General features: G+C 37.3%; 1 protein-coding gene, 1 long non-coding RNA gene and 1 pseudogene across 2 annotated transcripts; 1 reads left to right on the forward strand and 2 right to left on the reverse strand.

Moving 5' to 3' along the window:
• Nucleotides 1-12,678: 12,678 nt before the first annotated feature.
• On the reverse strand, nt 12,679-23,310 carry INHBA (inhibin subunit beta A). The gene is made up of 2 exons (XM_090286758.1): nt 22,923-23,310; nt 12,679-13,662 (listed from the first exon to the last, which is right to left on the reverse strand). The coding sequence occupies exons 1-2, from the start codon at nt 23,308-23,310 to the stop codon at nt 12,770-12,772; spliced, it is 1,281 nt and encodes a 426-aa protein (XP_090142884.1). The 3' UTR covers nt 12,679-12,769.
• LOC150001838 (uncharacterized) lies at nt 17,009-48,885 on the forward strand. The gene is made up of 3 exons (XR_016512953.1): nt 17,009-17,157; nt 42,640-42,797; nt 48,302-48,885. It is a non-coding gene; the product is annotated as an uncharacterized LOC150001838 (long non-coding RNA).
• On the reverse strand, nt 40,539-41,023 carry LOC150001839 (large ribosomal subunit protein eL32 pseudogene; annotated as a pseudogene).
• Nucleotides 48,886-72,089: the final 23,204 nt, after the last annotated feature.

Here is a 72,089-nt window from a genome sequence, read left to right on the forward strand (position 1 = left end):
AAGATTACATTCCTTGTTTTGTGAAATGTTTAAAGGCCAAGAATAAAAGCTGTTCACCACCACCTTATGATATCTGGTTGCAGGCAGGTGCTGGGTCGAGAACTGGCTCTAGGAAAAGAAAGGCATACTAATTTTACCTCTCTGTACGTGATTACATTTGACTTTCTGGGACATTGATGGGGACATCTAATATTTGCTGTTTATTCCTCTTTCAAGGAGTCACAGGGCTATTCTACCTACTAGGCAGTGTTGAGCTTGGGGAAAACTTTTTTGAATCCTCTGACAGAATTGCTTTCATATAGTAAATAAATAAGTAAACCAAATTAACTAGAGTTTCAAATTCTATTCATATCTTACTATCACATGTCCAAAAGAAATGGTATATATTTGTTTGCTCAATGTTTCAATCTGAGACCATTAATAGTAACTTCATGGTAGCATGGACCAGTCCATGATCTTATGGGGACTAGTAAAAATTCACTATTTTGAGGCCATAAGTGTTAGTTGATTTCAGAAATGTGAGCCCCATAATACTTGGCATAATAATAGCTACTAAATGTATTATTGCACACCATATCAAGCCATTTTATGCAGTTGACAATTTGATCATTTTACGATATGATTACTCAAGTGGAAAATTGGTTTTATTTTTAAAAATATACCATTTAATGACAATTTTACTTAGAATCTTTGAAGGACAAATTGATCCTGAAACACAAACATTTGTTGTTGAGATCAATTGTAAGAAGGTTCACTGGTTCCATTTAGAAGGGTTTGATGATTGTCTTCAAAGTGCTTGGAAGTTCTAGCACAATAAACTTTGAAGCACAATGCTTTGTCATCCTCCTGCCTTAGGCCTGCTGTTTCTGGCATAGATTAGCAGTGTTCATGTTTTTTTTTCTTCTTATTTTTCTTTCTTTCACAATAGAAGGGTTTCCCCATAATGACTGACTTTATCCCATGTGAGTACTAAGCCTTTCAAATGGCCTAAGCTGTGGTATTCAACTGTGTTGGGACAATCTCATTAATGAAAGACATATTAGGTGGGGTCTTTTCTGCCACAATATAGTATTTGTCTTAGAGGACTGTGGTCCCCACCACATGACAGTGATGCAGGCACTACCACCTCCATGACAGTAGAAATTACAGCGACAAATTAACTCTTACCCTGGGTGGCTTTTTCAATGCTCTTTTCTGACAGTGACTGGCCCTTCTGTCAACATTTGCTCTGACTTCTTCTCAAGCAGAAATCAGTTCTAAAAAGATTCATCATTTTTATTCAGTCTAATATTTTCCAGAACCACTTTCAGATTTTAACTGCTGTTTTCTGCAAGAAATGTATTTTTCTTGTGTTCTTAGAGGAAATGAAAGTTATGATGGAACTCCTAGGAGTAAAGACTCTTCTTGAAAGTGGACATAATCAAATGGGGCAAATTGTCTTATTCTAAGAAGTCTTAACACAGCTCTAAGAAGTCTTGAAACAGCTCTTGGTTCTTTGATTGTGGATAAACAATTTGCCTTCTTTATATTAATTACTGTAGGCACTAATTACATGGCATTTAAAGCCTGAAAGGGTGTAATAAAGAATTTCTAATGAATACTGCCTTTTCATGGACCGAAGAGAAAATTAAAAAATTGGATCAATGAAAAAAACACCAGAATTCTTTAAAAAGAGTTGGTATCTTATTTACAAAATGAGGAATTTTTGTATTGCTCTAGTTCTTTTGTTTGGGTACATCTTCAGACAACTATTTTCTGGGAAAGGATTAAACCTTTATCTGAACTGGATTTAGATGTTTTCTTTAAATGATGACACATTACTCTTTATATATTATATTGTGTTAGGTATCTAATCTGTAACATATATTGTATATTATATATACACAGATATATATATACATATTTGATATATTTTTCTATATCTGACTTTAACTGTTTTATTTATTTTTGTCTTAATTACAATAAAATCCATATAAATTTCATAAGAATATTACTCATTTGTAATTCACTGGAGTTTTTATTGATACTTAGTTCCTAAAATGCATTTTTGTTAAACTAGGCAGGATTGAAGGCTAATTTATGTGCTCATGCAACACACACACACACACACACACACACACACACACACACACACAATTAGTGAGCCCATAAAATATTTTGAAAAAAAGGTTTCCTTGAGCAAAATATAAGAACAAAAAATAAGACAAATTAATTAATATAAAACTATAACAATTTCATTTTCAAATTTTTTAAAATATTAGAACTTTCCAGTGTTTTGAACTCTGTGTCTGATAGGTTGCATATATACTTTTTGTTTAGTTCTTTTTATGGGGTTTTGTTTTGTTTTTTCACTTGGGCCATATTTCTTTCTTTTTTTTATTTCTTTATTGTCATTCTACTACAGTTGTCCCATCTTTCTCCATTGTTCTCCCTTGCTCCGCCCACCTCACCCCTCTCCCACAGTCAATCCCCACCCTGTTGTCCATGTCCATGGGTCTTTACATTAGTTCCTTGACTAGACCCTTCCCCTTCTTTACCCCCTTGTCTCCCTCCCCTTTCCCCTCTGATCACTGTCAGTCTGTTCCTTGTTTACATGCCTGTGGTTCTATTTTGCTCATTTGTTTTGTTCATTAGGTTCCTGTATTAGGGAAATTATATGGTGAGTTTTTTCTTTTTTTTTTTTTTTTTTGCTGCCTGGTTTATTTCACTAAGCATAATACTCTCCAGTTCCATCCATGTTGTCACAACAGGCAGGAGTTCCTCCCTTCTTTCTGCTGCATAGAATTCCATCATGTAAATATGCCACAGTTTTTTGATCCACTCATCCACTGATGCGTAGTTAGGCTGTTTTCAGCATTTTGTTATTGTAAATAGTGCTGCTATGAACATAGGAGTGCGTAGGTTCTTCTGAATTGGTGTTTCAGGATTCTTCAGGTATAATCCTAGCAGTGGAAATGCAGGATCAAAAGGCAGTTCCGTTTTTAGTTTCTTAAGGAAATTCCATACTGTTTTCCATAGTGGCTGCAACATCCTGCATTCCCACCAACAGTGCACTAGGGTTCCCTTTTCTCCATATCCTCGCCAGCACTTGTTTGTTGTTGATTTGTTAATGATGGCAATTCTGACAAGTGTGAGGTGGTATCTCATTGTGTTTTTAATTTGACATTGAGCATTCTTTCATATGCCTATGTGCCATCTGTATATCCTCCTTGGAGAAGTGTCTATTGCCCATTTTTTAATTGGATTATCTGTCTTCTTGGTGTTGAGTCATATAAGTTCTTTATATATTTTGGAGATCAAATCCTTGTCTCAGGTATCATTGGGAAATATATTTTTCCATACTGTTGGTTTCCTGTGTATCTTACTGATGTTTTCTTTAGCAGAGCAAAAACTTTTTAGTTTGATGTAGTCCCATTGGTTTATTCTTTCCCTTATTTCCCTTGCCCTAGGAGATATATTGGCAAAAATATTGCTGCATGGGATATCTGAGATTTTACTGCCTATATTTTCCTCTATGACTTCTATGGTATCATGGCTTATATTTAAATCTTTTATCCATCTTGCATTTATTCTTGTGTATGGTGTAAGTTGGTGGTCTAGTTTCAGATTTTTGCATATCCCTGTCCAGTTCTGCCAACACCATTTATTGAAGAGGCTATTTTCACTCCATTTTATGCTCCTTCTTCCTTTGTCAGATATTAATTGATCATAGAGACCTGGGTTTATTTCTGGGCTCTCTATTCTATTCCATTGATTTATATGTCTATTCTTATGCTAATACCATACTGTTTTGATTACCATGGCCTTGTAATATGGTTTGATATCAGGTACTGTGATTCCTCCTACTTTGTTCTTCCTTCTCAAGATTACTGAGGCTATTCGCAGTTGTTTTTGGTCCCATATAAATTTTTGAAGTATTTGTTCTTGGCCTGTGAAATATGTCATTGGTATTTTAATACGGATTGCATTGGATCTATAAATTGCTTTGGGTAGTATGGGCAGTCAAAAAAAATCATTAGGTACTGCAACAACATCAAAAAAACCCAGGTAGAAATGAAGTTTGCATTAAGTGAAATAAAGAAAAATCCACAGGAAACCAGCAGTGAATGTGATTAAGCCGAGATTCAAATTAACAATTTTGAACATAAGGAAGAAAAACCATTTAAACAGAACAGCAAAAAACAAAAACAAAAAAAAAAAAAAAAACAGAACAGCAAGAAGAAAAAATAATTTAAAAAAAAAAACGAGAATGGAATAAAGAGCCTCTGGGTCATCTCCAAACATAACAACATTTGAATCTTAGAGCTGCCAGAAAAAAGAAGTGGAAGAGCAATAAATTGAAAACTTATTTGGAAATATAATGAAGGAAAACTTCCCTTATTTGGTGAAGGAAATAAACAAACAAGTCCAGGAAGCACAGAGCCCCAAACAAGTTGGACCCAAAGAGGACCACACCAAGACACAACATAACAAAATGCAAAAGGTTAAAGACAAACAGAGAATCTTAAAAGAAGCAAGAGAAAAAAAGAGGGTTACCTACAAAGGAGTTTCCATAAGACTATAAGCTGATTCTCAAAAGAAACTTTGAAGGAAAGAAGGGACTTCAAAGACGTATTCAGAGTGATGAAAAGCAAGGACCTACAACCAAGATTCCTTTGTCTAGTAAAGCTGTTATTTAGAATGGAAAGGCAGACAAAGTGCTTCCCAGACAAGGTAAAACTAAAGGAGTTCATCATCACCAAGACATTACTATAGGAAATGTTAAAGGGAACTATATAAGAAGAAGAAAATCCAAACTATGAATGTTAAAATGGCAACAAATTCACAACTGTCAACAACTGAAGCAAGCAAACTAAGCAAGCAAGCAGGACACAAACAGAATAATAGATATAGGACCATTTAGAGGGTTATCAGCTGGGAGGGGGAAGGGGAACAATGGGGGGGAAGTGCAGGGATTAAAAAGCATAATCGGTAGGTACAAAATGGAGAGGGGGAAGTTAAGAATAATATATGGAAGGGGGAAGCCAAAGAACTTATATGCACAACCCATGAACACAAACTAAGGGAAGGGATTGCTGGAGGGAAGGGGGTACCAGGAGAAGGAGGCAAAGGAAAAAAAGTTGTAATAACATAATCAATAAAATACATTTTAAAAAACTATAAAAAACATTAGAACTTTCCTACCTAAAACAAATAAAAATGTTTTAGTATGAATTTACATGAATTGGACACTTGACTAGGAAATAAGTACAAGTGAACGATCTGGTGAGTATAAAGCGTCTGTGTCAAAAAGTTATCAGTGTTGCCCGGCAGGTGTGGCTCAGCTGGTTGGAGCATCGTTCCATAACCTAGAGGTTGCAGGTTTGATTCCAGGGCAGGGCACATACCTAGGTTGGGTTTGATCCCAGGTCCGTGTTCCCTGTTGCAGGTGTGTATAGGTGGCAACCAATCAATGCCTCTTTCTCACATCAGTACTTCTCCCTCTCCCTTCCTCTCTCTCAAAAAAGCAATGAAAAAATGTCCTCAGATGAGAATTAAAAAAAAAGAAAAAAAAGGTTAGCAATGTCTTTAACACTCAACACCTTCCTATCCCCTCCTTTATTTTTTAGTACAAAAGGAATTTAATGCAAAATGGAAGTATAAATCAGCGAAAATGAAAATTAACTTTAGATTTGAATATAGATATATCTTGGAATCTTTGTTCCAACCAATGTTACTTTATGTTTCAGATTCATCAATAATAGCAGGGATAAAAATATCTACTGTTGAGAATAGTTAAAATAATGATATATAAAAGCAAAAGAGATCTCCAGGGGACTTCTGGCCAAGATGGAGGCCTAGACTGACATGCTCCATTTCCCTCCACAACTAAGAAGTAATACAACTACCGCAAAACCAGGAATAACCAGAAGTTCCGGAAAATAAAGCTACATGGCAGTCCAACATATGAAGTTATAAAAAAGTGGTGCTCATCCGGACAGGTAGGAGGGGCAAAGCCGGGGTGGAGAGATCAAGCTGTGCTGGTGGCAGCAGCTGTGGTGACGGTGGTGGGACAGTAGTAAGCACAGACACCCGTATTTAAGGGGAGGAGAGAAGCGCCTTGGGGCACTCCTGGCTTCAGACCATACCTGTCAGCACAGACCCCCATTGCCTCAGACTGTGAAGGCCAGAGGGCTTGGGGATGGAGGAGGAGGCTCCCAGTCTCTCAGCAGAGAGTGAATGGCAGGAATCCATCTTGGACTCCACCCCCACACAAAGCGCCATAGTGTGGTGAGAAGGGTCGCCCGGTAGTTATGAGTGCACGGGGCTCCACCCCCTATAGCAGAGGAGGCATGACAGCCTTGCCCAGGAAGAAAGGTAAACACAAAACTGTCAGGATGGCACAGATCCTGATAGAGATCCAGGTGATGGAGCTGACCAGCCAGCAAGTATCTAATCTAACTGCTCAGCAGATAGGAAATCTTTCTGAGGCACAGTTCAGAGCTTTGGTTATACAAATGCTTACAGACCTAACAGCAAATCTTAAACAATATGGGGAAGAAATGAAGGCTAGTCCTGCTAAAATGAATGAAAACACATATGAAACTAGTGGTGAGGGAAAGAAAACCAGGGATTAAATCAACAAATCAGAACATAAGGAAGGAACAAACCGTGAACCAGTGCAGAAAGAGGAAACGAAAAGTAAGGAAAATGAGTAGAGTTTCAGAAATCTATACGACAGCTATAAGCAGGCCAACATCCAGATCACAGGGTTGCTAGAAGGTGAAGAAGAAGAACTAGAAACTGAAAACTTATGTGAAAAAATAATAAAACAGAACTTCCCTAACTTGGGTAAGTAAATAGACTTACAGGTCCAGGAAGCACAGAGAGTTCCAAAAATACTGGACCCAGGGAGAACCATACCAAGACATATTACAATAAAAATGTCAAAAATTAAAGATAAAGAGAGAATCTTAAAAGCAGCAAGAGAGAAGAAGAGAATTATGTACAAAGCAGTTCCAATAAGACTATCAGCTTATTTCTCAAAAGAAACTCTGTAGGCAAGAAGGGACTGGCAAGAAATATTCAAAGTAATGAAAAGCAAAAACCTGCAACCACGATTACTCTATCCAGTGAAGCTGTCATTCAGAATAGAAGGGCAGAGAAAGTGCTTCCAGGACAAAGTAAAACTGAAGGAGTTCCTCAGATCCACACTGCTGTTATATGAAATGTTAAAAGGGCTTGTATAGGAGAAAGAGGATCAAAACTATGAACATTAAAGTGAAAACTGTATCACAACAACCAACAGAAGCTAGGGAATCAAAACAAAGGCAAACTAAGTAGGCAGTGAGAGTGGGAAAAGAATTATACATATGGGGAACATTGTGGGTGGAGGTCAGTGGGGAGGGGGAAAGCAGGAAAGGGAGGGAGATGATGCAGAAATTGAGAAGCATAGTAGGAGGGAGTGGAGTAGACAGGAAGATGTTAAGAAGAACTATACGTACAACCAATGGGCATGGACTAAGGGGGGGGACAACTGGAGGAAGGGAGTCACTGGGTGGAGGGGAACAAGGGGAAAAGAAAATGGGACAACTGTAACAACATAATCAATAGATCATATTTAAAAAATCAATACATGCTTGGTTCATATTAGCACTCACAAAATTTAGTTAAAAAAAAAATCCCTCTGTGATGAGCACAAATCCTAGAGAAAAACATTTAAAAGAAAAAGTTGCTCAATCAGTTCATTTTTGGCTGTAACTCTGTGATTTCAAATTGGTCCTATTGGCCCCAGTTCTTTTATGTTTTACATGTCTAGTTCTATAGCTTTAGTTGCTCTGTTAAGTAATTATGGATTTCTGGCAAGAAACAAAAGGAGGAAGAAATAAAAGAAAGGAAGAAGGAGGGAGAAAGTGAAGGAGAAAAGAAAGTGGGTGAAAGGGTCTCTTTATTTCATGTTACTTGCCATTGTAGTTTAAAAATGTGAAATTAATAAAATGAATATAAATATTGCTGGTCCAAGCATTTGCACTCATTACAAACCTCTGCACAGCAATATATATTCTTTTTTCTATTTGCGTTCTCATTCCAGCTTTTGTTCTTTCTCTTCCATTTAATCTGTTTCTCATACTCTTCCATAATTACAGTAGAAAAACATTCTCACCCAGAAAATGATACAGCAATATGTGTGTAAAATGACCTCGGAAAACCAATAATACATAAAATAAAAGATTAAATCCCAAACAAGTCTTTTTATTTAACATAAGGCCAAAGAAGCTATCAGGCATTGCTGAATACTGTCCACTAACTGTACAAAATGACTGCATGCCTCTCAAACACCAAAATATCCACTGGAATGCCATAGAAATAAATAACTTCTGCTATAAACACATAAAAACACATCAAACTGTTATCTCTTTAAACATATTGTAAATAAAAAATTACCAGTACTTCTACACAATAAATATTAAGAAACCATTGACATAGTTAAAATGCACTCATATAAATTAAAAACTTTAATTACATTAGCCAGACATTGATTAAAGAACTGCATGTAGTATGCAAAAAAATAAACAAAATAAAAACAAACAAACAAACAACATCAACCACAAAACATAAAAACTTTTAAAACAAAACAGGCTTCAGGTTATCTTGGCTTTCATAATTATATTTTTCTTTTAAAGAAAAATATTAACCCATTGTCAATGCACTGTTTTTCAAAACATTTAAATAGAGGATAAAACCATTGGAAATTAATACAGAAGATATTATTCATTCTATGCATAAAAAATAAATAATATAGTTGAGACATGTGGCTTGCTTCTGTTCTTGAAGAAGTGAACAGCTTCTAAGCATTCATTTTCTCTGACCTATACAACAGCTTCTCAGTGACAAAGGGTTTAATTTAAACACATACAATATCCACCCCCAAATCTTCTGCCCACATCTACACATTTATTTATTGTGTAGGTTTTCAGGGTGACTAATTTTTTCTTAACATTGAAAGGGAAGTTGCCAAAGGCCCATAGGAAATCATTTTTCAAATGAATATAATTTGATTATAAACTCAATATAACCAGTATGGACTTGGGGGGGGATTGCTGGGGGAGGGAGATACTGGGTGGAGGGGAGTAAAGGGGAGAAAATTGGAACTATTGTAACAATATAATCAATAAAGAAAAGCTGGGGAAAAAAATAAAATAAAAAAAAACTCAATATAACCAAAGCATTTGAGTTCTCCTTTTTTGGAGTCACCTCGAGGTCCAATCCCATGGGTGTAGAAAAGAAAATTCCCTTGCTTTACATAAGTGGAGAATGCAGGCACTCTCCTTGAAAACAATGTGGAATCAATCTTAAATAAATAAGAAATTGATTGGTATTCAGGGGTAAAAGAAAATCCAAATCAGTGTGCCAAAACTTGTCTTACTTTTTAGCAGAAGGACAAAAGTTTCAATATTCTACAAAATAGTTACCATTCTTAAATGACATCTGGTGACAAATGCTTTACAGAGCTTTTAAAATTGCTGTAGGTATATTTTTAAGAGCCCAGAAATTAGCTCGTAAGAAAGAGTAGAGAGATGCAACATCAGATCAAGGAAAACACTACGAAGAACCCAATATGGTAGAATTAAAAGCTTTTTCATTTGACCTCCTGCTGCTATGTGAAAGGTATGGTTGTTCACAAGCCTGCATATCTTCCAGGATTATTACAGATAGCAGCAATTTATAATTCTATTTCAAAGCTATATAAATTTAACGAAATAAGTTAAAGTTTGTAAATGTGTCATAAGCTAATTAATTTAAATTAAATTATCCTATTAAAATATTCTCATATGGAATTTCATTTTGCTTTGTTATAATTAATGTGGCTGCTAATCAAACTCCATCTTATCCCCATATTCTGAGGACATAAAGGGCATTAAATATGGCATATATATTTGATATGGCATACATATCAACTGTCTTTTCAACCTATTGCTTATTCAATGACCTTGGCCATCTCTGCTATTGCATAGTAAACAAGCACTTGGTTCCCCACTCTAATTTTGGTCCAGTTCCAACTAAGAGGCAGTTCAAAAGGTCCTCAATGTTTATAATGAAAATTAAAACTTTCCTCACCATGCTCACCTTCACCACCTTCCTGATTTCCTGGTAGATGGTTAAGAGTGAGGAAGTAAGTACCAATTTTTCATGCTCTCCCTCTCATACTTAATTAGAATCCACTCTGATGCAGTACCTGTTGTGTTTCCTGCATAAGAAACAGTGGATGTCTAGACCATATAAGTATATCTGCCAGGTAATGATATTAAAGTGATTTGCCTACATACAGGCTAGTGTTACTATACACTGATTTAATATAAGAAGAGCTAAACCACCTTTTTCAACACTTAGTTTCTCACTAATATTTTATTTTCCTACAATTAACTGTTTTTTAAATCTATGAATTGCTATACGGCTGCAAGTTTCAATATTTTACAAAACATTATGTAATTTTCCCCAATTATTACAATTTTTTAATTTTTTCAAACTCAAACAAGTCAGTAAAAATGAGGCTCTGTATAAAAAGCACATAAATGATCAACATATAGCTGTTCTAGGCAAGCTAAATACTGTGGATTAAACTAGTAAAAGTTTAGCTTTAAGCATGTACTTTGACATTTATATAACAAAGTAGGTGTCTCCCCCCCATTTTGCATCTGAATCAATACATACCAAATTATACATCAAGAATTTGGGCTATAAATTAAAATATTAGGGATTTTTACTTTTGCCTCCTCTTAACTATTCTCTTTCTTACTTCTCCTCTGTTAACACCCTCTCCCAAATTACTTATCTTTTAACTAGTGATAACAACATTATTTAGTCCAGATCTGCAGGTAATATTTCTCAGAAGCAGGCCTGAATCATTAAAAAAAATTGCACTCAACTCTTTTATTCTGGACTACAGATTAGGTTTGTTTTTTTTTTCTGAAAAAGCTTCTGTTTTAAGATTGATTCCAATAGATTATAAATATAAGCTGAAAAAAAATATCACCCTAGAGCTTTGATGAACATGAGTTTCCTCTTTTCCCTACAGGGAATAACTCATAGAATGGGAGTGGGAGACAAGGATAAGGAGGAAATCGAACCCTGTACATTGAAAAAAGGGCCTTGATGAATATTCACTGGAATTTCAAGGCCTTTTCTCATCAAAAATTTTGAAATGTGTCCACCTAGTTCAGAGTAAAAGGAAAAACTATAGCCTATCCTTCTTAAAAATACTGTGTTTTGCACACATTCATTTATTTAAGAACATTAAAAAATGACATCCTGAAGTGCTTAAAATGTGTCTGGACATGATGTGCTACATGTATATATACACACAGGTATGCATATGCACAAGCAATGTATATATATACATATAAGCATGTAGCATTTATGATTCTGATTAAACTTGTATCTCACAGTGTACAACTACTGTACATCCAGTATGAAATGTCCTGTTTCATGGATATAAAAGGAGTCAAAAACCAAACTTCTCAGGTCTTTTAAGCCTGAACACAATCCACCCACTTCAGCCTTGAATCCAAACCCCTGACTCACTGATTGTGAATGATACCAACCACAGACAGTTTAAAGGCTCACACAAATGTCTTTGGTGTATGTGTCTATTTTTTAAGATACAAAATAATAATTATTATTATTATAATAAAAATAGCTATTTTGTGTGCTGTAGCAGTTCTTTATCGCTCACATTAAGTGCAGCTCTTAACCTCCCCCCACCCCTACCCAAAGAAAATACTTGTTAAATAAGGATTGGACAGGTCAAACACCATTGTAGTGCAAATAGTAAACGATAAAAAAAAACAACATTTACAAAATATAGAAATGTTTGGATCCAACAGATGGACAAACATATTCCTTTCAAGTATCTCTCCTTGGAGAAAATAAAAATTAATCAGGTTACTTCCAATACAAAAAAAGTCTGTTTTTGTTCTCTCTCAGGTAAACAGTTTCAAACCTATTAGGTTGCATAGTTCTAAGATCATAAGCACCTTAACGAAATATAACTTGGTATACTTTTTTCTTGATCTTTTACTCTTCTAGTCTTCTCAGATTTTTTATGTTGGCTGTTGTTCTATTTTGTTGCAAGAGTGCTTCAGAAAAAGGAAGTGTGACCACCTGAACACTATTGTTCATTTACCAGTATGTGTATGTATGTGGGTATGTAGAAATACCTCTGTGTATGTCTATGTATGTGTGTGTGGTGTGTGCATGCCTCAGGGGGAGGGCAGGATCTCAGAGTGTGGGATCTGTGGCATGTGTATATGTGGGGTGAGAGGGTTGTGGTGTGTGTGCACACACACTGATATACACAGAGAGAGGATCAGGCAGACATACCATATCGTCTGGGTAGCTGAATGGGAAAGTGCCTATAACTGGCCCTTTCAAACTCAGGGCTTTCTAGATGCTATTTGGGTTGTGCTAGCCCACATTATCTGAGACTAGACAAGTTGACTTCGAGGCTCACTCTGAAAGGGAACTGAAAAGGAGAGGATAATACTCCTGTTTAAGCAACTGATATTATTACTTTGATACCAGAAGAAATGAAGGATATTCCATTTTCCCTTTCCTTCCCAATTCCCATCTCCTTCTTTGCTTCATCTCTGAGCCCTGGATAGGGAATTTTTTCCACATCTTCTTTTATCTGTTTCAGGTTTTGCTTTTCATTTATTATTTTTTTAGTTTCTACTTTCTGGTTGTTTAACTCAGAAACATTAAACATTTCTTCACTTTGCCACTGTCCTCTCTACGAGCACCCACATTCCTCCACTATCATGTTCTGAATATCCTTCTTGATGATGTTTTGTCCATCATCATAGTACAACATGGACATGGGTCTCAACTTGGTGGGCACACAGCACGACTTGAGGTTGGAGAAGGGGCTGTAACCCCGCATGCGGTAGTGGTTGATGACCGTTGAGTGAAAGGAGAGTGATGACCCTGACGTGCCTGCTATATGGCTTGGGCATTCACCTTCGCAGTAGTTGGCATGATAGCCAGAGGGAGCAATGATCCAGTCATTCCAGCCAATGTCCTTAAAACTAACAAAGAACTGTTTCTTACAGCAGATGTTGACCTTGCCATCACACTCTAAGCCCCGCCGCCGCCGCCGATGAGGATGGTCTTCAGATTGCCGGGCCTGCAGCATGAGAAAAGGTCTATGTGATTGCTCCTTCTCCTCATCTCCTCCCATCCCTCCTTCTCCTCCAGCCCTTTTCTTCCCTTCCCCCTCCTCTTCTTTCTTTTTCCTCTTGCCCAGGAGCACAAGGCTGGCACCAGTCTCATGGCACTGCTCACAGGCAATCCGAATATCCAGGGAGCTCTTGCCCTGGTCCAGCAACCGCTGGATACTGCTGGAGACAGGAAAGATGTGCCAGGTACTCTTTCGAGCATCCACTGCCTTTTCCGATATCAACAGTTCACTCCTCTCCTCCATTAAGCCCACTGCCTCAGCCTCATCCCCTGTGTCCAAGCTGCCCTGTGAGTGCTTCTGCTGCTGAAAGAGATGGATGGTGACTTTGGTCCTGTTCCTGTTGGCCTTGGGGACTTTTAGGAAGAGCCAGACTTCTGCACGCTCCACCACTGAAAGGTCACTGCCTTCTTTGGAAATCTCAAAGTGCAGTGTCTTCCTGGCTGTGCCTGAAAATGAAACACAGCACAAGAGAGAGAAAGGACACTTGTTAGTTTATGTGTTTGTGGCTACTCACTAATTTCAGGCCACCATGGGGTCTCTGTTACAGACCATCTTGAACAGGATCAGCAAATTATGGCCCACAGACCATAAGAATGGTTTTGATATTTGTAAATGGTTGAAGAAAAATAGTATTTTTTGTGATGTGAAAATTATATAAAATTTAAACTTCAGTGCCCATAAATAAAATTCATTGGACCACAGCTATGCTTATTTCTTTATAGGTTGTCTATAGCTACTTTTGCACTTTAATATGATATTAAGTAGCTACCATAGAGACTGTCTGGACCATGAAGCTGAGTTATTTATTCTCTGGTTTTTTACAGGAAAAGTTGGTCAACTATTACTCTAGAAAGAAGATAATCTCCATCTGAGTTTGTCTAAGGGCTTAAGAGGTCTGCATCTGTTGACTAATTGCTTAGTCTCAGTTTCATGTTCTATAAAGTGGGAATGGCATAATGATGTTTGACTCATTATCTGATAGGTTTGGAAGGATCAAATGGAATAACATGAATAAAAACACACTGTAAGCTTTAACAAGCTGTGGCTATATTATTCACACATAAATATGCAAACAACTCCCACCCCTACCTCCAGACAGCCCCTAAGTCTGCATGGCACGTAGCCTCTCAGTTCCTAGTCACAAAACCTGCTTTCACTCCCTCATCTCTTCTTCCCTGGGTTAGGGTACCAGCTCTCTCTTTAATTTGCCTCTCCAGCAGGAAACCAAGCCCTTCTGCAACCATTTCTCCATGAAACAGGAACAGGAATCTTTCCCAAGAGTGGATATGACCATGTCAGTCATTCTTTACAGTCCCTTTCTGAGTTCCTATTGTCCTCAGTTTTAAACAGAAACTGCCCAGGATACTGGGCTCTGTCTGACCTGCTTCTGTCTTCATCCTCAGATCTCTTCCTGTGTCCCAACTTCTGTGATCCTGACACACAACGTTGAAGTTGTAAGCCTCCCGTGCACTCTACCACCTCCAGGCAGTGAAACCTGCTGTTCCTTCTGCCTAGAATACCCCTGCTCCCAATACACAAACCACAGTGGCTGCTCTTAATAAGGTTTTAGATTGCAGAAGGGACAACACCATTTATTCTAGAAGCCTTCCCTGACATCTCTGCCACTACTCTCCTGCTGGTCTAGTTAAGATGCTCAGGTCTGAGGTTCCTATCTATCTTGTACAGTAACATTAAGCCCAGTGTTTAGCAGAAAGTAGAAAATTACTTGATTTCTATAAATTGTGGTATCCTTAGCATTGAGTTATAGTAAGAGATCTACCTCCTACTTCTGAATTCTCCATTTTTGTCTCCTTCAAGTCAGTTATAACTGCTGCCAATAAAGGGAAAATCCCTATATCAGTGGAGCGATTGGATTCTGTAACCACTCATTTCTTGCCTAACTCTAAAATTAGAAAGTCATCTAATTTCTTCTCTTTCCACTAACAACTGTGTGTTTATTCATGGACAAGTACTGTAAGGTGCAGGTGTTCAAACTAGAACTATTTGATTGATAAAATATTTTCCTTACTTCCACTTTACCATTTGGTAGCATATGAAACATGCCCTCTTTTCATGACCACCATCTGCATGTACCTACCTATAATTGTCTGGCATATATGCATCCCATGTAAAAATTTGAGAACTGTCTTAAGTAAGTTCATCTTAGAACTTACAATTCCCTATGAGGGTCTCCCTGCCTGGATTTCCATAGCTAATGGAAATCCAGCCATACTTATCACTCCCCACCCTGAGATGTTTATGGTACTGTAAATTCTAGGCACAGTTTCAAGTTCTCTGCAGTAGGCTTTTCTGTGCATTGTGCACTGCAGATTCTGTTCTTAATTTAACACACTGCACATGGTTATTATGATAGTGGTAAATTCACTGAAGTTGGGGGCATGGAGGGCTGCATATGTATATGAAAGGTTCTCTGACACCTTTGTATAAACTTGCCAGGAGGCTGGCCTTGATGGTGGTATTGAGGGGTGTTCTTTTGACCTCACATCTCTGGCAGAAGTTGAAATAAATAATAAAGCTGGGCTTGTGATTAGATCACCGGAGGAGGAGCAGTTAGAGAGGAAAGCTGTCTTATTTTAGAAGGCATGATGACTTTTTTAAAAAAGTGAAACCAGTATTCCCCTTTGCTAAAAATTGATGGGTTTTACTTGTTTTGTTGTTGTTTTTAAGAAAGTGAAGAGAAGATTCCAGGAAGGAGAGCTTAATCATTTAAATTTAAGAAGACAATCAGTAGCTGGTTTTGAGGGGGTAGGTAGGGACCTTCCAAGACCATAGGTAAAGGCTGCCAAAGCCTCCCAAGCCTCTGAAGACTAGCCTGGAGCAGTGTGTAGGCTCCCCAACTGAGGGCATAAGCGCCCTGACAGTGGAGAATGTTTACAAGCTCCCTAATGCTCTCTCTTCTGCCTCTAAGCAGACCAGCTTCTGAAACCCTAAACTGTGTAAGGTGCCACTCTAAAAACAGATAGATAGTAGCTGCTAAATTAGGGAAGCCAGAGGGCACAAGGTTGTGTTTTGTTTTTCTAGGAACAAGTGTGAAACTATGGATAACCTGTATTGTCCCCAGGATGGGTGAGCTTGATTTCAAGTAATTCATTCCCACAGGGTCTGCTCTGCTCTGATCCATGCTTAACAGGAGTGGCTGAGGCTGAAGGTAGATGGTCCTCAGGTAAAAAGAGGGGACAGGTGGCATTGTGGACCTCCATGCATTGGCTGTTCCATAAATACATCCAGAGATGTTTACAGATGCTGGGAGGAGAGGTGGCGAGGGAGAGCTAATTTGAGATAAACCAGTGACAGCACATGCAAATTGATTAGTAGGGCCATCCAGACTGCTTATTTCCAGTAACAGCCTACAGGACAGCCCCTATTTCACATGAACAGATTTCTAATGCATGAGATTGCCCCACCCCTTCTTCACAGGGAGCTGTACTTAGAAGCAAATGATTTTGTGTTCCTGAGAGAGGATTGTACAAAGAGAGCACTCATTAGAGGGGACTCAATCTGTCAGGTGCTGTTATATTAGGATCAGAGAGTCATCATAAAATGACTTTCATCCTGGTCCTGGCAGATAATTAACTGTATGGCATCACCTCGTATTGTGGAGAGAACTGGCACTGATTTATGCGGTGGTTTCATTATCTGAGCTGAAAGACTGTTCCCTGCATTCTCATCCATTGCTTGCATGCTGTATCTCTCCCCCATATTTCTGACATTTGGATTTTCCCCTTACTAATTGACATGCTTGTCGCCTCCTTCTCTTGGTGTCCATTTCTGGAACAGCCATTTGTATATTGCATGATATTTTATCGGGAATTAAATAAAACTGAGATCCTATTTCGTGAAAATGCTGTTGCCATAATGCTCAGGAGAACAGGGGGAAGAGAGAGAGAATCAAGTCTTCTTAATGTCTACCTTATATGCAGGTACATTTTAAAAGTTCTATTGTATTCTGACTTATTAAACAGTGCATATTTTTTTCTTTTACATTTAGCTTCCATTGCAGAAGACGGTGGGGAGAATGAGACAGACTAGAAGCTGAGATGGAATTAATATTTATCAGGGCTGTAGGTTTCAGAAAGATATTACAACCCTCAAATTTCTTAAGTATGAAAAATATAACTAGCCTCTTATTATATTCCCTTTATTTGTAAATTATCTGAGAGAGATTGCAATACCGCAGTGATACTTTCAGAATGGTTCATTCTTCAAATCTCCGCTTAACAATTTGCAAAATGGAAGGAGGTTGCCTAAGGCTGAGGTGTTTAGGATCAATTACTAATCAGTTTCAGGTTTGACTTAAATATATCTCCTGCTGTAAAATCCTGAAATAGAAGCCTTCCCATGATGCTTTGTGAGCAGATACAGTATTATAGTCTCTACAGGTGCACACTGGGTTCCTACACTATTACCTGTTTAACGAGATGTAGCTGGTGGCTTTGCTAAATTTTCATTACCTACTCTGATAATATTCTTTTCATCCTCTGTGCTATTTTTTTCTTTCCTGAGGCTTGTGAGCAAGGTTTGTATCACAACCTGCTCTGCCTGAGTAATTCACTAAGGAAGTCCCACACAAACCCACGTGGGTGCTAATATTTCATCACTTAAACCTCAGTGGACATATTCCAAAGGGAAAGAAAATAAGTGGATAAAAATGGGTAGGAGAGATAGATTTCGCATCTTATAGGGAACACCTCTGAGATGTTGCCAGTGGAAGGGATTAGAAAGAGGAAAGACTGTGGAAACTGGAAGCAAAAACACCTGAAAACAGATTGTTCTTTGCTTTCAGAATTTTTCAAATGCTTGTAATAATTCAATGCCAAGGGTTAAGCAGCCAAGCCCTTCATTGTTCCCTTCTCCCATACCAGGATGCAGCTCATCCCCCAAGTCCAGCAACTCAGACTTGTAGATAGATGAGCACATGAACATTTCCAATGAAATAAGCAATACACTCAGCGTTTCACCTTTGTTTTGTTGTCCTCACTGGGGCCCTGCATAAAGTATGATGCCCTTCTACATTTGGGTAATATCTCTAATGTTAGTGTGGAAAAACCATGTTATTTATACAGGATTTAAACTCACCATGGGGCGGGGGGAGACTCAATGTAAAATATGGCTGTTACTGTAATTTCCCATTCTTCACCAAGGTTTCACTGTGCCTAGATCCATATCTGTATTCTATCACTGGTGGTAGCATACAGAGCTACCAGTTACAGCATGTGTGTTTACTGAAGCACTAACTTTGCATTTAGGCTGCTTCAAGGGGTTTCTGGATAAGGCAGCAGGTGAGGACATAAAGGTTATGCCTCCTTTCACCTACAGCAGAGAGGCTGGCCTGTAGTAGAACTGCAGGTTTTGTTATAAATTATCTTAATTGATTTTTTAGCTATTATATCTTTGCTTAGGATCTGCTATTGAATTGTACATGGTCAGCCACATTCTTGTACTTCAATTTTAAGGGCGATGAAAAAAAAAGTGTAAATATTTAGAGAGAAAGGGGTGTTAGATTCCCAAAAGAAGTAGAAAAAGTTTTTCAGGTTCAACGCACAGACTTTCAGAGACTTTTCAAAGTGTCTGAGAACGTTTACACTTTTTACTTGAGATCTAGGAACCAGTCAAGTATAAAGAATTCTGAAACACAGCTCAGAGAGCATGCTCAAGTATATTTTAGCAAAAAGGGCCAAGACAAATAAGTAGTTTCATGAAAAGGGCCTGGGGAGGTATTTCTCCCAGTTCTCCAAATATTAAAACCAAGTTTCTACCCTGACACCTCTCACCCCCACTCTAATACACCTACTTCATAGGCTCAAACCACTATTCATCTCTCACATCTTTTCTCCTCTCTCCACACTCTCAGTTTGGAAACAAACACATCATTTGAAGCTGGAGCTGTACACAATGTTCCCACAAGGCGTTAAATAAATAGCCTTTTCCTCCTTGTTTGCATTAACTTGTCATTTGTTGCTTGTGTAAAGCATTGATAAGACAGGCAAGCTAGGCAACAAAATCATGGGAAATGGAAGACAGTTTTGTAAAAGCCTAGGCAGCAGTATTAAGGGGAGATGTGTGAGCAAATTAATATTGTTGATGATTCACGGTCACATTTCTCCACACACTGTTTTGTTTGCTTCTGAAATGTATCATTCCTCTGTCTTCCACAGAGGCTGGGAAAGTCCACATGTACCCCTAGAATTCCCATTTCCTTTCCTTCTGTCTCATTGAATGTATTACAGGTAGTCATGTTCCTCCCATCCCATAAAATCTTAACTTTTCCTGGCTGAGACATAGAGGCAGAAACTGTTATTCAGTAAGATTAGGATGCTACAGACTGGGGCTTCCAGTAGGTGAAATTGTGTTTCCCTAGATTAAAAAAAGTTTTTGGAATGCGCCCCCATGTGGTTGATCATGTCCCATTATTCAGAGAAGAAAGTGTACAACACCCTTCAGTAAGGGGTATTCCCAGAAAAGTTTAGAAGACTAGAATAGAATGCTGGGAGTCAACTCCACCTTAAGATGGCTTTCTTGGGGTGGAAGATATAGTCACCTAAGCAAGCCTTCTTAGATCCCTTTTTGGGGAGTGTACATTTCTAATTCATCTTCTTTAACTAGACTCTACAAAAGAAGAGATTACTGTTGCTTTCAACAACACCTAAGCTGTGTGAGCATTTTCCAATTCTTAATGTTTTATTTGTCTTTCTTCAACAAGTGCTAGCAATTGCCAATTCAATTTCCAGAATCAGCACACAAATTTGGCAGCATATGGAGACTTAGCAATATATTGTCACTGTACATTGACTGACCAGCTATTGTCATAAATCAAAATATGATAAAATAAAATATAGCCATCAAGAAGGCCACTGACTTTAGCTCCAATGACAATCATAGTGAGAGCTGGCTTGACTCTGCTCATCCCTTCCTCCTTTCCTTTAATATGTTAAACACAAAGGAGTCTGTGCCAGCCATACAAAGAATGTAATAACCTTGGTGAGCAATCTTGGGTGGCATAAAAAAAATCACTTTTGTTTGTTGGAATAAATTTTGGAGAGCTTGAGAGTGATTCCTAGCCAATTACTTAATAACAACTCATATCAGTTTTACAAAGATGGAGCACTTTTCACCTGAGCACAACGGGACAGACTCATTTCAAAGCATTATAAGCACTTGAACTTTTGCATTCCTTCAACTGCTGTGGCCATGTCTTGCCTTTATTCAATAATCAAGGAAACTAGAAGCAAAAATTAAATATGAGGAATTTTGAAGTTGAAAGCTGCATCTATGGGTGTACATCTGTGGCATGCATGCAGGTGACACTTATTGACAGGAGTCTGAGCTATACAAAATAGTTTATAAGGAAAAGAAAAATGAATGTCCTTTGCTATTCTCCAAAAATCGTGACATTTGACATATTTTGAATTTTGTTTAAGTTGAATTATACCAAAAGCAATGACTTTTGCATATATTCACTACAATCATTCAGATGATAAATTTCTTTCCCAGGAAAATAACAGCAATGTACTCACATGGTACTCTATTTGGAGAACTGATTGTTCATATAGCAATCATTAAATCTGTGAAATCATACTAAATCAACTTGAAGTTGAGAAAACTTCTCAGATGAGAAATATAAGCAAGTGCAATAAACCTAGTCTAAGAATCCAGCAACTCACCCAAAGTCAAGTTATAAACTCAACCAGGAGTAGTTTTCCATTACAACCCTCAAACTTTAGTCAACAAATGAGTCAAATGAATCACTTTTTTTAAAAGTAGCTCAATTTCTTTCAAACTAAACACCTAAAAGAAACGTTTTTAAAAATGAAAAGATTTAATTTAATTTAGATTTAATGTAACTTATTTATGGACTTCACTGAGATGAAGTCCATAAATAAGAAAAAATATAAAAGGTCAAATTTTTTCACTGAAAAATATCCCAATGCCAAGAGAGTTGTTTGTTGCACAAGTCAGATAAGTCAGAAAGCAGGACATATTGCTACCATCAGTATATTAAAGTGGTCAAAGACATAGGTATACTTAGTCATATGATGTGGTAAAGTCAATTGAGGAGGAGTTGCAATTAAGGTCATCATGTGTGGCAACTGGTATATAAAAACATAAAGGGTCCCTTTGTGTTGGGACAGGGAGCTGACCTCTGGACTGCACAATCCATTCCCTGCACAAGACCCAAAGTCATTAAACACTTTCTTTCCTACCTTGTCACAAGGAAAGGTCAAGAAAAATTGGGTGGTAACTTGAAAACTCCAGCCTGACTTTTTCCTCAAAAAACTTCAAAACACAAAATCCTGATCCTCCTGTGCCTTGGGGCTCTATTAAGAAAGAGTTTTAAGAAAGAGTTTCACGGAAATAAAGTTAGACCTTCTTTAAAAGAAGGAAGCTCTGGTGAGAAGCTAAACTTCCCTGCCAGGAAGCTTGCAGGACAGCGGGGCTTCTCCAACAGGGGGAAGCCAGGAAACCAGCAGGCTATCTGCTCCCACAAAAGGATGCCCAAGTTTTGGAAGGTTTTCTTGAAAACAGAACATCTGAGTCAACAGGTTTTCAGGATTGGAAATTCTGAGTGTTGCCTTTATTGTTTATACTGCTGCGGCAAACTTTAAAACAGAAATTCTGGGAGTCCCTGCACATACTTTACTGGACATATGCTCTATCAAACAAAACAATGGTATTCTTTTCAAATAGACTTGCCAAGGGATGGGATTCATTAGTCTGGCATTACCATGAGAGTGACATGATATTAACATATCTGTGTGTCTGGGTGTGCATGGGCTTGTAGGCATGCAAAAGAATTTGTCACAAAACTAAATGTAACATGGCTCCAGATTTCTGCCTCCACTTTTGACAGGTATTTTCTATTCAGCAACAGGTTAGTGTGGTACTCAGCCAATGATTAGAATCTATTTATTAAAGTTCTTCCTCTTAAGGATTGAGTGAGAGTTCAGTGTAGTATCTGAGAGCACTTTGTCAAGGTTGCATTCCTTGGCAGAGAGCTCTTAGTAACTTTACAGAGAACAAAACTCTTTTCTCCTCCCCTCAGTGCAGAGAGGAAAAAGTCAATGTTTCAAAAGTAATTGCTGGGTCAATGTCAACTGTTCCCCCAAATAATTCCTTACTACTTAGCATAAGATACCTGTGCTCTTATAGAGAGAGTATCTAAAGGTAAAAATGATTGTCACTAATATATTTGCTCTGCTTCTCTGATGTGGCCCCTGACTGGACTTCTAAAGGGAAGGTTTTAAGACAATGACTTCATCTGTGCCATTCCAACCCAATCCTGCACTCCTCACCTCACCCCACCTCCAATAAAAACTTTGGATAGGATCCGAAAGCCTTCTGGGTTCCCCCAACACCCGAACATTCTTCAGCTTTCATCAGGCTGCTCAGACCTGGCTCCACAGGCAGGGCAAGAGAGCCGCTCACAGACCGGCTTCCAGCTCCAGATTGGCCGTAGAGCTTTCTCCCGGTGACCAAATGAGTTTAGGAAGTGTAAGCTAGCCATCTCCAGCCAGGACACAAGAATTCCATTTCTGTGAAGTCCTCTCCTCCTCCCCAACCTCCCCTTTGCCAGCCTACTACCATCACCAAATAACTAATGACCCTCCCAGACAGTTTACAGGGAAAGGAAGTTGCTCTTAGGACAATCAGAGAAATATATACCCCCACCCTCAGTGCCAGCACCCACCTGATTCCGCGAACGTGATGATCTCTGAGGTCTGTTCCATCAGTTCATTCATTTCTGCCCTTCTTCCGATGTCATCCTCTATCTCCACATACCCGTTCTCCCCGACTTTGCCCACATGGAGCTTTCTGATCGCATTCAGAAGTGCCGCCTTGGGCACTGGCTGGGTGACCTCGGGTCTCTTCTTCAAGTGCAACATATTTAAAATGTGTTTCTTGACGGCCTCCACCATCTCTGGCTGAGCATTGGGTACATCCTTGGGAAGGGTGGTCAGTGCACAGGACGGGCAGGCAGGGTCCACACTGCGCCCCTGGGATCCCGGGGTTGGGGAACTCCTCACTATAATCCAGCAACTCACCAACAAAAATCCTCGCAACCAAAGCAAGGGCATCCTGGCAGCAAAAGTTGTTGTGGTTGCCTTTTTAAAGGCCCTGCTTTTCCTCCCCCCTCACACACAGGTTTTTTTGTTTGGCTTGGTTTGGTTTGGTTTTTTCCTTCTCCTCTTCAGCAAATTCTCTGGAACGAAAACAAAAAGTTTTCTGTGAAGTTTTCTTTGCAGGTTCCTTCTCTGAATGCAGTCAGTGCTGTAGGTTTGTGGCTGTCAGGGAGGAGAGTTCTGACTGTCTCCGAGTAAGAGAAGGAGGGAGGGAGGGAGGGAGGGAGACAGGAGGGAGGGAGACACAGGGTGGGGGGGAGACAGAGACAGAGAGAGAATGGGAGGGAGGGAGAGACAGGGAGAGCGGAGAGAGGGGGACAGAAAAGAGAGGGAGAGAAGGGGGTAAGGAGAGAGAGGGAGGGAGGAATGGAGAGAGAGAGGAGAGAGGGAAAAGGAGAGAGTGAGAGAGAGAGAGAGAGAGAGAGAGAGAGAGAGAGAGAGAGAGAGAAAACGATTGGCCCTAAGTGAGTGAGTGAATGGGAGAGGGAGGGAGTTTGTGAGTAAAGGCTGTGATTAGGAAGGGGAGGGACAGCCTGCTTTCTGACAGGCTGCTTTCCTTCTGCTCACTGCTCCCTCACACACACCTCTCTTCAAATAGCACCATTCTCGGGAGTTCTACTTTCCTTTCTGAAAGAAATTCTTCCAATTTTGTTCTACTTCTTTTTTTTTCTTTGCCCAATCCCATTGCTTCACCTTCTTCCTCTTTTGGAGGGGAAAGAATACCCCAAGTAAATCTGCTCTCTCAATCAGCAGGGATGACTTAATTGAACAATCTGTCCCCACCACCCCTCCACTCTCCGAGCCACAGCTCTTAAGTAACTCAAAGCCCACCAGCCTGTGAGGTGGACCGCAGAGTGCCTGAGGTGAAGGAACTGGTAGGGAAGATCAGGAAGATGGGCAGGGGGACCTAAGGGCTGTAGGGGCCAGTCAATTGCTCTGGCAAAAGGGAATACTGGAAATCTACCAGTTCCCCATTCATTTATATTTAAATGTTCAGGATTTTCAGCACTGGCAGGTGATCTGAGGGGAGGGCAACAGAACTTTTGTTTGAGGTCGTATAACACACTCTTTTCCCACCTGCAAAATGCCACTGAGCACTGAAAGATCCGCAAGCAGGCAGGCAGGCAGGCAGCCTTTTTACATGTTCCTCTCCTTAGGAGCCACCCCCTTCTGCACTGAAAACACACACGCACACACACTCAGATTTAGGAATTACAGCCTACCACCACTTACCCTGACTTTACAGATAAAATTCAAAATTCACTTGGCCTTTCCCACATTATTTTATACAAACAGTGTGCTCCTACAACTTGAATTACTGGTCCTGTGGGGAAAGAATCTCTAAACTACATTGGGAAATTATTTTCTTTGTCTTCATCTTTTTTTTTTTTTTTTAGCCTGCCCCTACTCCATCCTGCCCCCCTTGATGGCTTATTTTTCTCTTGAAGGAACAGCAGTGATGAAATCATCATGGATTTCAGTGTTCACAGTAAAAGAAAAATGTGAATTTTTAAACAATGCCTCTCTGAGGTTTTTTTTTTTTTTTTTTATTCTCCTCCCTGTACCCCCACCCCCTTTTTCATTTTCTGTCTTAATGCTTTTATCTTGCAGAAGTATCTTTAAGAGGTCCATCTGTTAAAGCTTTCCTTCCCTCTGGGTTTCTTTCCCACACATAAGCCCTCTCAGTTTCTGTAGATACAGTCAGCTTATATCTGACACCTAGTGTATTCAGAGCATTATAGTCAAGAAAGTCAATTTGGGAAGGGGGGAAGAATGTTAATAAGTGTCATTATTATGAGCATAAACTCTGAGGGAAGGGGAGGAGGGTGAGAAAGTTGTGACACTAAGTTAAAATTACAGTTTGCACAGGTACCAATGTTTTTCTGAATTGAATACACTGTCCCCCTTTCCCAAAACAACTACTCGTAAGACTTTCTGTGTTATAAGCCATTTATCACCTTTGGGGTTTCACCTCCAGGAACATCAATTACTCTGCTGTTATTGTTAAGACTTTGACAACATTCCCTAAAAAGTCTAATTTTTTTAGTAGGAGATGACAAAAGAAAATGAGGAAGGGGGTATTTGCACTATAATTATTTAATAAAATGCCTTTGAAACCTAACGTTTAATGTAATCTAGCTACTTGGCATCAGAGATAGAGTATCCAAAGCAGTTTGTAGTCCAATTAAGTTTTACAAGTAAACTCCAAACAACTCAAATCCTAATATTAGTATTTAGATATGTGCAATTTATCCGCATGCTGATGCTCTGTATTTGTGTTCCCTAAATTTGCTGTTTATGAATGCAGCTCTTAACAAATAGCTTCCTCTTTGCCATGTGCACTCATATATATGTGCTGAATAGGTTGCATAAACACACACTCTATTTGCATGTTGCACTATCAAATGCTGTTTCAAGCTGCTTGAATATTTTTTTAAAGGTACAAATCATAATGTGCATTGAAGTGCCAATCAGCTGTAAAATTCCTTCTAATCATTCTGACTATGGATATGTAAATAGCTAACAAGTAAGTTAAAAAGCATTACCTTTCCGGTGCTCTCTCTTTCACTAGCAGCCTTTTGTATCTTGTAGTTACAGCTGTCTGAGTTCCTCTTCATGGTATTGGCTCTGTGAAGTTTTATACTGCACTACTTACTTGTATACTTGGTACCACTTAAACAGGAGGGCTGGGGCTTTGTTTAGGATTGGTTAGAATCAGCATGACATCAGCAGATGACTAGTTTTTCCAGTGTGAGACATATTTCATAATAATTGTCTAATGGAAAGTCTTTCTTAGCTGCTGTGACACTACTGGGTGATCACTGAGCCAGTAAACCTCCGGCTGACTAGACTACCTTTTAGAAAACTGGAATCTCATTCAGTGTCAACTTCCAACTTTTCTTTTACTATTTGCGCAAACACACACTTCTCATGATATTCAGGTTTAGTTTTATGTCTTCACATAAAGTATCTGTTACTTTATGAAGTTGCCTCTATTTACAAAGCATTTTATTAGTTCTTACAGGCAAGAAAATTCACAGTACTGTTTATAGGTATTCTAATTTTACTTTTTAAAATAAAATATTCTATTAATAAAAAATTATATATATATATACGTATATATATATATAATGATGGTCTACCCTCCCCAGATTTATATTATTTTACATCTTGAAATTAAATGCCTGCTTCATAAGTCATTTATCATCAGGAACTTTGGAAATAGTCATGCTCTACAAGTGAATATTATAAGTATTCAGATTTTTAGAATTCCCCCTTCTTCAAAAAAAATTTCATACATCATTCTTCTTTATTAGATCTTGAAGTCCTACAATTTCTAAATTGTTATAAACATAAAATAAGATTAATGAAAAGAAGTGACCATTCCTTCAAATAGGGGTTAAGTTGGTCAGAATTTTCTTTGGGGGGAGGGGGAGGTATTAGCAAGTTGAAAATAACACAGGAGGAAGGAATTCTCAGACAAGGATGGTGGAGAAGGATAGATTGAAGTATAGCTGAAGCATAAACTGGGTCCTTGTGACAAGTTGACTAAAATGTGCAAAATTGGGAGCTAATGAAAGCCATATGACCAGATATGTTGTTTTGTATGCAGAATTTAACATGCATAAAATAAACTTTCCACTATGCCCACAAGCAAAATATAGAGGCTCTGGCTTCCTGATGTGTAGTTTAAGCTGGTTCCTTTAGGACACCAGAAGCTCTCTGTGTAAGAGGGTCTTCCTTGACCAAATACAGAGAAAATGTGGATGCTGAACTCTGTACAGAGGAAAGAAAGTATTCTAAGAAATGCATATGCAGAAATAAAGTCAGAAATTAAATCATTATGTTGAGAGGAACAGGAAATGTGAGAAGGAAAAATACAAACAGGATCAGTATTGGTTAACTCCACACTTGACCATCAGTTTAGAATTGGAGGGACTTAACCTCTTCATAAGAAAGGAACTTCCCCACCCTATTTGATGAACCCCTCAAGGAGAGCAATGGCCTGCAAGGCACCTAAACTCACCTCCTCCCCCATGCCTGAATCTTGGTGTCTTGGAGATACCATCATGTTTATGAGTTTGGGGCATACAACGAACCTGGATGAGACCCCAGTCCCATTGTATACTAACCATGTAGCTCAAACCCCAGTGTTCTCATCCATAAAGTGGGATCCATTTCAGAAATGCTTTTCTAAATATTTGTATCACAGGAATCTACAGCGCCCTGACTAGAGAAGGCACACTACATGTGTGACTCAGACCCAGTATGCCATCAGATACCCAAATGTCAGATTAGCCCACCAGCTGTTATGTAATTCTCTACTTGAGCCCCCAGCCTCAGACCTGAGACACACGGGAAAGTACTCCTCACTCAGTGGAAATGAAGGTGGAGGTGGCAGAGGAGGCAGGCTTGTTAAAATAACTGCTCTCGAATACTCTGGACTGGGAGTGTTCTTTCTCCTTCCAAACACCAGGGTCCAGGGGTAAACTGCTCAGCCTAGTTTCTGCCAAGCATCTCTTCCTTCCTCGTTTTGGTTTCTCTTTCACTTCCTGCCTACTCCGCGAGCAGTTCCACACCCCGGCCCTGCGGCCTGCTGCTTTGCTGCTACCGTACCTTGAGCAACACCTGCTGGCAGCTCCCTGGGATCACGCCGGAACGCGACCTCCTAGCTGCGCGAAGTGGCCGCCTCTATTTTTTACCCGGAGCACCAGAAAGGGCAAGTTCTTTTCAGAGCAGCTCTTGATTTTTGCCCCCTTTTGGCAGCTAAAGAATTCAGAGTGGAAAAAAAAATCACTGTTCAGTGAGTGCAGCGGGGAATTTCTGAACCAGCCTTCATTGCCAGGGCCGAAAGCAAAGCCAGTGTCAGGGACCAGGATGGGGACCTGCGAGCTGGGGGTTGGGCAGACAGAGAGACGCGCCAAGGGTGTTGACGTCCCAGGTGGAGTTGGGCCCTACCAGCAATTGCGCTAGACTGCGAATTGCTGCCATAGCGTTTCCCACCTAGTGCAGCCGGCCAGATTGGCCACTTCACAAAGCGCCCAACTCCTCGCTGGAGCATTTGCAGGGCTCTGTTCTCTGCTAGAGGAACTGCCCCTGGAAATCCCGGCTGAGCAGCTTGCTGCGACAAGGAACTGAGAGGGAAACTATGGTACCTTATTTTACTGTAATTGCAAAAGGCATGATGTGCCAGAGATTTATATTTAGAAGTTGTATGTTTCTACTTTTATGTAAATGGAGCAATTAGGGCCTGTCTTGCTGCTGCTAACTCCAGGGCTTGTGCCTTGCTGGGGAACTGGTGTTTTCCATCACAATTAGAGAACTGGTCAAAAACAAAGTTCGTTTAAGGATAAGAGCTCAGTGGTGCAATGAGGGAAGAGACCAGTGTCCCTGTTCCTCCCTGTGGCCTATGATGACACACATCTTAGGGCACCGCTAACCTGTAGTGGTGTTTACTCTTGGCAGCAGCTGTCCCCATATGAAGTTAGCATAGAACAAGAAGCAAGAATGTTCGTTTTTCTTCTCAAGCAAACCATATGTCCTTTGACTTCCATCAGTGCAATTAATTTGTCTCTTTGCTCACTACTCCTGGAACAAGGAAACAGCCCTGAAAAGAGGGCTACATTTCATGGCTCTGTTATTTTAGCTGTTTAACTGCATTGCTATTAGTCAGTGAAAAATACACGTCAGGAGATGTGAACATCCCTAGTAGGTGCCTGGGAAGTTGTCCTTTGATTCAGCTGAAATGGCACAAGGCTGGGGGTTCAAAGCACAGACTAGGCTGCTGACAACTCAGGGTGTTTTAGTTCCTTCCTATGAAAAATCTGTTTACAAAAACGCATGATTTCTGGTTCATGCTGTCTGGGAAACAGAACATGAAACGTGACTATGGAGAGAAATCAAAAGGAATCAAGTTGTTCACAGCAGTTGATGTGTCATTCTGGGCTCAAGGAAGGAAAACCTTGCCTAGGTGGGGAGTGGTGACTCCCTCAAGGGGAAGCTCAGAATCCAGAAAACGTGCTCAGAATTGGAGTGATATTTGATGCAGGGAGATTTGGGGAGTTTCATCAAATGGTTTAGGTTGAATATGGGATTGGCAAATGCCACCTGTTTCCTGGGCAGTCTGCTACATATTAGGTAGAGATTTGGGGCAAAGAAGGGTCAGTATTTCACATTCAAGATTGAACTGGAAAGCTGTTTGCTTTCAAGTTAAATCAATGAATGAAGAGAGAGAGAGAGAGAGAGAGAGAGAGAGAGAGAGAGAGAGAGAGAGAGAGAGAGAGAGACTTATTTATCAAAATTCCTCCAGAATTCAGTAGGAAGCAAGAGTCAGAATAGTTAATCCAAAATTTTCTCCTAACCTCTCATTTCTCTGAGAATCACTGGGATATTCCACAAGGCCTCATGCTATATATGAGTGCTCTGTGTTCAGAGAATTTGGAAATGCTTTGTCTGAACAGAGGGAACCCAGATGCTAGAACTAAATGATTAATGAAAGATAAAAATGTACATTTTAATCCTTTAGTCCAGAGCAATGGTTCTCAATGGAGGTGATTTTGCTTCCCAGGAAATATTCAACAATGTCTGAAGACATTTTTGCTTGGCATAATGAGATGGGGAGGTGCTTCTAGGACCTAATGGGCAGAGACCAGGGATGATGCTAAATATCTATAATGCATAGAATGGCCTGCACAACAGAGAAATTATTTGGCCAAATATTATGTGTCCCAGAGTTAAGGACCCATGAGTTAGAGTCACTATATTGAAGTTTCACATAATTCCTTTCACATCCATGGCCCAAAGGGCCTTGCCAACTCTGAAAAATGATAATTCAAGTGATTCTACCTCCTTCTGTGTCTCATGCTTCCTGATTAATGAAGACCAACACCACACAGTAGATACTGACCGAGTAAGGGTACCTTTTTGGCAATGTTGTTGTTTTCCCAACCAACTCTCCAGTGTGGTCTTTGAACTTCCTGCTAGCTTTGTGATCTAATGAAAAGGAGAATCTTAGTGACCAACAACAAAATGAGATGAACTGGCCAACACCTGAATTGTTAGGAAGCAACAGATTTATGGAAAAGAGTAAGTGAATGAGGAATTGAATTATTCATTTTAGCAATTCAGTATCAGATAAATCCGTGCAATACAGAATTCCCTGAAGTAAAATTCACAAAAGTGAGATTACCATGCCTTTCTCTCAGAGCAAATAAATATAATACAGCTTGATTTTATTTGTTCAATACGTTAGGGGAATTACACACAATATCCAAAGAGATAACACAAGAGTGATTTGCTAAATCCTAATGCATTTTCCAAGCAAGATTATATTTTTTAAACTTCCTCTTTAAAAGGAAGTTGTATGACTGTTGAAGGAAGGCCAATCCCCTTCAGGTGTTGCTCTCCTGTGATCCTTAGGGAGCTATTATGAAGGATCCCATATCACAGATAATAATAATAATAATCAACAAATGTTGGTGAGATACACAAAAGGGAATTTGTCTGGCTCAAACTAGCTTGGATGTGAAATGCCATTCCCTGAATGATGAGGCCAACTTCCCTGACTCACCACTTAGTCCCTGAGTGACTTGGATCATCCATAAGGAGAGGGTCAGTCAGAGACTGTTACAAGATGAAGAGAGCCATAAGGGGGAATGTGTTAGACACTCCAGCACCATCTCATCAACTCTAATGTGTGAATCAGTCTCCTCAGGTAACTGGTCATTTTGGAACCAAACACCTCAATCAACTTCCAAATGATTCAGGAACACCTGGATTTCTTCCCAATTACTGACTATTTAGTACTTGTGAAAATCTCTATATAGAGAGAAGTAAAGATGTTATAAAGAACATATGTTGAAAAAATACTAACTCAAATGAATAATTATGTCCTCAAAGTTTTTCCTGACCAACACATATTTTGAAATTGATTATCATAGCTTAGTTCTAATCCAATCAGAAAACATCTGCCACAGTAGTTGGTCTTCCTCTTGCTACAAAATATTATAAGAAGTAATCAAAAAAGAACATATAACAGCTATTGTAAGCATTTTTCTCACCTGGTTCCCCTTGGGGAATAAGTTCCATGTTGCTGACTTGAGGTATAGAGATTTAGCATCTACATTCCTTTGGACCTAGATAAGAGTAGAAATCCAGTTTTGCCTATCCACAAAGACATCCCACAACTGTTCCCAAATTGTAGCTTTAGAGGGAAAGGTAGAACAGGCCAGCAGCAGTCCTGTGTGTATTTTTGTTTTTTATCAGTGAATTGCTGCCTACCTCATGTGCTGATAGAATTCAAAGTTTCTGCCCTCTGTAGAAGCACCTCCGAAGCATGTCCAGACCCACACCACAGAGTGCCGTTGTTCCATGCTGTGTATATTCATATATACTGACAGTGTGCTCTGGCATTGGCTCAACATGGTTAGTAAATATTTCCAGGTGCCCCACTCTAATTTTAGGAAGGTCAAGTCTACAAAGGTAAAATAGCAAGCAGGATTTCTGTTAGTTTTTATTAGCTTGAAAAGTGAACTAATTAAGCACAATATTCTAAGTGTTTAACTAGAACCACTGAATTCTAAAACTAGTCTTGAACTTTCAAAAAATAACTTATGGCCACAGTCCCTTTTATTAATACTCACTGACTTCCTTTTTAAAAATGAGATAGAATGATTAATGAAGAGTCATTCCATTAGGAGGAAAAAGCTTCAGAAAACCTCTCTTCCAAAAACCAGGGGTTAATTTGTGATGACTGAATAAAGAGCAGCAGAAAGCTAATCATGTAATTTTAGTCCATTCCAACATCATTTAACTATAAAATAAATTAGAATAATTAAAATGGTGCTCCCTGTAAAAATGAATTCACTCAATAAATTCCACAAATTTCAAGGAGCTTTTGTTTTATTAGATGCTGTTAGCTTCATGTTAGTCACAGGGAAAAAAATACCCACATATACACGCACAACTAAATGTAGTCAGTTTGCTCAGCTGCTGCTGATGTCACTGCTGCCCACTAGGAGTGAGTTACTGTAATAATCTCCCTTTTATTAATCATAGACTGGAGGAAGCAGAAAGTGGGTGACATCATTAGTCAAAGGACTGGCTAACTCATGCCCCAATTTATTCAGTTTTATTATAACATTTTTCAAGTGTCATATGAAAGCTATTACCATTTCACACTTTTCCCCACTGAGCAATCATCTCTGACCTTCAATCCAAATTCTCACAGAAAAGTTTAGTTTTCAGATGAAGGCATACAAAGGCCAAATCTCACCAAGGGTCATTGTCCTCAAGGCAGCAGGTTTTCCACAGAACTTGAGATGGAGGCAGGCTTTATAATCACAGCAACCCAAATGACTCCTGGTTTACTCTGGCCCTGCTGACATCTTACTAAAGAGGACAATCTGTCATGAACACTGTGAATAATATGAGTGGACACAGCTACCTCTGGCCTCATGGTTACCAAGGGCACAGGCTCTGAACTCCAGGGGTCTAAATTATGAAGAAGTCCATTTAAAGATGTGCTTAAAGGTAGTGGTTAAGTGTGTGATTCTGCAGCTGGACAGCCTGGGTTAAAATTCAACATTTACCACTTTTATGTATCTGATAGATAGATGAGAAAGTAGCATCTTCATAACACTGGGGAACACAATTTTCATTGAGTTAGATCTGACACTTGTTTTAGACTAACTTTTGGCGTCTGACCCAAAAATGACTCCAGATTTTCTCTATCACGTCAACTTTTTAAGGTACCCTCACTTTGTCCCAAAAATCATACAAAATGTACATACAAAGGAAAATAAAGAAAAAAATTACCTGAATATACTGTTTATTTAGAGTTATTTTATTCATATAAAGGCTACATATTGTTACTGTAAGTCAAATTGTGTAAAAAAAGTAAAGTTCTTCTACCAAACATACATATTAAGGTATTTTATCTTTTCAAATGACAGGCTAGGAAATGCCAAAATGAGATACTTGAAACAGTCTCCTTCAATTGGCAAAGCTTTAACAAATTGCTTCATGAGACTCAGTTTCTTGTACAGAGGGGGGAATATAATGTCCTTTCTATCAGTAAGTGGCTCATGTAGAATGTTTGGATCACCAGGTTTGAGGTCAGATCTTGGAGACCAATTCGACTCCACGCAATGCTTCTCATGAGCTCTGCTGTCCCACATATACAGAAAAGAGGGATACTTGGTGTATTCGCATTGCTGACCAAGACGGAAGCAGACCATTTGAAGGTCAACACAGATTAACCAATTGTGCTTGTGATATTGCAACAGATCAATGACTCTCTTCATATTCTTAACAAAAACAAACTGAATGGCCAACTGGGAATGCACCAAATAAACTGCCATTGTGAAGAAGGACACATTTCAAACTCTGCTTTGGGCTATAGATGAACAGTCACCATTCAGTTGCATTATAGATTGGAATTCCCAATTCCTCAATTGAACCATGTATGTTATGGCAATACTGCAGAAATGCACTTTGTCTAGATCAAAAGTAGGATACCTTCACAAGTTTTTCAAGCAAGTTTTTCTCATGCAGTCTTGATGCTAGGAGTTCTGAAGCCTTTTTGGATAGTCCCAAATCTCATGCTGAATCATTCAACTCATGCTGATCAAATTCCTTATGAACTGAGTCATCTTCAATTTCAAAATCTTCATTGTTATTGTCACTTAGTTCTTTACCATACTCCTGTTTTTCGAAAGAGGGTAGTTCAATGAAAACTGGCACTAGGATTTCAGCTGAATGAGGCACTGGGTGTATAGCTGACAGTAGACTAGAATACTCTATTTTACATTTATTTTTCTGGTTATATCCTGACGTTTTCACTATACAAAAGTAACAGTCACTTGAATGATCTCTGGGCTCTCACCAAACCATAGGTATACCAAATGGCAATTTATCACGTGTTCTCTTCGTCTACATCTGTAAACTCTTGACACACTGCTTGCACACCTTGTGAGGGGCCCAAGACTTATCTTGATCACCAAGTTTTACTTTAAAATATGCAAAATAGGCTTGCCTGACAAGTGCACTGATGTTTGTTCTTTGACTGGGAATGGTGAAACTGCCACAGATATAACAAAATGCATCAGGATTGTTTAGGCACTCACAATGAGAAATAGCAGAGGCAGACATGATCTGAAGAAAAGGAAATAAGTACATATGTAAATAAAATAATAAATTCTGCTGCCTCCTTGTATACAGACAAGAACTCAGAATACACTTTGGAATACTATTCACTATATAGAGCAGCACATCACCTCTCACCATACTGTCTCATGTGTAACTGAATAGCCTAGACAAGTATGAACCTGGTGGTGGTCTCCAAGGTCGCCCACCACCCCTCCCCACTCAAGGGAGTTTTGCTCTCAGCCAATAGGAGAGCGCTAGTGCTTCCTTCGATCCAGGCCCAGTCCAGCCTAGAGTGGTCACATTAAGATAAGCTGTACAGAAAAACCTTGATGTGATAGAAGAAAACTAAGTATAGTTTTGAAATCAGCATGCCTATTTAAGTCTAAAACAGCTGAAAAATCAAGCTCAACAGGAATTATCTTAAAAATTGTTCCCCTGTGTAATGTGTATGTATCAGGACAAAAATTGTTTTTACCACAGGCCAAGCTATCCTTCATCCTCTTAAACTAACATATTGCAGCCCTTGCAAAGGCAGTTTTATAGATATCCTCACTCATCTGTTTATGTGCAGTCCCATCCTGAGGGTATTTTAAAGAGTCAAAATAAAGCTTACTTGGGCATGTGTGAGAGACAAAATGGTAGACCAAAAGAGGAGGAAAGGCTTTGTAATATTTAAATAGTGATGAAACTGGCTCAGCTAAGGCACAATGCAGTAATTACATAGGACAAATTATTACTTGATTTCACCTTTGCTCAGTTTGGAATTATAAGCACTCTAATAAATGAGTGGCTTGGCTCCCTAAAATGATCAGCTGGTGCAGGAAGGAACTGCAGATCATGTTACATGGTAAGTAAAATATTAATACAATACATAGCAACTTTAGGATCTCCAGCCTGATAGCTTACTTTAGACAGGAAAGGATGCCACAATATCTGCTGCCTCCTAACAGATACCATGAAGAATAGCATGTCTTTTCTTTCTTTTTCTTCTTTTTTCTACTCTTTTATTTTTTTTCCTTTTCTTTCTTTTTCTTTTCTTTTCTCTTATCTTCCTTCCTTCCTTTCCTTAATAGTTTATATTTTATCAAATTTTTCCCATTATCATTTATCCCCTTTATACCTTCTCCACCTTCACCTACCCCCTCAATCGCCACACTGCTGTCTGTGCCCATGACTTCTTTTTCTTTTTTGCTCTTTCCACCCCCTAAGCCATACTGCCTCAGAGCTGTCACCCTGCTCTCTATCCATGAGACTTTCTCTATTTTTCGGGTTAGTTCAGTTTGTTCATTAGATTCCACATATGAGTGAAATTGTATGGTGTTTGTCTTTCTCTGACTGTCTGTTTCACTTCACATAATGCTCTCCAGATCATTCCATGCTGTCACTAAGGGGAAAATTTTATTCTTTTTTTATGGCCTAATAATATTTCATTGTGTAAATATATCATTGTTGTTTTATCCATTCACCTACTGATGGACACTTGGACTGCTTCCAAATCTTGGCTATTGTAAATAACACTATAATGAACATAGGAGTGCATATATTCTTTCGAATTAATGTTTCAGATTACTTAAAATAAATTCCCAGAAGTGAAATCACTGAATCATGAGGCAGTTGCATTTTAAATTTTTTGAGGAAACTCCAAACTGCTTTCCAATGGCTTCACCAATCTGCATTCCCACCAACAGTGGGAAAAGGTGCCTTTTATCCACATCCTTGCCAGCGCTTTTTGTTTGTTGATTTATTGATGATAAGCCATTTGAACAAGTGTGAGGTGATATCTCATTGTCATTTGAATTTGCATTTCTCTGATGATTAGTAACATTGAGCATCTTTTCATATGTCTATTGTCCATCTGTTTGTCCTTCTTGTCCCCTGAAGAAATTGAAGAAGATACAAGTAAGTGGAAGCAGATACCTTGCTCTTGGATATGAAGAATTAACATCATCCAAATGTCCATACTACCCAAAGCAATCTATAGATTCAATGCAATTCCTATCAAGATTCCAATGACATATTTCACAGAACTAAAGTGAATATTCCAAAAATTTATATAAAACCACGAAAGACCTGAATAGCAACAGCAATCTTGAGAAAGAAGAAAAAAGTTGGAGGAATCATGCTACCTAATATCAAACTATGCTATAAAGCCATACTAATCAAAACAGCATGCTACTGGCATAGAAACAGACATATAGGTCAATGAGACAAAATAGAAAGCTAAAAAATAAACCCACAATTTTATAGTCAATTTATATTTTACAGAAGAGGCAAGCACATAAAATGAGCTAAAGATCATTAATTAAATAAATTGTGTTGGGAAAATTGGATAGCTATGTCCAAAAAAATGAAATTAGACCACCTTCTTATGCCACACATATAAATAAATTTGAAATGGATCAAGGACTTAACTGGTAAACTCAAAACTATAAAGATCCTAGTAGAAAACATAGGCCATAAAATCTCAGGTATAGCTTGTAACAATATTTTTTTCTGATATATCTTCTCAGACAAGACAAACAAAAGAAGAAAAAATAAACAAATGGGACTACAGCAAACTAAAAAGGTTTTGCATGGCAAAGAAAATCATCAACAAAATTAAAAGACAACCCATTGGATGGGAGAATATATTCACCAAAACATTTGATGAGAGGTTAATATCCAGAATTTATAAAGAGCTTATAAAACTCAACACCAAAAGCAAACAAACAATCAAATTAAAAAATGTGCAAATGACTTGAATAGACACTTCTCCAAATAATATGTGCTTACTAAGAAGCAATGTAGGGGTTTAGATAGAGTCAGTGGCTGTGTTAGACTGTAGGTATGAATTTGATCATGCCCATTAACCTGTTTGTGGCTAGTGAAGCCAAGCTACTGAATTGAGTAATGTTTTGTCTCACTCTTCTCCAATGAAAGGGGGACTCCTGATTTCTAACAGCTGCCTGCAGAGAACCAGGGCAAAAGAATGACTAAGCACAAGACATCAACACCAGGTCTTTGTTAAGAGTGTGACCAAAGTAAAGTCATACGTGGGCATTTATAACTACATATCCTAAGTCTATAAAAATTCCTGGGAGGTTCAGATAAATGAATATAATCACTAGAGAAATGTGAAATCTCAAGATAGAATCCTACTGACTTATGGAGTATCCATAACCAAGGTGAATGAACTATTGTGCATGTGGGAAGAGACTGAGGCGCTCTGTTCATCCGTACAGAATGAAAGCCTATTAAGGTAGCAATAAGGGTCACCTTCTCCTTTTTTCAATGGTATCCTTCCTAATTGTAAAAGTAACACACAGTCTTTGAATAAAATGTGGAAAATGTAAATGAACAGTACACTAGTACAGCCACAGTGAGAAACAGTATGGAAATTTCTCCAAAAAATTAAGAATAGAGTTACCATATGACCAGGCAATGCTTCTTCTGAGTATCTACCACAAAAATTTGAAATTTATTCTCAAATATATATGCACCCCTGTGTTCATTGCAGCATTATTCACAATGGCTAACTAAGGTATACTTTGATAGATTATTGGAAGAAGATTTGGTTTATACAATGGAATACTACTCAGCCACAAGAAAAGATAAAATACTGTCATTTGTGACATGAATGGATCTTGAGAATATCATGTTGAGCAAAACAAATCAGACAGGAAAAGTCAAGAACCATGTGATTTCACTCATCTGTGGGATATAAAACTGAAAACAACAAATGAACACATAAGAAAAACAAACAAACAAAAACTTATAGACACAAAAGTAGTATGGTGGTTACCAGAAGAAAGTGGGATGGGGAGGTAGTAAAAGGTAAAGGGGTTTAAATATATGGTGACAGGAGACTTGACTTTGGTTGGTGAGCACAAAACAAAACATAGAGATAATGTGTCACAGAACAGTACACTTGAAACCCACATAATTTAATTAACCAATGTCACCCCAATAAATTTAATTAAATATATATAAGAAAAAAGGATTTTCTAAATAAAAATGGCTATTTTTGCTTATAAATAAAAATTGACAATAGGATAAATTTATTATGAAAAGATTGTAATTTTGACTCGTACAGTATTATTACAAACAAATTAAAAATTTAACATTAATATTGTTATTTCAAAAATATATAAATCATATATAATTATCCCTCTCAGAATCATTATTAAAATGATCATTATTAAAATTAAAATTAGAAAAACATGTCACAATTGATATCATACTATAAATATAATTTTTATAATGATATTTCTCACTTATATGATGAGTATTTTCAATGGCCCTTTTGTCCTTAAAATATTAATAACTGGGAATAACCTTTCATATAGATGTGTCCTAATTTTTAAACCAGTCTATTATTGTACTTTGAAGCTTTTGCAAAGTTTTGCAATTATAAATAGTATGGCAGATTATTTTTATATTTTCAAGCATCTTTGATTATTTCCTTAAGATAAATTTCTAAAAGTTTAATTATTGGATTTAAGAGTATGGACATATATAAGGTCTTCATATACATTGCCAAATTGCCCTTTGGAAGGTTTACATAACAACCAATAGGGTAAGGGCATGGCTCTTTCCCCATCTTCTGGCCTGGATGTTATCATAGATTTTCCCTCAGGCCAGATATGGTATATGATTTATTTTAACTTGAACTTTTATTAGTTAAGATAAAACATTTTATTGTCCATTTGCACCTTATTCTGACTAACAGTTCATAGCTTTTGCCCATTGTTTATGTCTTTAATTGATAAAACTATACTAATATATTTTATATTTTAAATAAACTTGTATTAAGTGCAAATTTGTATTATATACATACATATTCTGAAATATATATTTTTTTAATGAGAATTCTTTATATTAAAAGAACCGTGCCATTGCTGGGCTGCTCATTTGGTTGGAATATCTATCGTCCTGTGCACCAAAAGACTGCGGGTTCAATTTTATGTCAGGTTGTGGGTTTGATCACCAGTTGCAGCACTTATGGAAGACAACAGATTGATGTTTCTCTCTCACATTCTCTTATCTCCCTTTCTCTCTCTCTCTAAAATCAATGAACACATCTTCAGATGAAGATTAAAAAAAGACCTAACCCATTGTCTGCTACATATTATTTAATATTGATCCCCATTTTTCTTTGCTTTTTAATTTTGTTCATAGTGTCTCTGACAAAAAAAGGGTTTTTATTTTTATGTAGATTAAACTAGAAATCTGTATTTTTATGCTGAGGCTTCTTCTTTATCAGGAAATGAAATAGATATTCCATCACCTATATTTCCCTCTAAATAATTTTTGGCATTTTATTCTGTATTCCAAAATATCTGGAACATATTTTGGCATACAGAACAAGGGAGAACTATAACTTTTATAAGTTTTTTAAACATATTTAATTAGCATCATTTATTAATTTCCCCTTTTAGAATGCCATTTTTATCACTGATTGAATGTGTACAAATATAAGCATTACACTTCGTTCCATTGATCTGTTAACTGGTTGCTGAGTTTCCTATTTTAATATTGTTCTTTTATCTTTTATTATTTAAAAAAATTTTTAATGTATATGTTCTACATCCCCAGAATTTATCTTATAACTTGAAGTTTGTATCTTTTGACCACCTTTACCCATTCTACCAACCCCTATTCTCCATCTCTGCCAAATAACGAACATGTTCTTAGTGTCCATAATTTGTTTTAATTTCACATATAAGTGAGATAATGCAATTTTTGTCTTACTCTGTCCAGCATTTCACTTAGCATAATGCCCTCAAGTTCCATTCATGTTTTTGCAAATGGTCGAAGTTCTTTTTTTATGTCCAAATAGTACTCCATTGTATATATACAAAACATTTTTTATGCATTCATCCATCCACAGACATTTTGGTTGTTTTCATGTCTTGCCTATTGTAAATAATGTTGCAATGAGCATGGGTATATAGAAGTCTTTTGGAGAAAATGATTTTGTTTCTTTTACACATATACCAAGAAGTTGAATTGCTCGATCAACTGGTTGTTTGTTTGTTTTTTTTTTCCAGATGGCAGAATTTTATGGTTTTATTAACACAAATACAATGTGTACACAGTCTGTCTATTCGTTTTCTTCGCTGCGCAGCCTGGCATTGGGATTGGTGACTCTGATGGCTAGCTGGGCCGCTCTCTCCACAATGGCTTTGCGGTTCTTTGAGGAGACATTGTGAGCAATCTCAGCGCAGTAAGATTTGTTGCACATCAGCAGCACTTCAAGCTCCTTGACGTTGTGGACCAGGAACTTTCGAAAGCCACTGGGCAGCATGTGCTTTGTTTTCTTGTTGCTCCCATAACCAATGTTGGGCATCAAGATCTGGCCCTTGAATCTTCTATGCATCCTATTGTCAATACCTCTGGGTTTCCGCCAGTTGCGCTTAATTTTGACATATCGGTCTGACTGGTGCCGGATGAACTTCTTGGTCCTCTTCTTGACAATCTTGGGTTTCATGAGGGGTCTGAGGGCAGCCATGGTGCCAACTAAGAGATGGCTGCCACCTCCATAGGCAGCGCCGAAGAAAAGCTCAAATGGTAGTTTTATTTTTATTTTTTTTAAGGAATTTTCATACTGTTTTCCATAGTGGTTGCACCAGTTTATATTGCTATCAACAGTACACAGTGTTCCTTTTTCTTCACATACTTGACAATATTTGTTATCTCTTGTTTTTTTTAATAATATCCATTCCAGCAGTATGGGGTGGTATCTCATTGTGGTTTTTTTTAAAAATAAATGTATTGAACTGACATTGGTTAATTTGTATAGGTCTTAAGTGTACTATTCTATGATACATCATCTGTATATTGCATTGTATACCCTCCACTCAAAGTCAAATCTTTGTCTTTAACCATAGTTTTTACCCCCTTTACCTTTTATGACCCCCTCACCACTTTTCCCTCTGGTAACCACCATACTGTTGTCTGTGTCTTTGAGTTTCTCTTTGTGTTTCTTATTTATTGATTCATTGCTTTTAGTTTTATATACCACATATGAGTGAAATTATACGGTTCTTTAATTTTTTTGCCTGACATTCGCTTAGCATTATATTCTCAAAATCCATTCATGTTCTTGTAAGTGGCAGTATTTCATCTTTTCTTATGCTGAGTAGTATTCCATTGTATATATGTACTGCATCTTTTAATTCAATCATCTATTGAAGAACACTTAGTTGAATAAAACATAGGTAAGATACTAAACTTATGGACCTTGGTCTTAAAGAGAATTTTATAAATTTGACCCCAAAGAGAAGGGAAATAAAGGCAAAAGTAAACAAATAGGACTATATCAAGCCTAAAGCTTCTGCACAGCAAAAGAAACTACCAACAAACCAAAAAGGCAACAAACTGAATGGAAGAAGATATTGGCAAACAGCTCTGATGAAAGTTAATGTCCAAAATATACTCATAAAGAACTCATACAACTCAACACCAAGCAATCCAATTAAAAAGTGGGCAGAGGACCTGAACAGAAAATTCTCCAATAAGACATACAAATGGCCAACAGATATTTGAAAATATGCTCAACCTCACTAGCTGTAGGGAAATGCAAGTCAAATGCGAGAGTGGATATGAACCTTAATCTACACACAGGTGGTCAGGATAGATGACTTACTTTGTTTTTCTGTTACTGCATTACTTCTATTGTATCAAGAGACTTCAGTATGCTAGTAAATGAACCTCACTCCATTTGCAGTCTCCCAGTATTCCCCAGCACCTAAATTCTGGTATAGCAAGGGTGGTGAGGGATGCAAACACTCATCTAATTTTCTAATTTTGGTGGGCTGAAGAGCCTAAGGTGTGATTAGCTTTTATCTCGCTTGTATCCACCCAGATATCTTGGTCTATAAATGTCATGGCTAAATCATTCTTAATTCTTAACTGTAGGGCCTCTTGATTGTTTTGCAAGTTCTGGTTAGTATGATAAGGCAAGAAATAACTATAATAAGAAAAACAAAAACATGGAAACAAAATTATGTTTATTTCTTGGTACGTGTGCTGTGGGTATGATATTTTCAGTGCACAAAGTGCAAGACACATTACATTTCTTCAGTTCTCAAATCAACACAAATCAGAAGAAAATCAAACACCTCTGTTGTAATTTCTACCTTCCTCCCATTTCAGCACTTCCTAGGTCATAGCCAAAAGAAAGCCTCTCTGGTTCATAGGTCTTCACTCGCTAGTGCTGGGACGCCAGTGTCTTGGCCAGAGGTCCCACAAGAACTGAGACTGCCACTTTCTCAGGCTCTGTGAAGACCACAAGTATCCACAGCCCCCGTGAGGTGAGTTCCAGCTTTTACCCACCTATGCTTCTCTTCCAGTGGCCATGTCTGCTCTTCCCTTCCTATTCCTGATACCCACAATTACATTTTCCAAATTTATGAAGTCTTCCCTGCAGAAGTTTATCTATCATATGGGGAAAAGAGAACACTAGGGAGAACAAATCCAAACAAATATTAAACCAAATTTTATTCACCATTATATAATCAGACTAACCTAACTTATTGATTCACATACTAATATGAGAGTTCAGTCTGATGACAGAAAACTAATATTCACAAAATAATATACTATTCATAATAAAAATGACTGTTAGATATCATTTTAGAGAGTACATGCTTCTTTACCCCCATTTTAATGATAAAAGAAAAGACAATGGCAGAAACAAGGTGTCTGGTCCAAGATTACACTACATAATGCCAGAGCTAAACTAAAAGCCCATGTCTAACTAGCTCCAAAATTCATGCAACCAATCAATCACTATATATCCTGCGTTTGTTGAATGTGTACTATGTGCCAGGCACTTTGCTAAATACTCTAGAAGCATTATCTGCTGATATATGCATTATTCATCCATTTCACATGTGAAGCAGATGAAGAACTTAAATCGATTTCTCATTTGTTCTTCAGCTGTGATCTGGCTTGTTACCAGGTCATTAAAATTGTTATGACAAATACTGCCTACCAATAATCCTCTGCATAGAAAATTACAGCGCATCTGTTGTCATCCTTGGCAGCTCCAGCCCCACCTCTCCTGTCCCCACTCACTGCATGCTCCTTCCCAGCCTTTCCCTTAGCTCTCTTTTCCTTGGCCTTCTGATATTATCTGTCTACACTCAGACTCACTTTAAGTCGTTGTATCCATTCAGATTTTAACCAATATATGGATGATTTCTAAATCTCTCTGAATCAACCTTTTCTCTGAGTTTCAGACTCATATAGCCAACCACCTATAGATTATATCCACCTGGATATCCTTTAGGCAACATGTTAAAACTGAATACATCTTCTGTCCCTATTTTTGCATTTCTGATCTCAATTATTGGTATCCAAGCACCCAAGAGTTACTCTTTGACTATTTTTATCTTCCCCACAACTAAAGAGAATCAATAACCCCATAATAATCATTTTTGTTATATTTCTCTGGTCCAGCCTCATAGTTCCACTTAAAAAAAAAAAAAGTGGTAGGATAATAAAGCAAGACATTGTGGGTTAGGACCTTAGCACAATGAAAACCTTCAACAAATGTTAGCTATTATTTTTACTAATAAATAGTAACAAGTACTACTATCCACAATGCAAGCAAACTGTGCCACCACACCCAAAAATGTTCATTAATCAGATGTTGGGTTTTTTGGATTAATGCTATTGTTTTCTTCTTTATTTTTTCTTTTCTATTTTCCATATCTTTGCTCTTTGTTCTGAGGGACTTCACACGTTACCTTCCTGCCCTTATTTTACTTTTATTTTAACTTATATTTTTTAATTTGTAAAAGTTTTTGTAGTGTCTGTTTCTTTTCTGTATTTTGGGGTTTAATTGTTCTAAAATAGTTCTTTTTTTCCTGTGCCCTGAATAATTTGTTTTCTCCATCAGGAGTTCTGTTTGTTCATCTTCCACACATTTGGTTTTCTTTTTGCCTGGTGATCCTAGGTTTTCCCTTCATGGTTAAGATGAAGTATGTTAATTACCTCAGCTGACATGTTAATCACCAAAGCCAGAATGGGTACACTTTGCTGTAGCCCAGGTACATCTGTTTTCCCAAAAAGGCTCTCCTCTAATTCTAGGAGACATGAGCACATGATTTTGTTTGGTTTTATTCTCTGTACGTTGAGCTCTAATGTGTTGAATAGTGCTTGCACATACTGAGGTTCTAAACAATAAGACTCTGTTGCTGTTGCAGGCCATTCTGTACCGTAGTTGACAAGACTGGTAGTGGAATATAAAGAAAGCTTCTAATGAAATATAGGCATTAACCTAAAGGAAGAGGAATTTGTTTTAAGCATGGTCAATCCTCAGGCCAGTTTTCTTTTTTTCTCTTATTTTTATTATAGAAACTATCTAAAATTAAATTAAAGGAGAAAGAGGCAATGCTGATCTGATAATGAGTGCCCTCTATATCAAGAATCCAAAGATACAAATCCTGATTCCATTTGTATTAGCGAGATTTTTATTCACATAATTTAATCTAGCTAAATCCCAGTTTCTCTAAATATAGAGACTTATGGAATATAGAGGTTTATGGAATATTTTAACCAACCAATTTCCCCCATTCTAATATTCAATAAATTTAGGACAAGAACAAAGTTCTCTCTAGATGTTTCTTACCTTCCTGTCTGTTGCAGATATACTTTTCCAGCCTGTTCCCCCGTGTTCATACAATTTTTTTTCTGTTAACCAGACTGTTTCTGTTTAAAATGAGGCAGTACACATCATGACTTAATTTCTATTATTCCCAATCACACTTTTTTCTACCAAATACCCATGTTTTAAAGCATGATAACAACAAAATAACACACAGAATTCTAAGTGTACTAATTATTAGAGTTGGCATTAATGATCATGATAACATTAATGTTTCCATATTCATTGTTAGCGTGAGAAACAGTTTTCTGAGCAGGAGACATCTCAGAGTCTGTAACTTGCCACAGAGCCAGAGTCAGCTAGTCAGCAGGATCTTTATGAGTCATGAGTTCCAACATAACCCAGAGCTGCCAAAATGCAGCTCTTCCCCACACTTTTCCACAGGAACTGGGGATGCCTCTGCATTTGGAAAGCTACTTCCTACCTTGTCCACACTCAATAAATGCTGCTAAATAATGACAATGGGAATATGTATTCTACCTAATTTTCTCCTAAAACCTTTATTTAGGGAGTCACAAATGTTTCTCCAAGTAATTTGTTCTACTGTTTGATTGGCTGCCTAGCCAAAAAAAATTTATCCTACCATCTGCCTAGAATGTTTTTATTTTCTTTTTAAGTCTTGGCCCAGTGCTTGTCTTGTGCATCTATACTGCCCTGAACTATGCTGGTGGTTAGGAAGTCAAGGTGGCAGGACCTGCTTCAAATGTCTTGTTTGACAGGTAGCCAAGTCCAAGACAATGTTCCTGTATACTAGGTATAAGCTAAGTTTAGTTTGAGTCATTAATACTAGAAACATTTTTTTCCACATTACAAGTGGTTGACCATATGTGGAGACTTTATCCCCAAAAGTGAACTATGTATGTAACTGCCATGATTTTCCTCTTTGACTGCTATAGATTAAAGGCAAATTTTAGACCCTGCTTCTCATTTGCTTTCATCCCTATTTCTTTGCTCCAATTTTAACTTGTATTATTTGTAATCATTTTTGTACCTTTAAAAGATTCCTGAAATGGTTTTATGAAAACATAGGAAAAGACAAAAAATAAGCAAATGAGTAAATGAATTAGATTTTTAAAAATTGTTTTTATTATTCATGTTTGCCAGACCTCAGACTCTTTGTAAATTCAGTCTGTGAACTTCTATGCTTTCAGTTTTTTCCTGTCTTGAACACAGATGAGATGGTGAGAGCTGGAGCAACCATCTTTTGATACTGAGACAATAAGGCACCATGCTGAGAATAGAAAGCTAACAAAGGCAATTCTTGAACTATTTCCAAAGGTATTTTTAACTAAAAAAATACAAGCCTCTATTTGGTTAGATCAATATTAGTCAAGATTTCTATTAATGAAGCCACAAACCCTTTCATATAATAAGTAAATAAATACATATATAACATATTTTATAATATAAAATAATATATTAATTTTAAAATTATTAAACAAAATTATAAAACATTATATATATTTATCCCCTGAAAATTGTTTCAACTCCTTTCAGTGCTGTCATCATAAGAAAAGACAGCTTAATTGATTGATACAATGTGACTCTGTAAGCTAAATTGTCATCTGAATCCAAACCTATATGCATTGTGTCTGCAGGGTATTTCATTGTGATGCTCAAAAAATTAGTACATTCAAATGTATTACAATAATAGGGAGGCAGACGCAACAAATCTTATATCAACTGATTGTTCCTGAAGATAAAGTTAAAGTGCATGCAAATAATTATCTCCAAATCTAGAAGGAATCTTGAGTAAGATGGGGTTAAAATATGAGAAAAAGAGAGTTGACAGAACCCCAGACCACATCAACAGTAAAAGCTTTGGATTTCAAAGCCATCACTCTAAAACTTCAAAAAAATTAGAAATGCATTCTTATTTTCATCACTGCAATTTGTAAGACAATTTTTACCCAAACTGCTTCTGCTTAAGCCAAGCTAGCTAACCAGTGAATGCATTAATTGTTCAGTCCCCTTCTCTTTGTCTGTGCTCTCAGTCCTGATGTGTTTTCTCTTATGCTGTCCTGGCTATGAATTTTTTTACCCATTTTTCAATTGACATCTGCCTCTGCCCTGCTCCTCTGACTGTTGAGAACATTCTGATTGACCTCCAGGTATTTGGGACCTTAGCTCTCATAAATTATGAATGAAGTTGCTCTTCTAATAGAAGTTCTATCTCCTAGAACTCCACACCACAGTACAGCCGCAACTCAGGTGGACTTAGATGACAAGAAACTCCAGTCCCATTCTCGCAGAAAAGCCCCATTTCCTCTCTGTTCCCAGTAACAGGAGGGTTTCAGACAAATATAGTGAAGCCAGAGGTTAAAGAAAAGAGAATGGGAGCTATATTACATTTCTGATGGTTTCATCTGTGTCACATAATGATAAGGGAAGACAGGGCATTGTATTGATCAATGGGCAAAACCATCTTAAATTAAAGAACCTCCTGAAATGGGAAGAGGGGAAAATACCTACTAAAGAGAGACTTCTGGATCTTTCCAGAAGGAAATTATCCAACCACAAGGACAGTAAAAACTGATTATTTGAAGTTTACAGTTTGACCATGATGAGTTCTAGAAGCAACACTCTTTTCCCCTCCCCCACCATCACTACTTAGTAAGGTTGAAGCAGTTATGACAGAACAGTTTTCCTCCATAATCTGTAGCATGACTGTCTTCCTTTTCTCAGTCACTAGTTACAGGAATTAGGATTCAATTAAATTCAGTAGGTTTGGGGGATCCTGCTTGAGAAATTTAATATGTACTCCTAAGTGATTTGAACAAATTACAAATTTTGTTTCAAAGAAGATAATTTTCAAACTGTGGAGTAAAGAGGACATTATTTACCTAACAAAATTGTGTTAGTTGGATAGAAAGATTTATTTTTTAGGGCATTTACTGTGTTTTTAATACCACTCTAAAACATACAAGTGACTTGTGTTTGCATGTTTACAGTCATATAAAGCTTGAGTGGGAACAAAAGACACTTCTCCTCACCTACCCAACTTCCACCCACCATCACCTTCATCTCTCTGACACCCTGATATTGTTCACATTCACCTTGCATTCCAGAGCAGGCTAAGACTCTCCTCCTGTAGTGGGTGAATGCTAATTGATTGAGGCTAATTATGGTCATTCTCTTTCCTAGACTGGTGATTCTCCAAGAGATGGACGCATTGCACAATTCTGGCCAGTGAGTGAAGTCTGTAACTTCTGGACAAGTTTTCCTTGCCCTTAAAAAAAATGGAAATAAGAAAAATACTTATTTTGCTGTCTCTGAGTGTCACTGTGTAAAGATGTGATACTGGAAGCAGTCATTCTGTGACCTTGAAGAAGAAAAAGCCAAGATTATTGCAGGACAACTGATATCGTTGAGCTACTGAACAAACTTCCCTAGAACTACCCAATGCCCAGGCTTCCAGTTAGGTAAAATCATACATGTCTTTATTTGTTAAGCTACTTTTAGTTTTAAGTCTTTTGTTACTCGCAGCAGAATGTATCCTAAGTAATACAAAAACAATCTGTAGAGAAAAAAACATGAGATTGTTTGGTTGGGTTGGAGTTGTAACTTACAGTGGCAGAAAAGAGGTGTCTTACTCAGATTATAGACACTAGACTTGCTGATGGGACTCCTATGCGCTTTCTACTGTACTATGCTGTCATCTAGGGAGTTGTTTGTTAATTTTAAATCCACTGGCACTCACTCTCATTAAATAACTTTCTTATTATGATTTTGATGTAATTTTAAATAAAATATTTATCTTGACTAACCAGATAATAAGAAATCTTCTTTAGTCAAAAGGTTAGAAACTAGACTCGACCTTATAATTTAATGCCTACAACTATAAATCAGGCCAATGTCAGAAAGCTGAGAAGAAGAATAAACAATGAGACAGCTGTCACCTGATCTTTCAATAATATATGGCAAGGCTAGACATGCTGAACAATTATACCCAACCATAAATATATATTCTATATTTAACCCAAAGTCTTAAAGTTGTTTGATTTTCATTTTTGATGTTTGCACAGTCTCAGAGTATGAAATTCTAAGTCCTTTATGTTGTAATGTCATTGTATTAGGAAAAAAGAAAAGTGCTTTTTAAAAATTTCCATTAGCATAGATTTTCAGGCCTTTGCCTCAATACCATTTGCATCCCGAGCAGAAGGGGATTAACACATCTGTAGCACGACTGAAGCATCACAGCACTAAGATGCACTAGAGGAAACAAGACTGCGTTTCTAAATGCTAAGAGGGCAGTGTGTCTGGTAAGGGGGAAGTTAGGGGAGCTGTTTGAATCATAAAGTTTCAGAGTCTTGCAACACGTGCTTTAAAAATCTGCTGTAAGTTACTCACAAAATTATAACGTACTCTTCATAATGCCAGATCCACCATCTCTTCCAAAAAGACCTTTCTTTGGGGGGAGGGGGCGGAGGATCCTCTCTTCCATTTAGCAGTGTACGCTCTATCTAAGAAGCTAATTCATACTGATAGGTCCCTTATTACAAGATAATGGGAGTGATTCCTATTTACTTCCTGCAAATACCCCTTACTCTGACAGAACGTGTCAAACCAAACTCAAAACTCCATGTGTTGGGAGCAGTTATTTTGTTTGGATCACAGCAGCCCCTTTGTGGCAAAGATGATAGCTGTAGAATCATTTGACCCCAGGGTCTAACTCCTCCAGGAGAATCTCTGATGAAATGCTGACAGCTAAGTTACCACCGTTCATATCTTCCACTGTAATTTTGCTAAAATGTCAACCAAAGTCACACAAAGTTAATCTTGTGCTTGGAAGATAGTCTTTCCTCAAGGACTAACAACATTTGCATTTTCACAACTCTCTAAAACACAAGGCTTTCTTGAAACTTCCCTATGAACCCCTTGTGGGCTGTGCACTCTTAGTGATCACATTTGTTGTACAAGTTTGACAATGAGAGGCTCCTCTAGTTTTAAACTTATTTCTATCTTATTAACTCTTTCTAAGATTTTTTTTTACTGAAGGATATTTGTCCAATAACCCATAAGATTATTTCCAGATTATTTAAAGTCCCTCTCAAAGAAGTCTTATGGGAGTGCAAATGGAATGAGAGGGTCAGCTGTCCATTGCAGATGTGCATTTAAAAAACCTATTTTTTTCTCAGATAAGAAAATTTCCTTTCTACTTTTAGTGTGCACTGACTGAAAATGAAACAAGCATGTTCTCATTTAGTCACTTATAAGATCTCATTTCATTTTAGTGAAATTTACACACATGACTAATCATTGTCTTATTAAATAAGAATCTTTTTTATTTGAATATGAGCTTTAATTATATAAAACAATAATTGCTGTAAAATGATTGCATGCATTTATTTGAGCTTTGAGTGCCCTCTACTGGAACAAGGAAAAAGTAAAATATCAATAGCACAGGAGCTTGCATGGTACCTTCCTAACTACAAAAATGCTATTATTGGGAAAATAATAATAACTGCACAAACTCAACATATCTCATTCACAATAACCTGATGGTGGTCAAAACTTTTTCTAAAACTTAGTTATTTAATGGAGCTAATAGTGCATTTCTTGCCGGGTTTTTAGCTGGTTGGCCTGCTTTCTTGATGACAATTCTCCCTGCTATTCATTATTGATTTATAGCCATGACCTCTGAAACAAAGTTGGCCTTGGATCAATTTTCTTCTTTCAACCTGTTTCTTTCAAAACCATGAGTGATTTCAACTTTTATTTGAACGTTGCATTTCATATCTCAATTTCATAGGTCTTTGACCCTCTCTTTTCTTACCTCCCTCTCTCTCTGCTTTAGCCTTGGCCTCTGCTCCACCTCTGACCTTTTGTATGGTCCCTGTGGACCACCAAGTTTCCTCTCTTCCTTCACCCCCGCACTCCTCACTGTCAATACACCTAGGCTTCATATGCCTCCCTGTCTCTATTTAATGAGGTTCTTCATACTTCCTTATTTCAAAAGACTTCCTACCTATTCTGGAATTCATGGTTTATTATTTCAAACAGGCTATCATCAACACACTCATTTTTACCAACTCTTTGATCGTCTGCTGTAAAAGGCTTGCAAGCAGCCTTTTCTATAACAGCCTGATGACTCATTTTAACTGACTCTAATTCCTAAGCTGCTGAAGAAAGTCTTCTTGCTTTGCTCATTGGCTAATAATAAATTATTTTGGCCAGTCTTAGGAGAGATCTCAGGAATGCTCAACAATGTTCTTTCTTACCTGCAACTTGCTTATTTTACTAAACTCTCAAGGGTTGTTCAAACCTTGGCCACTCCCCTCATTCTAAATACTTGATTTGCTTCTTAACTTTCAGAAAAAAGCAAAGGATATACAACTTTAAATTTTCTTATTCTACACTTCCCAATCTGTCTTGATCTTTCCACATCCTCCCTTCTGCCACAGAAGATGAGACTCTTCTCCATTTGCATTGGATTCTACTCCTTCCCAAAATTTCTTTTCTTTTCTTTCTTTTTTTTTTTAATTCCAATGACATGTTCAATTTTTTTCTCTCTCTTCAGGTACTTCTCGCTTGGATTTAGAATCTAAACATTCCAGATTCTCCACTCTTCTGCTATTGACCCAAAAAAGTCATGACCCTCTCCCAACCTTGACTCTATACATACGTTATTAACCCATGTCTCGTTGGCTTCACTGTGAAGCTTCTAGAAAGAGTAGACTGTACTCTGTGTTTCTACTTTCCATGAACCACTCATTCCTCCATACAACACACTTTGTTTTTATTTTTCTATCACTAATCAGGAACTGTTCTCTCCAAGGTAAACAAAGGACTCTGTAACATCAAGTTCCCAGTATTATCTATCTTGCTGCTCAGCCATCCTTAGCTGGTTCTCCAGAGCCCAAGACAGCTGTTTGCACACCAATCCACTGACCATCCAGGAAGAAGGACATGATATGGAAAGACATTTCCCTTTCCTGAAGGACAGTTACCAGAAGTTGTGCATACAACTTGAATGGCTTGAATGCAGTCACATGTCTAGACCTAACAACATGGAAAGTAGAAAAAATATTCTGGTTGGCCAAATATTCAACTAAAAGTGGAGGCTCTATTAATAAGGAAGAAGCAAAAACTGATATTTGGGCATTTTATTGATTTTTTAAAAGATTTTATTTACTTATTTTTTGAGGTATTTTTTTTAAAGCTTTAAGTATATTTTATTGATTATGTTGTTACAGTAGTTCCTGTTTTTTCCCCTTTGCTCCCTTCTACCCAGTACCCCCCTCCCCTCCAGCAATCCCACTCCCCCTTAGTTCATGTCCATGGGTCATACATATAAGTTCTTTGGCTTCACCCTTTCCAATATTATTCTTACCTTCCCCCTATCTATTTTATACCGATTGATTATGCTTCTTAATCCCTGCACCATATCCCCATTTATGCCCCTCCCCCATCCCAGCTGATAACCCTTCAAATGATCCCCATATCTATGATTCTGTTCCTATTCTGGTTTCTTAGTTGGATTTTGTTTTTATTTTTTAGATTCAGTTGTTGATAGTTATGAATTTGTTGTCATTTTAGTGTTCATAGTTTAGATCTTCTTTTCCTTAATAAGTCCCTTTGACACTTCATAAAATAATGGCTTGGTGATGATGAACTCCTTTAACTTTACCTTGTCTGGAAAGCCCTTCATCTGCCCTTCCATTCCAAATGATAGCCTTGCTGGATAAAGTAGTCCTAGTTGCAGGTTGCCTTTCATCATATTGAATACTGCTTGCCAGTCCCTTCCTAACTGCAAAGTGTCCTCTGAGAAATCAGCTGATAGTCCTATAGGCACGCCACTGTAGGCTACTCTCTGCCTCTCTTTTGCTGCCCCCAAGACTCTGTCTTTATCTTTCACCTTTGGCATCTCAGTCATGACGTATTCTGGTTTGGTCCTCCCTGGGTCCAGCTCGCCTGGGACCCTCTGTGCTTCCCAGACCTGTTTGTCCATCTCCTTCACAAAATTTGAGATGTTTTCCTTATTTTTTTCAATTCTTGATTCCTCATTTTGCACTGGTTAACTATTTTTCTTCCTTATATTCCAAATGATTGATTTGAACCCTGGTTTCCTTCCCTTCACCCTTGATTTTGTGTGAAATTTCCTTCATTTCACTTAGCATAGCCTTTACTTCTTCTCTTATGCATTTGCCGTACTCAAACATATCTGTCAAGCCTGTGATCATCTTTATCACCGGTGTTTTTAACTCTGCATCTGTTAGGTTGGCTATCTCCTCATCTATTAGGTTGGCTATCTCCTTGTCGCTTAGTTCTCCCACTGGAACCTTGATCCATTCCCCCTTTTGGGCCATACTTCTCTGTCTCCTCATTCTTAAAGGCGCCTGTGTTTGTTAGCCTCTGTATTCCAAGTAGAGCTGTTGCTCCTGTTATGTTGCAAGGGGCAGAGCCTTAGGGATTCATCAGTACAGTGCAACCTGTTTCACCACGTTCTGGCTCTGTATGTGGGGGAGGGGTCCTAGAGGGAACAATGCCACCCACTCAGCACTCGCCCCTTTTCCAGGCACCTCTCCCACTTCCGCACCGGACTGGCGCCCCTCTAGCTGCTGCCCTGGCCGTCATTCCCAGAGTGAGTGAGTCTGCAGATGTTCTAGGACCTTGGAAGAACTTTTAAAAAGTGGACTCTGCTGAGACTGGCAGTTTCTACCTCCACCCCAACCCCCACTGGTCTGCACAGTCAGAAGCAATGAGGCTTGATTTTCCCCAGTGCTGGGACCATGAGCTGGTAGGTCCGGTGAAGAGATGAGAATGCTCCTCAGGTGTCCCTCCTGACTTTAAAATGTGTGACTGCACTTTCTGCAGGCCTGCCACTGCTGTCGCTGCTGCTGCCACCACACCGCGTCCTCTCCACCTCAGCTCTGCCCCTCCTACCTGTCTGGATGATTATTTCTTCTTTATATCTTTGTTCGCTGGACTTCCATGCAGTTTGATTTTATGGAACTTCTGGTTGTTTCTAGTTTTGAGGTAGTTGTATTCCTTCTTAGTTGTGAAGAGAGATGTAGCATGTCTGTTTACACCCCCATCTTGGCTGGAAGTCCTATTTACTTATTTTTAGAGAGAGGGGAAAAGAAGGAAAAAGAGAGGGAGAGAAACATCAATGTGGTAGGAAAACATCAGTCTGCTGCCTCTAAAATGCACCCTGACTTGAGACCAGACCGCAATCCAAGCATGTGCCATGACCAGGAATTGAACCAGCAACCCTTTGCTTTGTGGAATAACACCAAACCAACTGACCCACAGCAATCAAAGCATTATTTGGGCATTTGAAGTTCTGTGTACTAAATGTTTATTAAAGGGAATTATTCACAAGTGCATTCACACATGTGTGTGCACATACATACAACTTAATGAGATCAGGGTGTGAAATGTTATAAAATGCATTTTTTATTTTTATAACTTTATGAATTTTTATCTATTTTGTGTATTATCTATTGTTTGAAAACTGTTAAAATTTTAAATTCTAATATGTACTTCATGTTTTCTAACTGTTTTATCAACATATAAAAAGAAGTGTTTTTTAAACCCAATATAATGTTATAATATTTTTATTTGCATTTTTTTGAGCAAGGAAAATTTACTTTTCAACAATGGTATATTATTAGAACTAATAAGGAGAAACAAATGCTCTTTGTATCAATGCAGTATACTTTGTATTAAAATAAATAGTTATGTTTGAAAGCATTTGATATATTGTTATATTGCTTTAAAAATAATGATTATTCAGTGGGACCTTTCCATTGAGTCTCAAAATTATACCGCTTAACAAAAATTGGTTTTTTAAAAAATAATTATAATTAAAATAATGTGCCCAATTTGTATATCTTATTAAAAACCTCTTTGAAAAATATTACTTTTGGAGTAGTAAGATTGTACATAGTTGTTCATTGCTGTGTTAGCATTAGTTAATTTTTAAAAAATTATATGGCCTTTTTTGCTGGCTATACATTTTATAAAGTATGTTCAATATTTGGCTCTGTCAGCCCATATTATGAGTAACCACTTGCATATGTTTTATCAGTATTTGACTCTGATAATATGTATTAATGCTTTGACTCTTTGGGAGAGATAAAGAATAAATGCTGGTTCTCCAGTTGAAATTATGTTATACTTGCCACTTTCTTCTGCCTCAGTATTGTATTAATTAGACCAAAGTGAAAATGATGCAGACTGTGGTTAAAGGCAGTGTTTTATACTTTTCAATAGCTATTTTCAAATATTTCTGTTTAGATACAAATATGGTATAATAAAAAATTTAATAGCTGGAGTTGTTTGTGTGTAGCCTATGGTTATAGAAACACTTAATTATGGAAACAGTACTAAATAAAAGCCATAGTACATCAAGTTCTGTTCATTTGTCACTAGTAGAATGTGTGTCTCTTTATATAGACATTATGAATAACTTTGTGGTTTAAAACACTAAGCTGTTAATGAGTCTAAATTGTGCTGATAGATATTATGCTATCTGTTCTTTTGGCATAGTTAGTTTTTAATTTTTTATGTTAATTTTAAGTTTTAGAAATAAAAGCTTGAAAGCATGAAAAAAAAGAAGAGGACACACTTTATTTTAACTGATTCTTATGGACGCTGTATACATTTTATGTAGCCAAACATTTTTTAAGATTAATTTAAACCCTTGCCTTTTCCTTTGTTTTACCTGAATCTACAAAAATGTGTTTTTTTTTAAATAAATGTGATTTTTTTTCAGATTACAAAGACACTTGCTAATTATGTTGACATTAAAGTCTTTATTTTCTATTCTATAGTTGTAATTTTCTATTTTATAATTGTTATTTTTATTCAACTTGTAATTTTTCTACTCCATGTAGGTTGTCTTTTAGCATATCAAATTATATATTAGAGCTACATAGTTCTAATTTTCAGTAACTTTTGAGTCTGACAATATCCATAGTAAGAAATTTGATGCATTTAACTTCATCTACTCTTCCCTTGTTCTACTTCTTAGTTTCTATTGATTGATTAGGGGTAATAGATTCATTTCATTATTGTATGATTAATTTCATAATATGCCATTATATTTTAAAGAATTCTTTTAATTTGTGCATTTATGTTTCTAATCCATATTTACAAGTATTGTACATCACTCTATATTCTTTATTGGTTTTACCTTGGATACTTTTAGACACATTATTTATAAAACTTAATAGAATCATCTGGAATATTATTAGAGCCAACATGGAAGTTTTGCAATATGGTTGGTTCTGATATGTGTGCTTCAGTGGTGTTTCCTAAACCATAGCAACTGGTTTGTTGAGAAGTGTCAACTTAAAGCATTATAAATATAAAATGTTTCTAATTCTACTTTCCTTTTCTAAAGTTTCTTATTGAGTTTACTAGGCTGACATTGGTAATAACATTAAAGAGGTTTCAGGTGTACAATTCTATAATAATTATCTATATAATGTATTGTGTGTTTACCACCAAAAGTCAAGCCTTCTTCCATTACCATTTACCCTCAACTTTTACTCTCTTCTCCCTCTTCCAAAACCTTTTTCCTCTAACACAGATCATTCATTCTGTGTCTATGAGGTGTTTGTTTGTTTGTTTGTTTGTTTTGCTTAACCCCTTCACCTTTTTTACCCAGCTTCCTAAAACTCTCCAACAGCTGTGAGTCTATTTTCTGTATCTATGAGTCTGTTTCTAGTTTGTTTATTTATTTTGTTCATTAGATTCCAGACATGAATGAAGTCATACGGTACTTGTCTTTCTCTGACTGGCTTATTTCACTTAGCAATATCCTCTCCAGGCCCATCCATGCTGGTGCAAAGGGTAAGAGTTCCTTCTTTTTTACAGCTGAGTAGTATTTCATTGTATAAGTGTACCACAGATTTTTTATCCATTCATTTACTGATGGGAACTTGGGCTGCTTCCAAATCTTATCTATCATAAATAACACTATATGAACATAAGGGTGCATATATTCTTTGAATCAGTGTTTCTAGTATCTTTGTATATATTCCCAGAAATGGAATTGCTGGGTCATAAGGCACTCTCATTTTTAAGTTTTTGAGATAACCCCACACTGCTTTTCACAGTGGCTACACCAATCTGTATTCCCACCAACAGTACATGAGGGTTCTCTTTTCTCCACATCCTTGGCAGCACTTGTTGTTAGTTGATTTATTGGTGGTAACCACTCTTATAGGTGTAAGGTGAGATCTCATTTGGTTTTAATTTACATTTCTCTGACAGTTAATGACATTGAGCATCTTTTCATATGTCTATTGACCATCTGTATGTCATCTTTGGAGTAGTGTCTACTCAGGTCCATTGTCAGTATTTTACTTGGATTGTTTTTTTTCTTCTTGGTGTTGAGTTTTATAAGTTATTTATAAATTTTGGATATTAACCCCTTATCAGATATATCAATGGTAAATATGTTCTCCCATTCAAAGGGTTGCTTTTCATTTTGTTGATGGTTTCGTTTGCTGTACAGAAACCTTTTAGTTTGATATTGTGCTATTTGTTTATTTTCTTAGTTTGTTTTCCTTACCCAAGGAGACATATCAGAGAAAATATTGCTATAAGAAATGGTCAAGATTTTACTGCCTGTAATTTCTTCTATGATTTTTATGGTTTCAAGTCTTACATTTAAGTCTTTAATCCATCTTGAGTTTATTCTTGTGTATGGTGTAAAAGGGTAATCTAATTTCATTTTTTTGCATAATCTGTCCAATTTCCTCAAAACCATTTATTGAATAAACTATCTTAACCCCATTATATATTCTTGCCCCCTTTGTCAAATATTAATGACCAAAAAGCTATGGGTTTATTTCTAGTGTCTCTATTCTGTTCCATTGACAACAACCCAAAATCTACAGGACACAGTTAAAACCATCCTAAGAGAAATTTATAGCATTACAGGACTACCTCAGGATCAAGAAAATTCTCAAATAAACTAACTTTACACATAGAGAACTAGAAAAATATATAAACAAAGATTAAAGTGAGAAGAAGAAAGGAAATAATAAAGATCGGAGCAGAAATAGGTGAAATGGTGTCTAAAAGAACAATAAAAAAAGATCAATGACATGAACATGGACGACAATGTGGTGATTGCTTGGGAGATGGAGGTATAAGGGGACTAAATGGTAATGTAAAAAATACAATAAAGATTAAATTTTAAAAAAAATCAATGAAACCAAGAGCTAATTTTGTAAAAAGATAAGCAAGATTGGCAATCTTTAACCAGACTCATCAAGAAAAAGAGAGGACCCAAATAAATAAAATCAGAAATGAAAGAGGAGAGGTAACAACTGACTCCAGAGAAATACAAGAGATTGTAAGAAAATATTATGAACAACTATATTCCAACAAATGGGACAATCTGGATGAAGTGGATAAGTTTCTTGAAACATACACTTGTCCAAAACTGAATGAGGAAAAATCAAGAAATATGAATAGACTAATTACAACTAATGAAATTGAAGCAGTAACCAAAATACTCCAACAGACAAAAGTCCTGGACCAGATGACTTCACAGGTGAATTTTACCAAACATTCAAAAAAGAACTAATACCTATTTTTCTCAAACTATTCAAAAGAAAAAATTAAAATGAGGGAGGGGTTATAAGCTCAACTTACAAGGCCAGCATTATCTTAATTCGAAAACAATATAAGGAGACTACAAAGAAAAAAATCATAGGCCAAAATCCGTAATGAGCATAGATGTAAAATTCCTCAGCAAAATATTAGCAAACTGGATACAGCAATACATTAAAAAGATCATACACCATGAGCAACTGGGCTTTTTCTTGGGGATGCAAGGTTGGTACAATACCCACAAATCAATAAATGTGATACATCACATAAAATGAAAGATAAAAATCACATGATCATATCAATATATGCAGGAAAAGTATTTGATAAAATTCAGCACCCCTGTATGTTTAAAAACTCTCAGCAAAATGGGCATAAAGAGAACATACCTCAACATAATGTTTTATTTTTTAATTTTCCTCCAAACTTTGCATTAAACTATCTATTGTAAATTTTTTATCTGTACATTGTAACAACATAACCCATAATCTATAATATTTTCATTACTAGTATATATTCAGATTAAAGATTTAACCATAAAGTTCATTTAAATTCAATGACGTGTCTCTTTTTCCCAACTGAGGTTTGTTTCATGGCACTATGAATCTGAAGTGTGAGGAAAGACCTAGTTATCTCTTTTGATTAAACTCTCCCCTCTGCACTATGGATATCTTTTTGAGCCACATATGCTAAAACCACACAGAATGGTTCCAAGTTTAAGAGACTAGCAAGTAAAATAATTAATAAAATAAAATACATAAACATTTTCTGATGAAGAATTTGATGTGTTATAGAATCTGTTAAAGGCCATAGTGAACTGTGATAAGTCAAAGAAGAGTCTAAAGGCATGAGAAGTGATTGAAGAGTTAAGCAGCAGCCAGACCATGGAGGGTTCTGAAAACCATAAGGAACCTTGAGATTTTATTCTAATCACAAGAGGAAACAATAAGAAATTTCTGAACAAAAGAAATACATTATGTGATTTATATTTTTATATATGAGAACTCTGAGAAGAATGGTCTGGGGAGGCAGGAAGAGAAAAAGGAAGACCAGTTAGGGAAAGATGGTTGTGGTCTATGCAAGAGTTGCCTGTGGTGTGGACCAGGGTGGTATCCAGAGAGATAATGAGAAGGTCCCATATTGTGCATAAATTCTGAATATCCAGACAATAGGATTTGCTGATGCATTAGACATAGTGTGGGGGAGGAACAGAGAGTGAGGAAAGACTTCATATTTTTGACCAGAGCAATTGGATTAATGGAGATCTTGTTGACAATATAAGATATGCTAGAGGAAGAGCAAATATAATGGAAATAGGGAATAAAGGATTCAATTTTATACATGTTCGCTTGAGATGCCTACTACATCAAAGTGGAATGTTACATAGGTTAATTGGATATGTGGGTCTGGAGTTCCTGGAGGAACTCATGTGTGGTAGTTATAAATGCAGAACCATCAGGGAGTATAAAGTATATAAAGCCATGAGAATAAAGAATATTTCCAACTAAGAGTAGTGTTCCAAATTTTAATGTTGGGAAGATGAGGAGGAAGGAGCAAATGAGACTGAGAAGGAATGACCAGTACAATAGAATTAGTGAGGTACCCTGGAATCCAGACTTAGAAAATGTTTCAAGAACTGTGTCAGTCTCTTCTTTAGCTCTCTTGGCTTTATTTCAGGGTATCAGTTTACTGAAAATATCAGGAAAATATTTCTTCTGCTTTAATACCAACATATGCTTTTAGAAATGTGCTTATTCTTTTCACTTTTTGGGCTGTGTTGCCTTACCCTGTGTGATATTACTCTTTCAAGACCTCACATGTAAATGTCCCCCCTTTCCACTTATAGTGTAGTCATATGATGTACAAATTTAAACTCATGATTAACATTACATTCAGTTGAAAGAAACAAAAACAATCCAATGTTGTGGGTAATTCTATCTGCCACTCTACTTGAAGCATGTGCCAAAGAATAGGGGAAATAGATGTGCATCTAAGGTTCTTCTGTGGTTATAATCACAAAACAACACATTTTTAATATATGAGCATATTGTGAGATTTTTCAAGGTAATTTCATTATCAACAATGAAATTGTTGCTTTTGTGCTGATCTTAGCATCTGTATTAATGTTAGATGAGAGTCCATCCTACCTGAACTTGAAGTGGGTGCAAACTGTCTAGATTAAGTTCATCAACAGAAAGAGTGTATGGAGTGTTCTCAGCTCCACTCCACTCAAGTCTTGTCAGACCTCCCACAGATCCTGTCTTCATCATCCAGTAGGGAAGCATCTTTTAAGCACTGTATGCCTGAGGTAAAGTTTTCCTCATTCAGCACTTAGGTTTCCTGGATATATTGGATTCCATGAACTTTCTCTGGGTCCCTATTATAAAACATCTATGTTGGTGGTTACTATTTCACACATGGAAAAGAACTTTCATCAGAAATCCTTTCTTCTTCCTCACCAACAATGTGTTTCTATTGAGGTGACCTAATAGCTCACAGCTGTACTGTTTGTTTGGGTAAATCTGTTTGTTTAATTTGTTAAATTTGAATTATTATTGTATTTTTTCCATTACCATTTAGTTTCTTTATCCCACCCTTCCCCACAGCAATCACCACACAGTTGTTCATGCCTGTGAATTCTGTTTCCTTTTTGATCAATCCTTCCACCCCCTCACATCCCCATCAAAGGCTATCATCCTGCTCTTTATCTGAGTCTGTCTCTATTTTCCTTGTTAGTTCAGTTTGTTCATTAGATTACACATGAGTGAAATTATATGCTATTTGTCTTTCTCTGACTGCTTATTTCACTTAGTATAATGTTCTTCAAGTCCATTCATACTATTGCAAAGGGTAAAATTTTCTTCTTTTTTATGGATGAGTAATATTCCATTGTGTATATGTCCCATAGTTATTTTATCTACTTATCTACTGATGGACCCTTGGACTGCTTCCATATCTTGGTGATTGTAAGTAACACTGCAATGAACATACTTTCTTTCAAATTAGTGTTTTGGGTTCCTTTGGATATATTCCCAGAAGTCAATTGCTGGGTAAAAAGACAAATCAATTTTTAATTTTTTGAGGTACCTACATACTGCTTTCCACAGTGGCTGCAACAATCTGCATTCCCACCAACAATGAAGAAAGAAATTGAAGAAGATGTAAATAAGTGGAAGCATGTACCATGTTCATGGCTAGGAAGAATTAACATCATTAAAAGGTCCATACTACCCAAAGCAATCTAAAGATTCAGTGCAATTCCTATCAGGATTCCAATGATGTATTTCACAGAACTAGAACAAATATTAAAAAAATTTATATGGAACTACAAAAGGTCCCACATAGCAATAGCAATCTTGAGAAAAAAGAACAAAGTTGGAGGAATCATGCTACCTAATATCAAACTATGCTATAAGGCCATACTAATCAAAACAGCTCAAGTTCTGGCATAAAAACAGACACATAGATCAATGGAACAGAATAGGAAGTCCAAAAATAAACCCACACCTTATAGTCAATTGATATTTGACAGAGGAAGCAAGCACACACAACAGGCTAAAGATAGTTTATTTATTAAATGGTGTTGAAAAAATTGGACAGAAACATGCAGAAAAATAAAACTAGCACACATTTTTTCACTTTATTTTATTTTATTTTTTAAGTTAATTAATTTATTTTTAACTGTTGTTCTATTACAGTTGTCCCATTTTGCTCCTGCTGCTCTCCCCTGTCATGCCCATCCCCCCTTCTCCCATAGTCAGTCCCCACCCTGTTGTTCATCTCCATGGGTTATTTATACTAGTTCTTTGACTAGCCCTTTCCCCTTTTTTCCCCTTTTCTCCTCCTCTCCCTCCCCTGTGGTTCCTGTCAGTCTGTCCCTTGTTTCCATGCCTCTGGTTCTATTTTGCTCATTTGTTTGTTTTGTTCATTAGGTTCCTGTATAAGATGAGATCATATGGTATTTGTCTTTTGCCACCTGGCTTATTTCACTAAGCATAGAATTTTTGAGTTCCATTCATGCTGTCATAAAAGGTAAGAGTTCTTTCTTCCTACTTCATAGTATTCCATTGTGTAAATGTACCTAGTCCACCTTCTTATACCACACACTAGAATAAATTCAGAATGTATTAAAGACTTAAATGTTAGATCTAAACCATAAAAATCGTAAGAAAAAAACATAGGAGGCATAAATCTTAGATATTGTTCATAACAATATTTTATCAGATATATCTCTACAGGAAGAAGAAACAAAAGAAAAATAAACAAATGAGACTACATCAAACTAAAAGGTTTTTGCACAAAAAAGGAAAATGTCAACAAAATAAAAAGACAATCCACAGATTGGGTGAGTACGTTTGCCCATACATCTCATAAGAGGTTAATATCCAAAATTTATAAAGAAATTACAAAACTCAATACCAAAAAACAAACAAACAACCCAATTTAAAAAATGGACAAAGTACCTGAATAAACACTTCTCCAAAGAGGACATACAGATGGTCAATAGATACATGAAGAAAATGCTCAACATAACTAATCATCAGAGAAATGTAAATTAAAACCACATGGAAATATCGTCTTACACTGTCAGAATGTCTATCATAAATAAGTCAACCAGCAACAAGTGTTAGTGAGGATGTAAAGAAAGGGAAGTTTGTATTTTTTAAAGAGAATTGATATTAAGGGTACTAGTCATTTTTAGTTTAGCAGCATAACGGAGCCCCTTTTTTTGTCCAAAAAAGGTGGATAGGTCATCATTATAAACATGTTATATAAGACAAGCACATAATGGTTTTGTTGATGCCATGGCAAGTTGTGAGGCTTAACTTCTATAAATTGATAAAGCTGGGCATTGCCCATCTCTTTTGCATCAATTTGCATTAGCAGGTTCATATTAAGGGCCAAACAGCCATTATTTTTTAAGTATATTTTACTGATTATGTTGCCACAGTCTTCCCAATATCTTTTCCCTTTGCTCGCATGTGCACAGTATCCCCTTCCCTCCAGCAATCCCACCCCCCTTAGTTCATGTCACGGGTCATGCATATAAGTTTTTTGGCTTCACCCTTTCCTATATTATTATTAACTTACCCCTGTCTACTTCATACCAACCAATTATGCTTCTTAATCTCTGTACCATTTCCCTATTTCTTCCCCTTCCCCTCCCAGCTGACAACCCTCCAAATGATCCCCATACCCATGATTCTATTACTATTCTGGTTTGCTTAGTTTGATTTTATTTTTATTTTTTACATTCTGTTGTTGATAGTTGTGTTTGTTGTCATTTTAATGTTCATAGTTTTCACCTTCTTTTTCTTAAATAAGTTCCTTAACATTTCATATAATAATATCTTGGTGATATGAACTCCTTTAGCTTTACCTTGTCTGGGAAACACTTTATCTACCCTTCCATTCTAAACGATAGCTTTGCTGGGTAGAGTAATCTTGGCTGTAGGTCATTGCTTTTCAGCACTTTGAATACTTCTTATAAGTCCCCTCTTCCCTACAAAGTTTCTATTGAGAAATCAGCTGATAGTCTCATAGGCACCCATTTGTAGGTAACTCTCTGCTTTTCTCTTGCTGCTTTTAAGATTCTCTCTTTATCTTGAAACTTCGGAATTTTCATTATGATGTGTCTTGGTGTGGTCCTCTTTGGGTCTAGCTTATCTGGGACTCTCTGTGCTTCCTGGACTTGTATGTCTATTTCCTTCACCAAATTTGAGAAGTTTTCCTGCATTATTTTTCCACATAAGCTCTCAATTTCTTTCTCTTCCTCTTCTCCCTCTGGTACCCCTGTGATTCAAATGTTCCAGAGGTTCCTAAGCCTCTCTTCATTTTTTTCAATTCTTTTTCCTCATTCTGTACTGATTGACTGTTTTTTCTTCCTTATGTTCCAAATCATTGATCTGATCCCAAGTTTCCTTCCCTTCACCATCAGTTTTGTGTAGATTTTCCTTTGTTTCATTTAGCATAGCCTTCATTTCTTCCTTTCTGCATTTTCTGTAATTAAGGATACCTATCTATTCTGTGAGCATCTTCATCACCAGTGTTTTGAACTCTGCATCTCTTAGGTTTTCTATCTCCTCATCTGCTAGGTTGGCTATCTCCTCATCACTTTGTTCTCCCACTGGAACCCTGATTTGTTTCCTTTTTTGGGCCATACTTCTCTATCTCCTCATCTTGACAGGCTCCCATATTTGTTTGCCCCTTTGTCTTAGGTAAAGCTATTATACCTGTTATGTTGTAAGGGGCAGGGCCTTAGGTATCCATCCTGTTTCACCACATTGTGGTGCTGTATGTGGAGGAGGAGTCTGAGAAGGAACTATGCAACTTCCCTAGTGCTCGCCCCTTTTCCAGGCACTTTTCCCACTCCCCATATGGGACTGGTGCCTCTCTAGCTGTTGCCCTGGATGTTGTTCCCAGAGTGAATAGGTCTGCAGACATTCTAGGACTGTCAGGGCCCTCTAAAGAGACAGATTATGCTGAGAGACCAGCAGTTTCTTCTTCTGTCCCAACCCCCACTGGTTTTCACAGTCAGAAGCAATGAGGCTTTATGTTCCCTGGTGCTGGTACTGTGAATTGCAGTCTGGTCTGGTGCTGGGAGCACACCCCAGATGTACCTCCCTACTTTCTAAAACGCGTGACTGTGCTTCCCACTGGCCTGCCACCGCCACCACAATGCTTCCTCTTTGCCCCAGATCTGCCCCTCTTATCTGTCTAGATGATTATTTCTTCTTTATATCTTTGTTTCTTGGACTTCCATGCACCCCAATTTTCTGGAATTTCTTGTTGTCTCTAGTTTGAGATAGTTGTACTGTATTTCTTCTTAGTTTTGGAGGGAAACACAGCATGTCTATCTTAGGCCTCCATCTTGGCCAGAAGTCTATGGGAGTATTCCAAATAGCCATTAGGAAGGAAAGAAATGGAAGCTTTGTGGTTATCAGAGGATATCTGATGGCCCGGAGTTTGCTGTGAAAGAATGCAAATGACAAGAAAAATAGGTCCCAGGAAAATTGAACTTAAGCTTTAAATCATAGCCTGTGTTGATGAAGAAAGCATCTTTTGGCAATGCAGTTTCTGTGACCCCTCCTGAGCCAATATACAAGCACAATGGTGTACCCTGGGGAAGCTGTGCATGAGTGTAAAATGATAGGCTTATATCTTGAAATTTGTGCCTGGTTTGGTTGGAGGCAGCCATGAATGAGCACTCACCCTGGTAAAAGAGTCTCCATCAGGGGAAATGGCCACATTTCTCTCTTTCTTCCTTTATAAAGGGCTATTAATCACTACTGACCTCCTTCCAATGAGAAAACATTTGTTAGGTACTTCCAGAGGGAGATCCTCATCAGGACAAAGGCTTGGAGTCAATATAATTTGGATAAGAGGGAAAATAAGATCTGATTTTGCAATACAAGCCAGTAAAAATTTTTTCCATGAAATTAGGAGATTACCTATCAAAGAAAGCTACCTCATTCCCTCCAAATGGGGTGCTCTTTTCTTTAACAAGGAGGTAGAGCTTGTGGGAAACAGAATGCTATCAAAAGTCATATCCAATATTCTGCTGCTCAGCTGATATCTTATTAAAAATGTCTGCTTGTTGCCAAGAAAGTAGGAGGTGCACTCTCAGCTGTCAGGTAGAAAAAAGGGGTTCTTATGCTCAGATCCATCCTGGAAGGTATGCTCTCTCAAATACCCAGGCCACAAGTAGCAAGATGCTCACATCCTCATCTTACATGACAATCAAAATCACACCACAGACTTTATTTTCCTCACTTCTCCTACACAAGGGCTCATGGTTGGGTATAAGATGAGTATAGGCTCTGTCACCCACAATATGGCAAGATAAGATGTAGCATAGTCAGAAGAAATTATTTTAGGGCCCCTCCACAAGAGTTGGCACTGATGACTCAATTCACCCCTTTATGGCTAAATGGGTAAGAGCATACCCAAGATCCTCAAATACCCTAAGTTTTAATTCTGGTTCTGTCACTGACTTCACTTCTGTAATAGGTATACTATAAATGTTGCCAGGCATATGGCTCTTAGAAGATGATATTCAACTCTAACTCACTTCACCAAATTGTAAGGAATACCAAATTACATTGTTAAGTCCTTTGTAAAATTCAGTCTTAATTTGTGTCATTCTACAATCTTCTTAGCATCAGTCCCCTAATGTTTTGTGAACACTTTATAAATTGAAGTTTACCTAAGTGTAATTGCAACAATGTTTGTAAAATTTATTTATTTATTTACTTATTTATTTACTTATGAGAGAGGGAGGTTTGTTGTTCCACTTTTTATGAATTCATTGGTTGCTTCTTTTATGTGCCCTGATTAGGGATCAAACCCACCACTTTCGCATATTGGGATGGCGCTCTAACCAATTGAGCTACCTGGCTAGGGTCATAATGTTCTTAAATCTTACTCATTTTTAGTAGTGTTTATAATTACGGCTGCTAGCTCTTTCTCAGAATTAACCATATTAAACCTCAATGGTTTTTCCAAGTAATGAGTTTTTTAGCTTGGCCAGTAATACCAATCTTATGCCTCATATCAATTTTAGTCTTTAATTTTGTCTCCAAGAAGATAATCATTGCCATTGTGCATGTATTACATGTGAACTGAAAAATACTTATGTCAATAAAGATAATAGAATTGCTAAGTAAAAACAAAAAAAAAAATACCTATGTCATTGAATTGCAAAAGAAAGAGGAAGAGAGGGAGAACCAAAAATAAATTTAAAGGTCAGAAAAGAACATTTTATTTTATTTATTTCTATTCCTCAGTTCACTTACTAGTAAAGAGGAATAACAGCTCAAATAAAGCTCACTTGGCAGAACTTAAAGTTTTTGCCCAATTTACAGCTATAGTTAGTTTTTACTCAAATGACAAAACAATAACACCCATCAAACATATTACACATAGCTTCTCATATAAAATAAAATATCATCATTGGTGCCTAAATACTTGTACTTATAGATTAAATATGTTTTAGGGTTGTGTTTTTTGTTTGTTTGTTTTTTTCAAGTAAGGTTAGAAATGCTTATTGATTGCAGTAATGTCATATTTTTTAAAAACTTTAACTTCTTTACTATGGTATTTAAATATAGGATTACTAATTTCATAAAACACTAATAAATTCATGAGGAACTGGTTACTAAAGATTTAAGACTTAAATATTAAAATTCCACACAGTCATCAAATATTCCCAAAGAAATGAAAATACTTGAAAAGTATGTAATCATGTTTTTGACCTTTATTTGAATATTAAAGAAAGTGGTATATTTTATGTACATTTAATTACATTCTCGGAGAGTTTCTGCATGAATTAAATAATAATAGATTATATATTGACTAGTGAAAATTGGTTCCCAAACTGAATACTAATATTGGACCACAATTCTTGAACTATAACCCATGCAGGCCAGATTTCAGAATTTCTTGTATTTTCAGAAACATAACGTGAGCACATCCTGGGCATTTTGTAACACACCTATCAAGGGCTGGAAAAGGAACTTAAACCCATGAAGTTCTCTACAGTAAAAGATATAAATATTCACACTAAGTGAGAAAAACACTATTTAAAAGCCTCACATCAGTTCAAAAAATTTACCAAAAATAACAAATTTTCAAGTTTTCAAAGTACAGCACCTCCCCCCCAATTCTAAGTTGTGGATAATAAGTAATGGTGGACCTGTATTCTTTTAAAGTATTTGAGATGCTCTGCACTCAAAGTTAGTGAACACCCCTGGGAAGATATAATATCACATATAAATAACAACAGTAGCCTCACATTTTCAGGAACTTACCAAATACATTGAAGAAGTAGGTTTCCTTCCTTAGGTCCCAAAATTGGAAATTAAGGAATTCACAATATGGACTAGATTGTGTTGCAAGAAAAGAGAAAATCCAGTTGAGAGCATAACGAGGATCCCTGACAGGAAAGAAGAGATGACCTGCCAGAGAGAGAGGGGAGACTCATCATGTGAGTATGTGCTGATTTCAAGAAAGCATCTTGTTTTTAATAGAAGAAATTCAGTAATGGTAAGGTTGGCAAATATATACCATAAGATGAGAACTGAAGCTTCCATTCTGACCTTCAGTAGCCTGGTTGTCAGCAAGGCTTTTTGTTGGCTCTCAAACACAGACTTGAACTTGGAAAGCCCTGACCTTGCTTAATACTGTCCTTTTACAATCTTGGAATCCTAATCATTGTTTAACAGTGACCCTCCATTCTCCTTTTCTACTGGCCCCACCAATTATGTAGCTAGTACTGTCCACAGTCAGTCTTGTCCCTGGAATAAAGTGGAGGACAATCTCTGCAGTTCTCCTGAGTGGGGGAACTGGTTGGTGCTCCAGAAGAAATTAGGTTCACTGAGTGTGGAAGGCCTGCTTTGTTGATTACTCTCAGACCTCCTCCTAGTACATGCAACTTGAACAAAAACTTGCAGGCAAATGATCACAATGTCTTCCCTGTCCTTAAGCTAAGGATGCAATCTCCTTCCTATAAACTTACAATAAGCTATGGCATAAAGTAGGATACACAGTCCCCTGAGAAAGCAGGATCAAATTGCTGGGCATCATAGTCATGGCAAGTACCTTTGGTAGTACAGCATAAGATGGAGATTTTGTTTTATTTTATTTTATTTTATTCTTATTTTTTGGTTTTTCAATTACAGTTGTCCCATTTTTCCCCCACTGCTTCCCCAGACCCAAAGCACCCCTTCTCCCACAATCATATCCCTCCCCATTGTCCATGTCCATGAGTCATTTATACACATTCCTTGACTAAACCCTTCACTTACTTAGCCCCTTCTCTCCCTCCCCTGTAGCCCCTATTGACAGCTATTCTGCTCCTTCTCCTATTTAGTTCATTTGTTTATGTTGTTCTTTAGTTTCCTGTATTAGGTGATATCATATGGTATTTTGCTTTTTTTACCTGGCTTATTTCACTAAGCATAATTCTCTCTAGTTCCATCCATGTTGTCGCAAATGGCAGGAGTTCCTTCTTTCTCTCTGCTGCATAGTATTCGATTGTGTAAATGTACCACTCTTTTCTGATCCACTCATCTACATATGGGCACTTAGGCTGTTTCCAGAACTTAGCTATTGTAAACAGTGCTGCTATGAATATAGTGGTGCATAAGTTCTTTTGAATTACGGTTTTAGGATTTTTCGAGTATAATCCTAGCAGTGGAATTGCTGGTTCAAAAGGCAGTTCCATTTTTAGTTTTTTGAGGTAATTCCATACTGTTTTCCACAGTGGCTGCACTAGTCTGCATTCCCACCAACAGTGCAGTAGGGTTCCTGTTTCTCCACACCCTCGCCAGCACTTGTTGCTTGTTGATTTGTTGATGATGGCCATTCTGACTGGTGTAAAGAGATCTCATTGTGGTTATTATTTGCATCTCCCTGATGGCTAATGATGTTGAGCATTTTTTCATGTGTCTATGGACCTTCTGTATGTCCTCTTCAGAGAAGTGTTTGTTAACTCCCTTTGCCCATTTTTAATTGGGTTGTTTGTTTTCTTGATGTTGAGTCATATAAGTTCTTTATGTATTTTGGAGATCAGTCCCCTGTCTGTGATATCATTGGCAAATATGTCTTCCCATATGGATGGTTTCCTTTTCATCTTGCTGATGTTTTCTTTTGCTAAGCAAAAACTCTTTAGTTTGATGTAATCCCATTTGTTTTTTTCCTTTATTTCTCTTGCCTTAGAAGATGTATCCATGAAAATATTGTTACATGGGATATCGGAAATTTTCCTGACTATGTTTTCCTCTGGGACTTTTAGGGTGTTATGGCTTACATTTAAGTCTTTGATCTATCTTGAGTTTATTCTCATGTGTGGTGTAAGTTGGTGGTCTAGTTTCATTTTTTTGCACGTCCCTGTCCAGTGCTCCCAGCACCATTTGTTAAAAAGGCTTTTCTCACTCCATTTTATGTTCCTTCCTACTTTATCAAATATTAGTTGATCTTATGTTCCTGGATTTATTTCTGGACTCTCTATTTTGTTCCACTGATCTGTAGGTCTGTTCTTATGCCAGTACCAGACTGTTTTGATCACAGTGGCTTTGTAGTATTGTTTGATGTCTGGTATTGTGATTCCTCCTGCTGTGTTCTTCTGTCTCAAGATTGCTCTTGCTACTTGGCGTCTTTTTTTGGTTCCATATACATTTTTGGAGTATTTGTTCTAGGTCTATGAAATATGTCATTGATATTTTAATAGAGATTGCATTAAATCTGTAAATTGCTTTGGGTAGTATGGCCATTTTGATGATGTTGATTCTTCGCATCCAAGAACATATTATTTGCTTCCATTTATTTGTATCTTCCTTAATTCCTTTCTTCAATGTTATGTAATTTTCAGAGTACAGGTCTTTTATCTCTTTGGTTAAGGTTATTCCTAGGTACTTTATTTTTCTTGTTGCTATAGTAAATGGTATTTTTTTTGGTCTCTGTCTGTTATTTTATTGTTGGTGTACAGAAATACCTTACATTTCTGTATATTTATTTTGTACCCTGCTATTATGCCAAATTTAATTATTATATCAAGTAGTCTTTTAGTGGAGGTTATAGGGTTTTCTAGGTACACTATCATGTCATCTGCATATACTGATCGTTTCACTTTTTTTTTTCCCAATTCGGATGCCTTTTATTTCTTTGTCTTGTCTGATTGCTGTGGCTAGGACTTCCAACACTATGTTGAATAGGAGTGGAGAGAGTGGATATCCTTGTCTTGTTCCTGATTTAAGGGGGAATGTTTTCAGTTTTTGTTCATTGAGTATGAGGTTGGCTTTAGGTTTCTCATCTATAGCCTTAATTATGTTAAGGTATGCTCCCTCTATTCCCATTTTGCTGAGTGTTTTCATCGTAAATGGGTGTTGTACTTTATGAAATGCTTTTTCTGCATCTATTGATATGATCATGTAATTTTTGTCTTTCATTTGTTTAGGTGATGTATAATATTTATTGATTTGCAAATATTAAACCATCCTTGCATCCCTGAGATGAATCCCACTTGATCATGGTATATGATCTTTTTGATGTATTGCTGGATCCTGTTTGCCAATATTTTCTTGAGGATTTTAGCATCTATGTTCATCAGTGATATTGACCTGTAGTTTTCTTTCTTTGTTGTGTCTTGACCTGGTTTTGGAATTAGGGTAATACTGGCTTCATAGAAAGGGTTTGGGATTTTTCCCTCTTCTTCGATTTTTTGGAATAGTTTGAGGAGGGTAGGAGTTAGTTCTTCTCTAAATGTTTTGTAAAATGTGCCTGTGAAGCCATCCGGTCCAGGGCTTTTGTGTGCCGTGAGATTTTGGATTAATGTTTCAATTTCCTTCTTTGTTATTGGTCT

This window comes from Furipterus horrens, unplaced genomic scaffold (genome assembly GCF_987537825.1).
Source record: "Furipterus horrens unplaced genomic scaffold, mFurHor1.1.pri manual_scaffold_9, whole genome shotgun sequence".
NCBI lineage: Eukaryota > Metazoa > Chordata > Mammalia > Chiroptera > Furipteridae > Furipterus > Furipterus horrens.

What these genes read in the sequence shown, in the direction of transcription:
- INHBA (XM_090286758.1), bottom strand. Translation starts at nt 23,310, where the DNA reads ATGCCCTTGCTTTGGTTGCGAGGATTTTTGTTGGTGAGTTGCTGGATT. An exon ending in CATCACGTTCGCGGAATCAG is followed by an intron (nt 13,663 to 22,922) that starts GTGGGTGCTGGC and finishes TTTCATTTTCAG; the next exon opens with GCACAGCCAGGAAGACACTG.